The sequence below is a fragment of the Mirounga leonina genome, unplaced genomic scaffold, assembly GCF_011800145.1.
Source record: "Mirounga leonina isolate KUSES-001 unplaced genomic scaffold, KU_Mleo_1.0 Mir_53, whole genome shotgun sequence".
In the NCBI taxonomy this organism is placed as follows: Eukaryota; Metazoa; Chordata; class Mammalia; order Carnivora; family Phocidae; genus Mirounga; species Mirounga leonina.
In genome coordinates this window covers 100,278,794-100,350,882 of record NW_023270807.1, presented here as the reverse complement: position 1 = coordinate 100,350,882, position 72,089 = coordinate 100,278,794, and the positions used below count along the sequence as shown (strand labels likewise).

The window sequence follows — 72,089 nt, the reverse complement described above, 5'->3', positions numbered from 1 at the left end:
CCAATAAAAACCTCTGCCTATGTTTTGTCCCTGCCTCTTCCTTATCATATCTGGCCCTGCTCTGGGTCTCATTAATCTCTGGTCGGCCAAGTGAAGAGAGCAGTTGACTTTCTCCCCCATGCATTGTAAGTAGAGCCTGACTCATGGGCCAGCAGCTCTTTCTTGTATCTCAGAAAGGAACCTGTAGCTCTTTAGCATACAATGAGAGTTTTATTAAGAGGCAAATAAATGATTTAATGGCTTCATGACTTCAGACCAAGCCTTCATTATTAGCTTCTCTGTCATCACCAATATTTTTAATATGAAGATCTGATGGGGTTATTTAAAAGGATCATCTCCCAAAAGAAGATGACACCAAGGATGCAAATAATTGAAGAATTTAAAAGCAAAAAGAGAGTATCTCTCTTACATTGATATTGTCCATTTTATTTCTTGGGCTTCTTTAGAGGTGACATGAATTGATCTTTCAATGTATGAGCTCCCCTCTTTTTGTGCAATTTCATGGAAAGGGGGAAAAATGAAAATATGCAATTCCTGCTTTTTTCCAAACATTTATCAGAGGTCATTTCAAACCATGTGAAAAGCAACAGAACCAAGAACCAAGTGGTCAATTTTAAGTGTTTTGAATTGATACAGGCTGGGCCTAGAGTATTCTACTTACAGTGTTAAATGTAAGCTGCTATTCAATTGCAAAGTTTTACGTCCCAGTTGTTGATGTGTATGCTCAGGGCTAGGGATTCAGGCACAGAAGTGTCCACAGACAACAGCTGAGAGGTCTAGCCAACCCAGAGATAGAGGTTCTTAAATCGACATTTTGATAAATGTCTACCCAGATAAACAAGGCCCTGAAGTTCTATGGTGGTTGTTGACATTCTCTGCTTCTCATTAATTAATTAATTAATTAATTAATTAATTAATTAATTCAGTATATATTAATTGCATCTATGTTTTAGAATTTCCTAAAATTAGGAATAACTCCTTTCTCTAGGTTCATCAGCAATGAAATAGAAATTTTAGAATGTCTTCATGCAAGGATCCATGAAAGGTTTTCAGGATCCTTTTAATCCCTTTCAAGAGTAACATCTGTGCTATGGGGGGCACAGGGAAGCTGGAGTAAGGGCAGATATGAGAGAAAGAATCGAGAGTTCTGGTTTTGCCATGTTTAATTTGAGATGCCTGTCAGACATTTAAAAAGTGAGTCCCAGAGCACTCTGACAAAGACCAGGAAGGAGAGACCAGGAGATAAAAGGAAAATCATGTACTTGTGGAGACCTGGCAGCCAAGCGTTCAAGGAGAAGTGATCAGTTGGTTCATTGCCTCTAAGAGGTCAAATAAATGGATTTGAGAATTGTCCATGGACCAATACATGACATGGTCAAGAGTGGTATCTATGGAGAGGGGCAGGTGAAAACCTGATTGGAATAGGTGGAGAAGAGAATGAGAGAGGAGGAACTGGAAACATCAAGTATGGATGATTCTTTCAAGAAATGTTGTTGGAAAGCCAACAGAAGCTACCACTAGGAGATGTCTCTTCCTGAGGAACAGTCCTTCAATTGTCTGCTCTGATCTAGGCAGCTATTTTCTCAAACCAGCTTCCTCTTCCTTGGTCTGTCCTGTAGCACACAATAAGGCATTCTTCAACTCTTCTCTTTTTGGTGGATATCTTCCAGGTTGGGTCCATATTAAACAGTAAATCCCTCCCTAGAGAGAAGTCTGAATGTCGTGGCCCTTTCAGAATGAACTCCTTGTCCGTCACCCTTCCTGACTGCTTCATGCTCAACTGTCGCAGGGCCCAAGGTAAGATGGGGCTGGATTCTTTAAAACTTGTAAACAAACCAGATTTCATTTTCAGTGAATTTAAGCACTGTCTTTTCTAAATTCAGTTTGAAGTAGAAATCTGAGTTCAATGCAATGCCTAAACATAAAGTGACTCTATAGATTTTAGCCTCTTCTAGAAGGGAAAATTCTGGTTGTGCATTTTACTTCAGAAGAGACAAGCAGAAACTTAAAGTCCCCACGAATGTTGCCAGGCAAGTTAGGGGTTTGGGAAGTGTTGTCTGTCCCATGGATAAGGCAGCAATCCCTAGTGAGATGAGCAGGTGTAGAGGGACAGGCTATTGGACACATGACAGGAACCACCATCCCACCGTGGGGAGTCCATGCCCCCCATATTCACCTGCCCCGCACTATTTATCTTTATTTATTTATTTTTGAGAAAAAGAGAGAGTTGGGGGGGTGGCAAAGGAAAAGAGAGAATCTCAAGCAGGCTTCACACTCAGCACAGAGCCCAACATGGGGCTCGATCTCATGACGCTGAGATCGGGACCTGAGCCGAAATCAAGAGTTGGACGTTTAACTGACTGAGCCACCCAAGCACTCCTCCTGTCCCACACTTCTTAAAATGAAAACAGAGAATTAAAGAAAAATGAGACACCCTTCTCACTTTGGAGGCTTTGACCCTATTAGAATAAATTTAAGCATCATTCAGGAATAAATTGCAAACTCAGGCACACACACACACAAAAAAATGGGTGCCCATTACAGAAAGGGGGCCAGGAACACAGAATCATAGAAGGCTAGAGCTAGGGAGGTGAGCTGCCCCAGCAATCATCCAGCTAAACCCCCTCATTCCACAGTGAGAAAGTGAGGCTGAAGCTGGGAGCTCTGAGCCCACCCCAACTCTCCCCAGAAGGCAGCACCTCAGGGAGGAAAATGAGACACCTGCCCAGAGGGATCTCATATAAAAATCCCATGGCCTTCATCTTTCCCTTTGTCAACATTTTTTAAGTTGTGAACTCTATCATACATTCCAAAGAACACACATGGCATATATGTACATTTCCCTCCCGCCTCTTTTTCTGCCTTTTTACTATGGAAAAAAAAGATCCAGGATGCAAAGAAGGAGCCTTTTGCACTCCAGTGCTCAGAAGGGAGTATGGCTAAAAGGAGGTGAGGCGGCTTTGTGTCCTGGGCATGTTAATACCGATCCAAGGGCCGGAGGGCCTGGGTGCAAGAACAGCCTCCCAGCTCACGCGGGCCCGATCCCCTCAGCAGCCCCGCCTGCCCCGGCCCTGTCGCCTTGCAGCTGGGTCAGTCACCGGCCAGCCAGGCAAGGCTGGAGCGACAGCCCTTCTTGCCATTGTTGTAGCTGCAGCCTCTTCCTGCAAGACGGGCCACAAGGTCATGGCCAGCAGGAATCCCCGCTAACTCTAATGCAAAAATTTAAAGGCACCGTACACATATAAATTGGTTATTTGCTCATTGGAAAAAATTTTAGAACCCTAGATCCTCCCAATGCACATGGCAGAAGCCCTTTTATCCAAACATTTTTGATTAAGAGCTCCAAACATTATTGATTAGGAGCTCCAAACATTATTGGTTAAGAACTCCAAACATCATTGATTAAGGGCTCAACTGGTCATCTAATTAAAAACTATTCAAATGAGTGGATTGCATAAACCTAACGGCATTATAGAAGTTGCCTGTTCATGGGTTCTTAACCAGCACTGTGATTCTCATTGGTAAAGTGGAGTCATTGTCCCAGGGGGCTGGGTGCCCTGCACAATGGCCTCCACACCCCTGGGCTCAGCACAGAAGTTCCCAAAGGACTTTCTGACCCAGTGCTCTTGACTCCCAGGATACGTCCAGGCTCTGTCTCTCCAACCCACTTGCGCCTTCTGTTGCCAGACTTCTCTTGGAATTCACCTGCCACCTCAGCCTAGATGAGCCAAACCGGCCTCTTTCCACATGCCCGTTTCTCCTCTGGTTCCAGCCTCACGGGCCTGGGGATGGATGAACGCTGAGCATTTCACACTCCAGACTTCGGGAAGCTCCATTTTGTCCCCCAGACCCCCTCTCTCAGCACGGCCTCCTGGCTCAACAGTGGCCCATGAGCTGCTCCTGCTTCTCCCTGTGGTCCCCCCAGCAGTCAGCATGCCAGGGGTGGGACCCTGGAGTGCCCTTGACCGTCTTAACAGTAGAATGGGTCCTTTGGGTGTTCAGGGGTGTAACTGCCACTGGGACAACTGTGTCTGGCGGCCAGAGCCCCTCAGAACTGCTCTGCCGGCTTCTTCACAGCAGTGCCCCATCTCCTCCACCCCTGGAGACCCATGTGCCCCATGGCCCGAGGCCTTCCTGAACTTTCTCCATGGGTCAGACTTTGTGAACCTTAGTTGGGGAGGGAAGCAGAGCCTCTGGTGGGAAGCCGTCCGTCACCCTGGCTGCACTGGATTGTTCTAGAGTCTTTACTCCTCTGGCCACATGACCTTGTACTGTACTAGCTGGGGTCCAGGGTACTTTCCCAGTGGCTGACTTTGGGCGTGGCCGTGTGAATTCCTTTGGCCAAAGAAATGTTAGCAGCCACAGTCTGACCAGAGGCCTACCTTAACTGTGGACTTTGGCTTATCCTCTTGCTGGTCTTAGGTCTGCCCTTCCTCTTGGTCCTACGTGCGGCTCCTGCCTGCTTCTGCTCATTACATTCAGGTACCTGCCTCAGGGGCAGGGAGGTGTGGGAATACAGGGCCTGACTAGCCTGCTGGCCCACCTGCTCCCTGAGCTCACTCCCTGGGTAGCTGCTCTGGGCGCCCCCTGCCCCATCTCCACTGCCTCCAAGAGCAGGTTCCCTGGTGTTTTTCTGTCTTGTGGGATGACTCCTCTCCCAGCTCCTCCACCATTTCCAGTGCTCCTCCTTCCTTCTCTCACCTGATCCCACATCCGTGTTAGCTTTCAAGACTTGAAAGACTTGGGTCATCTACGGACCCTCTGTTCTGTAGCCAAAAATCACACTAATTGCTCTTCACACTGACTTGTCAAATAACTTCCAATCAAGCACATAAGTAGACAACACGTTTGAGTGTAATTGCCGACAGCAGTGAATACATTTTTATGAAAGGAAAAAGCAGCAAAGGAAATGGGATTCCTAAATATCTGAGTATAGGTTCAAAACCCCCTATTATCAACAGAGTTTTTTATTTATTTGTTTTTTATCCGGAGGTACGACAATTCCAAAGTGTGTTGAGTTCGGCTAACATGGGGATATTTGCAGACACGGGTGGTACTCAAGTGGGTCTTGATGACTTTCCCCAGCATGAGAATCCCACTGACAAGAACCTGTTTGAACCTACTTGATAGGCATGTCATAGGTAGATTCGTTCCTCTGCAAGGTTAAAGAAAAATTATTCCAGGACATTTTAATCTTGCTCTCTGCGACAAACTCTTAGTGGGTAAATTAACTCTCTTTGAGTAAATTAGACACGTCTTGAAAGCTGCCTTAAACTATCATGGGCATGAGACCTGCACCGTTGCCCAGGGCCTGCACTCTGAAGAGCCTGCTCCTGGTTTAATGCTCTGCTCTCAGAATTTGTAATAATTTTGAACTGGGGACCCTGCATTTTTCATTTAGTACTGGACCGCACCAAGTATGCGGCTGGTCCTGCTTCCAGATCATTATAGAAGAGGGAATTTCTAAATATCACTTCAGTATCTTTTGTTTTCTGTCCAATTGTTTGTTAATTCACATGCATTCTTGGCATCTGCTTTGGTCACTGAAACCCTCATCCACAGTATACTGAGCTTTTAGAAACCATCTTTCACCCCATTTAATTATGGAGGGAAGGGGCCGTGGGAGCTGATGTGATGTCACTGGTTTTCAAGGCTGGTGGACATATCATATTCCCTAATCAATTCAGAACACACCCTTAGGTTTATGTGCACCACCAAAAGCCTGCTTTTCTGTTGCCTGCCTCCTCCCAGAAAGAAAAGGTAAGAATCTGGGAGAAAGGACCAGTGGAGGCAACTTAAGTTTGCATTTGTGGTAGTTGTTTAGAAAGGAAACCAAAAAAGTGGAGAAATATGAACACAGGAGGCAGCACTCAGTTTCAAAGGACTGTTGAGATGTGGGTGTGGCGGCCGGCCCAGAGTCAGCCACTGGACTCCCAGTGAGATGTTAGTCCCCCCGCCCCCCATAAGCGGGAGACAGCTACCTCCCCTGGAAGATTGCCCATGAAGGATGTGGGATTGTGTTTATGAATATTTAATTGGTACCTTTTAATGGGTTGGGTTTTTATCTCTTTCTTATTTAAAAATAATTCTGATTTCATCACCCCCCCAAAAAAACGTAAATGAAGACAAATTAGCGCCGAGAAAGCATTTCCTATGGCTTCCAAATCCTTGTATAATCCTTATTATACCGTGCAGGACACAAAGCTCCATGGTACACTTGAGGTTCAAGATTCTCTGAAGTGTTTCCCCCTTCCTTGATCTCCTCCCGCCCTGCCTGACCTTCACCTCTTTTACTGGAAGAACGGCTCAATGATGAATTGCCAAATACGAACTGGATTAGTCACGGATCTTTAGTCTCCCCCTCACCCCCCCAATATTGAGTATAACTATCTAGAGAGCTCATCAAGGGCGTGGTGGTTATGCTAGTTGTCCCTGAATGGAGATGAATGGCAAGGGATACCCTGTTTGCCAAACTAGCAACTCACGAGCACAACCACATGCGAAAAGTCACTCAGAGAGTGGCCCGAAATGAATTGAGAGTAAGTGCCTCTGGGATAAATTGCAAATAGTGGCAAATGTTGGAGAAAAGACAATATTGACCCATTTAACCTGTCCCAGGGTGACCTGGCCCTGATTTTGGCTCAGTCGATCAAGAGCAGCGGGTGTTTACGTGGTGCTCTATTAAGTGCCTTTAGGTACAACACCGTATCTTCCAGCCCCTGAGCTGAGAAAGTGCAAAAGGGCAACTTCCCACTGGAGACACTCATTAGGGACTTGGAAAATAAATAATGAAGCTAAGACCTCTATTTATACAAACTAAGCATCTGCAAGAGAGGTGATGGCTCCCGCAAAATTGCCTAACGGGAGGGCTTTCCTTCATCCTTCTTTGCTCCTTTTTTTTTTTTTTTAGATTTTATTTATTTATTCATGAGAGACAGAGAGAGAGAGAGAGGCAGAGGGAGAAGCAGGCTCCCCGCAGAGCAGGGAGCCCGATGCGGGACTCGATCCCAGGACCCTGGGATCATGACCTGAGCTTAAGGCAGACGCTTAACCATCTGAGCCACCCAGGCGCCCCTTCTTTGCTCCTTTTACATGTTTTTTTGTACTGTTCTTCCACCTGTGGGGCTCCAGCCCCTCAGACTGTTCAGGGCTGACTGGCTACCCATCCCCAACTTGACCCTGGGGTTAGGTTCTTATTGCTACATTTCTCTCCTTCCCAGTGCTCCCCATTATGCACAGGGCCATGTCCGAGCAAGGCCGCCGGCCGCCCTGATGCTCTTCCCTCGGCCCCGTCTGCCACCTCTCCCCACCTGACCCTCCCCGCCCTGACAACACTGCTCCTAGCGGGTGGTGCCCTCACCTTGTGCCTCGGCCTGGGCTGCAGGCTGCCACGCCTGTGCTCTCAAGGGCCAGATACTCAATATTTGAGGCTTTGCAGGCCACACAGTTTTGGTGGCAGCTACTCAAGTTATGAAAACAACCACAGATAATACATAAACAAACGAAAATGGCTGGGTTCCAATAAAATTTTATTTATAGACACAGAGAATTAGAATTCCATATCATTTTCTTGTAGTTGTGAAATATTATTGTTCTCTTGATTTTTTTCCAATCATTTAAACATGCAAAGGGGTGCCTGGGTGACTCAGTCGGTTAAGCCTTTGGCTCAGGTCATGATCTCAGGTGCCTGGGATCGAGTCCCATGTCGGGCTTCCTGCTCAGTGGGGAGTCTGCTTCTCCCTCTTCCTTCTGAACATCCCCTCTGCCCCCTGCTCATGCTCTCTCTCAAATAAATAAATAAAATCTTTTTTAAAAAATGTAAAAACTATTCTTGTCCATGGGTTGTATAAAAACCTCCAATTGCCTGGATTTGGCCCATGGTACGTAGTTTGCCAGTTCCCGATCTAGACTAATCCAGCTCTTCACGGCCGTGTCAGATGTTGCCTGCATCAGGAAACTTCTCGGAACGTTGGGCATGTTGGGCAAAAGGCCCTTGATCTGCGCTCCCAAGGGACCCAGTTCGTACTTCTTTTCAGCTCTTTCCATAGGATATTGGAATAATCTGCTTCTGTGTCTCATTTCCTACTAACAACTAAGTCCCCCCAGGGCAGGGCTGGTGCCTCCCTGTTCCGGGCTCTAGGGCATAGCCTGGGGCTGTCAACTGAATCAGAGCCCTAATTTGAGGCTTGACTGGCCCTGAGTGGAGTTGGATGTTGTCTGAGCCTTCTCCCCTGGTTTGCCTGGGCCCTGAGGAGAACAGAGCACTGTAAGTGAGAAAGGGTGTGAGAATTACACTGTGGGGCAGAAGGCCACCTAACCTGGAGAGAAGGAAGCAGTAATTATGGCAAGCGTGAGAGGTACTTGGAACACGGATGAGAGTACTCTGGGAAGGAGAGCCGCCCCTCAAAAGGTGGGGCATGTGGAAGGGAGGGTGCTTCCCTGCTACAAGTTTCTCCCGGGGCCAGGGAGATCCTTTTGCCTCAGAATCACCAGCCTCACCCCACGGCTACAGCTCAGAGTGGCCTGTGGAGCCTGGGGAGCTGAATCTTAAACAGGTGCCCCAAGTGATTCACCACACCCTGCCACTGGGTAACCATGTCACACCGCTCGAACACAGATTCCTTGGTTGTCTCTGAAGACAGAGTCAGGCTGCGTCAAAGTTGGGGAGTGCCTTAGTCAGTATGAGCTGCTATAACAAAATACCCCAAACTGGATGGCTTATAAAGAACAGACCTTTATTTCTCAGGGTCCGGGTGCTGAATGTCTAAGATCAGGGATCCGTTGTGGTCAAGTTCTGGAGAGATCCTTCTCTCGGGTTGCAGACTGCCAACTTCTCCTGGCATCCCCACATGGCAGAGAGCAGAGAGGGGAGGCAAGCTCTCTCACGACCTTTAAAAGGTCTCCATCCTCAGGACCTCATCCAAACCAAATTACCTCCCAAAGGCCCTAACACTATCCTAATACTATCACATCGTGGGGGTAAGACTTCAACATGAATTTGGGGGTGGGGGAGACACATTTGGTCCATCACAGAAACAGTAGGTGAAACAACAGTCTAGAACCCATACAGCTCTGGCAAGGAGCATGGCCACCGCGGGGACATCAGCAGCTGGTAGACCACAGGGCGTGAACACAGGGGCGGCGGCTGGACTAGGAGCTGATGCGGAAAGGAAGACACAAGAAAGTGTGGTGAGGAGAGCGGAGGCCAGAGGGGCAGAATAGGGAGGGGTGTTCTAGCTTCCTAGGGCTGACATAACAAAATACCACAGCCTCAGTGGCTTCCACAGCAGACATTTATCTTCTCACAGTTCTGGAGACTGAAGGTCCAAGATCAAGGTGTGGTCTGGATGGGTTGGGTTCCTTTTGAGGCCTCTCTCCTTGGCTTGCAGATGGCCACCTTCTTGTTGGGTCCTTACATGGTCCTTCCTGTGCATGTGCACCGAATGTCTCATTGTGTATCCAGAATTTCTCATATGAGGACACCAGTCAGATTCGATTAGGTCCCACTCTCATGGCTTCTTTGTGACTTCATCACCTCTTTAAAGGCCTTGTCTCCAGATACCATCACATTCGGAGATACTGGGGGTTAGCGCTTCGGCATATGAATCTTGGAGAGACACAATTCAGCACATAACAGGGGGTGAGTAGACCAGCAGATATAGCACAAACCTAACCTCATCAATTAAGCAGCCTGGAAAGGCACACAGTCCAGTTAAATGCCGAGACTCTGTAGTCAGCCTCTCGGGCCTGGAGTCCCAGCTCCACCACTTACCCCATCTCAAGTGACCTTGAGGGGGTTACTTCACCTTTCTTTGCTTTGGTGCCTCATCAATCAAATAGCATGAACAACAGTTCCTACCATAGGTTTGTTGTGAGGAGAAAATGAGTGAATACGCGGCAATGAGTTAGGGTAGTCTCTGACATGGTGAGCACCATGCTATCATTAACCATCATTATTATGACCATCAAGAATCCATGGCCAGTAAGACCTAAGGGCACAATTTACCAAGTTGGAACTTAGCAAACAGTTATTGAACTGCTCCAACTGACTTCAGAAACACTGTGTCCCTCACTGCCCAGCAGGTACCATGTCCCCAAACTGACACTGCCCCCCTCTTGGGGTCTCTTTCCCAAGGCCAGATTTCGCTCCTGCTTGACTGGGTGTGGCACGAGTGGGCAGGGTCTGTTGGAGTTGTACATTAAGAAGCAGAACATGACATTTCTTACAAATAGTTTTGTATCAGGGCACCTGGGTGGCTCAGTCATAAATGTCTGCCTTTGGCTCAGGTCATGATCCCAGGGTCCTGGGATCGAGCCCCGCATCGAGCTCCGCATCAGGCACCCTGCTCGGCGGGAAGCCTGCTTCTCCCTCTCCCACTCCCCCTGCTTGTGTTCCCTCTCTTGCTGTGTCTCTCTCTGTCAAATAAATCAATAAAATCTTAAAAAAACAAAAAACAAAAAAACAGTTTTGTATCTCACCAAACTATATATTGCTGGTGTATAGATGTAGTAAATACCAGAATATTTTACGCCCAATGTCCAGCTTCTCTTCTTCCTGGCGTGGGTTCCTGGGAACAGTGCTCAATGGCGGAGTGCCAGCAGATGTGGTGGATGTCACCTCCCGACTTAAGTGGAGGATAATTTTTCCATTCTTTTCTCTCCCTGGCTGATAGGATGCAAAGCATTGGTGGAGGAAACGAAAGCCCCAGAAGATGGCAGAACCACCAGCAAGGAAGAGCCTGGATCCTTGAATGAGGGTGTGGATCCTGAGAGACCCACGGCCAACTGTGATGAGTGTGAGATATAAGCATTTGTTGCGTTAGAGCCCCTGAAACGATCAGTATTTTGTTACTGCAGCCAGCATTTCTTGATTATGACTAATGCTGGGTATAAATCATACGTAAATCTTTGTCATCCCAGAATGCAATTTATTCTCCCAAAGCTGAATCCAGGTCTACTTTCTTTAACATTTGTGTTTTCTCACAGGACATATCATTTTTTATTTATTAATTTAATTTAATTTTATTATGTTATGTTAGTCATCATACATTACATCATTGGTTTTTGAAGTAGTGTTCTATGATTCATTGTTTGCATATAACACCCAGTGTTCCATTCAATACGTGCCCTCTTTAATACCCATCACCAGGCTAACCCATCCCCCCATCCCCCTCCTCTCTAAAACCCTCAGTTTGTTTCTCAGAGTCCATAGTCTCTCATGGTTCATCTCTCCCTCCAATTTCCCCCTCTTCATTTTTCCCTTCTTACTAGCTTTGTCTTCTTTTCTTTCTTTCTTTCTTTCTTTCTTTTTTTTTAAACATATAATGTATTATTTGTTTCCGAGGTACAGGTCTGTGATTCAATAGTCTTACACAATTCACAGTGCTCACCATAGCACATACCCTCCCCAATGGACATATCATTTTTTAAATAACAAAAGCACCAAGACCCTAGACCATGGTTCTAAGGTACAAATGTATGATGCCACATCTTATTACATGATATCTGGATCCAAAGAACAGAAAGGTGGGGTTTATTTATTTATTTATTAAGATTTTATTTATTTATTTGACAGAGAGAGATAGCGAGAGCAGGAACACAAGCAGGGGGAGTGGGAGAGGGAGAAGCAGGCTTCCCGCTGTGCAGGGAACCTGATGCGGGGCTTGATCCCAGGACCCTGGGATCATGACCTGAGCCGAAGGCAGACGCTTAACAACTGAGCCACCCAGGTGCCCAGAAAGGTGGGGTTTAAAAAGAAAAAGGAAATAAGGATTATTAAAAATGTAATACTATATAAAAATTGATCCAGAGTATTCAAAACTTAAAAGAACTCTACTTTTTAATGAATGTCAAAGTGATGCAAGGTTCTGTTTATATCCCAAGGACAGAGCCAGCAAAAAAAAAAAAAAGAAAAAATCTTTACCCATACGCTTCTAGAATTGAAGGTCATCTCTGAAGACCTCAGTCACATAAACAGATTTTAAAATCTTGTCCACACAATTGAGACCTGTTTCTTAATGCTTTTCTCTTAAAACAACAACAAAACTAGATCACACCTTGTTTTGTAATTTAGACTCTACTATTTCTATTTTCCCCCTGTGGAAAATGAGCACCATAAGGAAATTGAGGAAAGCATGCCAGTGTGTCTTTTCTTACCCCATACGCCTTCCACCTTCTTGGGTCGGGTCTGCTGCCCCTTCCTCAACACCTCCCACTGCAGGGGCTGCCACCACCTCAGGGCGGCCACTTCTTCAGATTCTGTGAGATCCCAAACTCAAGAATTTCTCAAGACAGCCACAGGGCCCCAGCCAAGAGGTGGAACTCCCAGCCTCCAGCGCCAAGCCTGCGGGTGGTTCCAGCTTTGCACTTCTGCAGGACGAGCCTCACACTGGCAGCATGTGCAACCCTGTGACCTTAGACTAAGTGAGTCTCATTTCTCTCTTCTCGCCCCTAAGCGTCTTGCATTAGTTTCTTCTATTGGCTCTGGACTTGCTAGATTTTCCTCTGGGGGCCCGCGTGTGTCTGGCTTTAGAGGGGGTGCTGTCTGGGGCCGGGGGGACGGGGAGGGGGCCCACCTCAAGTGATCACAGGTCACGCAGTCTTACTAACATGCCTGGCCTTGCTGGTTCAGCTTCTGACTGTGAATAAACGTTTCCTCTCATTTTTGTTTTGTTGTGTTTTGTTCTTCAAAAAACAAAGACAAAGCCGGGTCTACTTTGTGTCTTGGGACATTTCTTTTCCGTAACATCATTCCAATAGCTGGAGCTCCCTAACACAGTGCAAAATCAGATGAGTGAGATCTTAAAGAGGGCTAGGAAATTGATGTACTGGAAAAGAATTGCCAGCGCATTAAAGATAGTCATTTCCCTGTCCCTCGGTCTGAGTACAACAGAAAAGCAATCCCGTCCACTGATGTAACTGTAGGAAAGACAGAGGAATGTGTGACAAAGGAATTGTCAAAATACTTGAACTGAGGGCGCCTGGGTGGCTCAGTTGGTTAAGCGACTGCCTTCGGCTCAGGTCACGATCCTGGAGTCCCGGGATCGAGTCCCGCATCGGGCTCCCTGCTCAGCAGGGGGTCTGCTTCTCCCTCTGACCCTCTTCCCTCTCGTGCTCTCTGTCTCTCGTTCTCTCTCTCTTAAATAAATAAATAAAATCTTAAAAAAAAAATACTTGAACTGAAAACAAAGGGAAATGTTCTGTTATACGGCGCGGTGTGAGTCACCAAACAGTTGACTTGAATGACTGACTCTGGCACATCTGTATTTACATGATCTGGAACACACAGGAAAATTCTAGAGGTGGGGGAAAGAAAGAAGCAAACGACAGCTCCTGAAGTATCTGATGAAGTTATTTAGTGAGAGTCATTCTCCTCTCTGCGGAGCTTGATCACATCCGGCGAGATGGTGCCATCTAGTGGCTGCACGGGAACTGCCGCCAGCCGGAGTTCCTTCCTGTTGAGAAACGTGCTTTGAATTTCCCATTACTACGATAAAATGGGGTTGAAGGAGGCTTTCTATGGCATCCACATGCAGCTATTTCCCAACTACTGAAGCCAATGGAGTGAAAGCTCATGAACTTCACACAAATGCCTGATTTCACCCCCGTGATTTCATCATGTAAAAGCATCCACTCACTGCCAGAATGTGCACCATGTGTGTATCAGTGTCTTCAATACACCAGCCAGCTCTGTCCGGATTCAGTCACTGCCCTCCAGACGCTTAAGTGTCGAGGAGAGGAGTTACAGACTTCTCTTTCCTGCTGTTTTTAAGGTGCTAGGAGTTAGAAATAGTATTAGTAGCAACGAATAAACATATAGAAGAGGAATTTCCAAACTCAGTAGACAGCCTTCAAATAACCAAAGGTTGATGCTCTTCATGAAGGAACAACATTGACCTCCTAATTCTTTGCTCTGAAATTTGATGATCTCCGCTAATTTTAGCTCTAAATGTGAAGCCTAGCCACACCAAACTTTTGGCTCTCTCTTACTTTACCTGGAATCCCTTCCTCCCTGTCCTGTTCTGACAGTCCCCAGCCCACAAATTTCCCCACATAAATGCAGTTCTGTGCTTGGTCTTCTACTCTGTTTGAGTGTGGGGTCAGTGCCCACCATGGTGAGAGAGTCAAAAGAAATTCAGGAAAGAAAAGTTAGAAAACAATCTTCATAGTTTATTTTACAAGTTGTTTTGAAATGACAGTGCATTTCATGTGGATCTAGAAAAATATATAAATGTACGGAATGGTAAACTAGCTGAGCCAGGAAGGAAGCAAAGCTGGGGCAAAAGCCTCCATGTCCTTTGGAAAAGTGGGAAAAATAGAAATGTTTCAGAAATCTAAAAACATATTCTATGTTTGAAACTAGAACATTCCAAATAGTCGATATTATTTTTTATTGGTATTTTTTATTGAGATATAATTCACATAACATAAAATTCACCATTTGAAAGTGTATAGTTCAGTGTTTTTCAGACCAGTCACAGTGTTGTACCATCATCACCTGAAACTAATTTTAGAACGCTTTCATTACCCCCCAGAGAAACCCCTTTCCCACGGCAATCATTTCATATCTCCTCTCCCCTCTCCAGTCTCTGGCAACCAATAATCTCCTTTCTTTCTCTATGGATTTGCCTATCCTAGATAGTTCATATAAATGGCATGTGTGTGGCCTTTGGTGTCTGGCTTCTCTCCCTGAGCATGTATTCCAAGTTCATCTATCTTGTAGCATTACAGTACTTTATTCCTTTTTGTGGCTGAATGATATTCCATTGTCTAGCTGTATTTCACTTTATTTATGTGTTCGGTAGTTGATGGGCACTTGGGTTGTTTCTACTTTTTGGCTATCATAAATAGTCCTGCTTTGAATATTAATGCACACTTTTTGTATAAACGTATGTCTTCAGTGTTCTTGGGTCTATATCTAGGAGGGGAATTGATGGGTCATATGGTAATTGTATGTCTAACTCTTCGAAGAACTACCCAGCTGTTTTTCAAGGTGGCATTACATTCCCACCAGCAATATATGAGGGTTCTAATTTCTCTATATCCTCACCAGCACTTGGTATTTTCTGTTTTAAAAAATTACCGTTGTTGTTGTTGTCATTATTATATTATTATAGCCATTTTAGTGGGTGTGAAGTAGTCACCGATTTTTAAGAGCCTATATTTAGGCAAATAAAGACTGGAAAAAAATGCATGATCTTTGGGCATAGAAAAGACTTGGATATAGTAAAGTCAGCTATGTGCTTTGACCATACCTAACCCAGAGGCGAATAATCATATGGCTTGTTTACATTTATATACGACGACCAGGGTACTTTTAGAGTCTCAGAGTCAGAACGGAGATTTCTCTACCTGATGCAAGAAAGTTCTCTACAATGTATCTGACAGTTTATTTCATCCAATTCATCCAGTAACAGGGAACTGTTTTCTTCAGAAGGCTTACCATTTCATTTATAATGTCTATGATGGTCTTCCTTACATGTAAAGTTTGTCATCTTATAACTTCCTGTAAAGTTTGAGACCACGTGAAAAATCCTTTTTTTTAAAGATTCTATTTATTTATTTATTTATTTATTTATTTGAGAGATTGAGAGAGAGAGAGAGAGCAAGTGGAGGGAGGGGCAGAGGGAGAGGGAGAGAGAGAATCTCAAGCAGATTCCATGCTGAGTGTGGAGCCCGATGTGGGGCTTAATCTCGCGATCCTGAGATCATTGCCTGAGCCGAAACCAGGAATCGGATGTGTCACTGACTGAGCCACCCAGGCAGCCCCCACGTGAAAAAATCTTAAACTATGTCAAGCCATCTACTATATTCCTGCCCTCAATATATATCCCCACTAAGCTAGCTATCTTAAATCTTTACCTTTTCTATAGATTCGTGGATTCCATTCCTTTACCATCTTCTTTCCTCTACATATTAAAATGTGTCAATATTCCCTAAACACGTATCACTCAAATGTGAGCAAGATGTGCTCCAGGGAGCGGGGAATAGAATGAGAGCATTATTTGGCTGTAATACTGGGCTCCCTCTAATAATGTAGTCTAAGACTACATGACTTTTTGCAACTACGTAATATATTAGCTAAAATTGTGTTTGCACCAACCAGCTAACATCCCTGAGACTGTTGTCAATGACCTGCTGTTGCCTGGCTGTTTTGGGGCAGTTGGTTTTTACAATCTGTGGGACTTTATATCCATCCCTATAAAATCTCATCTTTTAAATTTTAGTCTATATCCAGCTTACTAGAATCTGTTGGATTCATGAATTTGTTTCCACTATACAACCTCTCTCAGCTTTATGTTCATCATGAATTAGAAAGGCATTTTTTGTTGGTCTTTGGCTACCTCATTTGTTAGGCACCAGACAGAAAGCGTCCTCTTCCTGCATAGTATTTGTTCTCTCATGCAGCACCAGGATGCAGTTAAAATACCTGTTCACTTGTCTGTCTCTCTGATGGGACTCACCTTGTTCTTGTAAGTACTAGTCACTCAATATGTGTCTGTGGAATGGAAATGGGCTGAATCTCCCTTTCAATGCTGGTTTAGAGCTTAGCTGATAGGACCACTCCCCAATCACATGAGACACCCCCTGCCTCTTGCTAAAATCCCACCATTGAGCTATATTAAGCCATGGTCAAAGAAAAAATGAAAAGCTGGGCATTGACACATTCTGCGTAGCTAACAGTTAGTTCACTTTCTAGAACATCCTCCTTTATCTTCCTAGTTCTCATAGTAGTACCTGGTATTTTTCAGTCTTTTCTATGTGCTTAGGATGTGTGCTAACATTTTATATATACTACCTCATCCCATCCTTAGAGCAAACCTATAAGGTATGCAGATTTCTGCTGGTGGCTGATACCTGTCTTTCAAAAATGAATCCCCGGGAGTGGATGCCTGGGAGAAAGGCAGGAACAGCTTGAGACCTAGAAGAGACTGGGGAGGTCTTACATATTCATTTCTAATGCTTTGCTTCTTTTATTTCAAAAAAAAAAAAAAGGCCTGCAAGATTACAAAAGGTAAATATATTCACTAATTCAAATGTTGGATTCATGTGTGTGGTTTTTTTTTTGTTGTTTTTTGTTGTTGTTGTTCTAAGTAGGCTCCATGCCCAGCATGGAGGCCAATGCAGGGCTTGAATTCAAGACCCTCAGATCAAGGTCTGAGCTGAGATCAAGAGTCTGACGATTAACTGAGCCACCCAGGTGCCCCTCATGTGTGTGTTTTTATGTTCTCTATACTTGCTGGCATTTTTAAAAAAGATTATTTATTTATTTGAAAGAGAGAGAGAGAAGAGTGAGCGAGAGAGAGCATAAGTGGGGGGGGGCAAGGCAGAGGGAGAGGGAAAAGCAGACTTCCCACTGAGCAGGGAGACGGAAGCTGGGCTCAATCCCAGGACCCTGGGATCATGACCTGAGCTGAAGGCAAACACTTAACTGAGTGGGAATACTAGTTGCAAAACTAGTATTTCGAAAAGCAAATCCACGGATGTGTGGACATTTTGATACATGAGAAACTGCTGAAGCAACCATTCTTTTTGAACAATGAAAGTCCCACCTAACAGAGGGACAAACAAGGGAACAGGTATTTTAACTGCGTCCTGGTAATTGCATGAGGGAACAGACGCTACCCAGTGGAGGACGCTACTTGTGTAGTTCATGACAACGAACTAGTCAAAGACCAACAAAATTGTCCTCAGATTTCACGTTGTATCACAACACATTTAACATATATCAGTAAAAAAGTAATTTAAAAATCACTTCAGAGTGACTCCAACATTCTTCATAGTTTCTCCTAGAAGACCAGTTTGGCTTACAACCGGAGGGGAGAGGATATCCAGATTCCCTTTGGCTCTGTGGATTCCTCTCAGAGGCTCTAACAATAAGCTTCTCTATAAAAAGCTAGGCCAAGCCATTAGGAAATGAGCTAATAAAAAATCTTAGTGCTATGCAAATTCACTGCCCATGTTGACAACTAGAAGGAAATAAAACAAATGGCTGACAATGAGTATTTCTAAGTTATAAGATTGCGAGGGATTTTTTTTCATATTCTTCATATATGTTCCAAATTTTCCACAGAAAAAATAAAAATTTGTTTCAGTATATCCTCCTTTGCCTTCCATTGTTTTAATAGTCATCTAGAAGTTATAGGCTGTAACACAGTGACACTCCTAAACACTATTAAAGTTGCAAGTACACTAGAGAATTAACTGTCCCCAGCCTGGTATCTGTGAGTGCATCTAGGTTTATAGCTGTCTGTCTGTTGTCGAGCAGACCATCGTGTCTTTCTTCACGTTGCTTCTTCCTGTTTTCCTCACCTTCTCTCACCTTCCAAGTTGCAATTTAATTTACTGGATGCCAGAAGTGAAATAACTCTGCTTTGTAGACATGTTCATAAAATAAATAGACTTCGGGTAAAGAGCTGAGGACCTTTGTTGTGGATTGTTCTGGATCTTTAGAATGGTTTTTGCAACAGCTGTTTAAGGCTCTGAGGGAAAAAAATGTTCTCTTCTGGGTTGGAACTTATGAACCAGAGGGTTGAGATTTTTATAAATCCAAACATCTGTCAAGCAAGTCATTTCTGTATTTGATAGAAACTCTACACACTTCATATTTTTACCTTTAGATGGTCTATGAAGAAATTACCTGCTTGCTGCTGAAAGTGGTGCCTTGAAATTCAAAACTAATTGTGAAGACATTAACGGTTTTATTTTCTATCTCTAGACTATTAGATGATGAAAGTCAGCCTTCTGATTTTTTTTTTTTTTTGAGAGAACGAGCACACGAGAATGCGAGCAGGGCTAGCGGGTTGTGGAGGTGGGGCCAGAGGGAGAGAGAGAATCCCAAGCAGGCTCCATGCTCAGCAAGGAGCTGGATGTAGGGCTCGATTTCATGACTCTGAGATCATTACCCAGGCCAAAATCAAGAGTTGGTCACCCAACCGACTGAGCCACCCAGGCACCCCAGCCTTCTGGTTTTCTAATCCAGCAATTTTTATTTAGAGCAAACTCACTTAGCAGTTTGGGTCCCGTGATCAAGCCAATTTGGACTAGGACATTATAAATTGATTTTTGAAAAGTACTCTTTTAATATATTATTAATTATTGAATTAATGTTAGTAAATATATAACTATGCAGTTGTTGAGTGTTTAAGATGCATTTTATATGATTGTTTCTATTTTCCCCCAAAAAGCCAATGGTTGGGTCTACTGTGTTTCGAAGCTGCAGATCATTAGAAAAAGCTGTCTTTTGATTTTCAGATTTGATGGAATTATTTTGGTTCTGCTTTAAAGTGGCTGTCCTTCACTTGCTGTCCTTCACAACAGAGGGCAATGACACACTGATTCCATTTTATAGGAACATACTTTGGGTTCTCTTTTGGAGTAAGAATAGTTTGCATTGAATCTCCAGTATTTCTGTCCCTACTGTGACTATCACATCTAATATATAAATGGTGCTTTATAGCTTCAAGATATAAAGGATGGTATTTGAGTCTTAAAATGAACAGTAGGAGTAGACATGGCTGGTGTTACTCACCCAAAGAGGAAGAACCCAGTGGTTGTTTTCTGTCTCTTGGTGTAGGAGGCTTTTGATCACTCAAAATAGCTGACAGCATCTGTTCTTGAGAGGGCAGATTTTCTGTAATCAAAGGATCCTGGCTGACCCATGTTGGCTCTACAGTTTTTGTCTGTATTTGCTTCTTAATTGTCAGTTATGATAAAGAATCCTCATCATAAGGCTTCATTTTACAAACGAATAATTACAGATTAGAACTAGTGAACCGTACACATGATTTGTTATGTAGAAGAACATCAGCGAGCTGTCAGAATCTGTCCTTTCTGACCTCGGCTTTGAAAAGGATAGATCTCCTCGTAACTGGCTAGCACATATTACACTTTGCTTTTTATGATCAATCTTAGAAATATGGCTTATAAAAAGGAAAAATGGCATTTTAAATCATATCTATTTGTATGTGAGGCTTGGAGTTGTTTTAATCCTTCAATATAATTCATCATCTCGAAGTGGGCCATTTATCTCAATGGCCATGATCAATAGCTTCTCCCATGACTGATATATCACATGTCATATTAAAATTGACTCAGATTGCAGTTTTTCCTGATAGAGAGAAAACTCAGAAGTAGTCTTTAGAAAAGCCTTTCCACATTCAGACTATTTTCAAGGGTTCTTATGCTGAGATAACAGTGCAATGTCATCATCTTAAACTCTATGTATTTGCACCCTAGAATGCTGAAAAAGGACAATATCTCCTTAGAAGTTGTCTTCCTTATTGTCTTTAACTCTTCTATTTTTTTCTGTTTGTTTTTGTTTAAAAAATGGGTTTTGATAGTGTTAGCAGTCTTAAATCTTCATGGAAAGTACACCTATTAAAACAGTAAGTAAGAGGGGTCCCCACATTTAGCAAATACTCATGTTGTATTGAGCGCGGACTTGGCCATGAAAACCAGGGTTTGGACATGATGTCTTGAAGAATTAAAGCCACCATCTATTAGCTTTGATTTTCATGTCCCCTGTTAGTCTTGATTAGTGGACACCTGCCTCTTTTAAGCTTTATTTTCTCTCCAGCTTCTCCCCCACACCATTTTCTCGTTACAGGTCACTGACAGAGTTCATGCTGGCTCTGGTTTAGTTTCTGCCTCTAAGCTAGGAAATTCTGAGTTTTACTTTCAGCATGGAAAAAAAAATCATGCATGGATGGAAACTGGCCTAAGTTCAATCACTTCATTTCCTTCGACCTTAATTAAGGGAATTGCAGAAGTGTTAATTTAATTACATTTAAACACCTAATTGAAAATCAGAAGTCCCTAGCTTCTAGGTACACAAAGAGTTTGTGATAAAAGTTTCACGCGTTTCTCCATTTCCATTTTGTGACCTGGATCCTCGATACTTGGGAGGTCTCTTGTGTTTGATAGAGTCCTTTCTTGTTTCAGTGGTTAATATGTTGAGGATAAGGCGTGTAAACTTCTGGGATCTCTAGCCCAATTCTTTTTTTTTTTTTTTCTTCCAGAAATCATACTATAACTTTACAAGATAAAGAAGCAAGAGCATACAGAAACTAGGAAAGCAGCTGATTCAAGAAACCAGTTCACAGAGGCACAGGCTTTGGATGAACAGGCCCGGCCTGCCAGCCAAATGGTGCAGGGGTGGGGGTGGGGAGGTATACGGCTCCGCCCCTGCAGCGGTGCCTGGGACTCCCGGCCCTCCGGCCTGGGGCTGGGGGGTGGGGGCACATTGCAAGCCCAGGGCCCTCATTCCACAGGTGCAGCGCTTTGACCCTGATTTGCGCTGGGGCGGCAGCTGAGCCCGGCAGGCTTTGAAATGCCATCGTGAGACAAAAGAAGGGCTTATTTTGTCTCTCCTCCTTCCTGCTGCTAGTTTAATTGGGTCCTCACCAGTTGACATTTGGCAGGATGCCAAGGCAGCACTCGGCGTGCGCTGGTGGAAATACTGTCCGTTAGATTAAGGGCCGAAAATGGACGATACCCGACCTCCAAGTCCAAATATTTCCATAGGAGGAGGATTGCTGCAGCTTTCTATTTTCCGGAGCTCGCCAGGGGACACTTGAGGACCACAGGACCATTTAGGAATCTTCCTGGGATTAGAGCTCTCGTATTGGTTGCCAGGCACTGTCCTAAGGCCCTTAAGTGTGTTAACGCCATAATCCTTACAGCCACCCTATAAGGGAAGGACTACTGGATCGTTTCCCGCTTCCCACAAATGGGAGCACTCCATGACCAGGTGGCCACTTGCCCAGGAGCACCCGATTAGGAAGTGGAGCTGGAGCCTGGACTGAGGTTGCCTGCCCCCGGCCCCGCGGCCTGCCCACCAGGCCGGCTGTCCCTCAGGTGAGACGCCCAGTGCTCCCCCTGCGGTTTCCGTGGGTGCTTGGAGGTCAGGAAGAGAAAGGCCTCAGGTCCTCACTGCAATCATGGCTACCAGGGGCCACTATAGTTTTTACTTTTTACTTTTCAATGTGCTATTTTCTTTTCTAGATGTATCTAGAGATCTCCAGAAAAGTTTCCCCTCTTTTTTTAAAAAAAAACTGTTGGGGGAGTCTTAAAAAATAGGAAAGGAAGGAAGAAGGGAAGAAGAGAAGGAGGGAGAAAGGCTCAGCTGATTGGAAGCATGGGTGGGAGTTCGGAGGGTGGGAGGAAGCACGAAGTCAGAGTACTCTTCTCTGGCCGCACTGCCCTATGGCACTAGCACTTACCTGGCCTGCCATCCATGTTCCCAGCTTCCTCCAGGTGGTCCCCTGCTGAGGCCCCATCCCCCACCTCTCACCGGGCACACGGGTTGCCTCACTGTCTCCTTTGGCTTTCCAGTATTCCCATCACCTGGGCAACCAATTTCTTGTCTTAAATCCCCTTGATGGAAACACCCAGAATGGTATCTGTTTGCCTGGCTGGGCCTGTCTAATACACCCCGTCATACCTTTCTTAGAACACAGCAACATGGGGGCCATCCATCCCTTCCAGGGCAGAGAGTGGGCTTAGAGAGAGATTTTCAGTTCCTTTTTTAGTCCAAAAATTGACAGAAACATGCTGTTTAGTCAACCCAATGCTCCTGGTTTGTGACCAGAAATTAAACTTTGAACTCAGAGAGCCAAGGAGTGAGGACGTTGAGCTTAGTTTAATCCCACCTTGCCACCCCCCCACTCCAAACACATGCCGCCACTCTGCCCATGACTGTGTGGGTTTTGGTGTAGTTTTTCTAGCCACTAAATCTGAGAGATATGGGCTCTTCTTTTTTTCCAAGATTTCCCACCGAAAATGCAGAAAAGACTTTGGTGCCATCACCCAATCATCCAGTGAGAGCGTCAGATTGCAGGGATTCTCTGTAGTGTGAGTCCCATCGGCAGCACTTACCAGACACCGGCCATGGGCCAGGCCGGGGGGCGAGGGGTGGAGAGAACACGGGGCTGGGCTGAGTCAGACTTGGCCCCTGCTCTCCGAGAGCCGGGAGTCAAGTAGAGGGCTTGACCAGAGGAAGAGGAGGGCAAGGACCACAGGAAGGGACACTTCGGATGCTCAAAAGAGAGAGATGGGCCCAGCCTTGTCTTCCCTAGTGAAGTCTGACTGGAGAATCTGAGGTGACTTCCTCATCGAAGCGACAGGAAGCCTGAAAAGAATGGAAAGGTATTCTGGGTCCCAACAGGGAGGGCAACCATGGGGGGTGAGTAAGCGGGACCCCACGGGGGGAAGCAGGCCACCTGAGTTATGGTCGGACACCCTGGTGCTGGATTCTTGGGCTTGTTCTCTTTCACACATGCTCGGTACACAAGCTTAGTCCAGCCTGCTCTGTCTCTCTGTCTCTGTCTCTCTCTCCCCCTTCAAGTATCGAGTCTGGCACAGCTGGTCTTGGGGAACTGGGAGACACTCACTACCTTGGTGACTCACAGCCCCCTCCTCTTTGCACCCCCATCCTGCCTGTTCCTCCCCCTCTCCCCTTTCTCCAATCGCCCTTTCTTAACCTCACTTTGGGGGTTTTCTTTTCCCTCCCTTTGGTGGCCCTGCTGTTTGCTTGCTTACTAAGTGATTGATACATTCCAGGCTGGATCCAAGACTGTGTGGGATGAAAAGCAAATGCAAATCCACTAGAAAGAAAGGCCAGAATAAACACAAACTTAATGACCTCAAACTAACAGCTTCCAAGGCTGTGCTCTTACGAGCTGTCCTCACCAAGGACGTGCAGGGACCTGGGGAGAAGGTTCCTCTGCATTCCCTCTTGACCATGTAAAGGTTGATTCAATCTCAGGGCTTGACCTAGGAGCCTCTGTTGGATCAGCATTCCCTCTGCCTTCGAAGTGGCCCACTCTCCCCTGCTCCCCCTCCTCTGTGGGGGTCCTCCTGCCACCACAGCAGCCCCATTTCCTAGCAGCTCTGTTCCTGCACACTTGGGCTCAGAGCCTCACCTTTTGAAGACTCTTGGGAAACTGTAACTCCCACCTGCACAGGGATTGTGTGTCTGGCTCACACCGGCTCAGGCACAGTGGGAAGTCCCATGGGTTAATCAGTGTGACCTCATTCCAGACTTTCTTCCTGTCTTCCTGGGGACAAGACCTTTAGACCCATGGCTCAGGGGAGTGTATTAACAATAACTGCTTCCTCTTAGTCAGGCTTTATGGAGTCAGCAGCCTGGGCTCAAATCCTGGCTTTGTCACTAAGATAATTTTGTAATTCTGGGAAGGTCACTGCTCTCCTCTGGGTCCCCATTTCTTCAACAGTTCAACAAATATTCATGTAGCAGCCTCTGTTCTAGGCACTGAGAACATAGAGGCGGACGTGATTGATAAGATGACTTAGAATTTAGTCTGGACATGGAGATCGTCAATAAATGAGCTTAAAACCCTGGCAGTGGGCAGGGGGGAGGGGGGGCCCTTAGGGGAACAATTTATAATATCTAGTTGAAATATGAATGCCCTTTGACCCACCAATTCTACGCCTAGGTATATACCTTAGGGAAATTCTTAAACATTTGCACAACCAGAAAGAATGAACGTGAAAGAATTTAAATGCCAACTCACAGGAGAATGAATAATGTGTGATGTATCCACAATCGTGTGTAGCTGTGAAAATGAACAATGTGGCTATCTCACAAACAACACTGGCCTGAAGAAGGGGGTTGCAGAAAAATATGTGCCATCTATGCAAAGTTAAAGTATACAAAATAATATTATATATTATTAAGTGGCAAAGGTATATTTTTAAATGCACGGGAACGAATAACGCCGATTTCCCTACAAACAAGGGAGCCTGCCAGCTTTGTGGGTGCTGGCAGAAGACACGAGACATCTGGGTCAGACCACAGATTTTATTATTCATGGCAACAGGCAGTGTGAGCTTTGTGTTTACACTGGTTCTCGCTGTTCCCTTCCCAAGGGCACTGTTCAGAGGTAGTGTTTGCAAGTTGTGCTGATGGATTTGGATGTAGGGGATAAGAGAATGATGGGAATTTAGGATGCTTCCTAGATTGGAGGCTCCACCCAAAGGAGATAGACTGAGGGCCCAGGCAAGCGGTGATAAGATTGCGTAAGTGCCACTTGGAGGGTGTAAACGTTGAGGTGCCTAATAGACACCTAAGGAGAGGTGTGTAGAAACCAGTTGGCGGTAAGCGTTTAGGGGAGAGGTCACGGCTGGAGGTGTAGACTGGGAGGCTCCGGCAGATGGCAAGGACTTACAGCCCTGAGATAGATGAGCCCACGAGAGAATGCTCTCCATGTTTACCTGACTCATCTGGTTAGCGGAATCACCTGGAGAACTTGTTAAAAACACAGATTCCCAGGTCCTGTTCGGATCTCACACTCTAAAATTGCATGATACATGGTTTCTATCATATATAAATGATATATATATTTATTTATGATATATATATTGCATAAATTCTGTTTCATCAATATCTACTGAGTGTCTATTATGTTTCAAGCACTGTGCTGGACTGTGATGGGTAAAACTATGACAGCATTGCATGGCCATGAAGAAAACCTGGAGGACCACCGAGATTTCATTGAACTGATGAAAATGCATCCAAACTTGTCATTATGAGAGAACAATAACCCCTCTTTATTTAAGCCACTCTAGTTGGGGGTTTCTGCCCCAAACACTCTAAGTTAAATACACATTTTATTATTATATTTATAGATCTAGCAAGTGTAAATAAAACAAACTAATCACGTTTGGGAAGAAAGGTTTTGATTAATGTTTGATTAGTTCAAGCTGAATAAGCTAAACTCCCTTAAGCCATCAGTCTCATTTACAAGGAGCATTTTGTTAAAATCTCTTAAACATTTTAAACTCTTTGGATAGTCTTATCATATTTGATTTTCTGTTTTAGCCCTTCGAATAATTGACCTGGCAAGTTGACAACCAATTAAGTCAAATGTTCTCATATATTTAAGCATCTTTTCTAAATGTAATAAAATTATAAATATGGTGAATTTGTTCTTTTTTAATGTATAGATAATTTTTAGAACGTTTTTATTACAGTATAATTAACATACAGTGTTATATTAGTTTTAGGTGTACAATAGAGTGATTCAACAATTCTCTACATTTCTCAGTGCTCATCAGGATAAGTGTGTTCTTAATGCCCTTTATCTATTTCACCCATCCCCCACCCACCTCCCCTCTGGCAACCACCAGTTTGTTCTCTGTAGTTAAGAGTCTGGGTTTTTGTTTTTCTATCTTAAGATTTATTTATTCATTTGAGAGTGAAAGGGAGAGAAGCACCAGTGGGAGAGGCAGAGAGAGATGGAGAGAGAATCTCAAGCAGGCTCTGCACTGAGTTGGAGCCCGATGTGGGGTTTGATTTCATGACCATGAGATCATGACCTGAGCCAAAACCAAGGGTCAGATGCTTAACTGACGGAGCTACCCAGGCACCTCAAGAATCTGGGTGTTTTTTTGGTCTCTTTTCTTCTTTGCTTATTTTGTGTTTTGTTTCTTAAATTCCACATATGAGTGGAATCATATGGAATTTGTCTTTCTCTGACTGATTTTTTTCACTTAGCATTATACCCTCTAGGTCCATCCCTTTTGTTGCAAATGGTAAGATCTCATTCTTTTTTATGGCTGAGTAATATTCCATTGTGTAGACACATCTTTTTTATCCATTCTTCTATTGATGGACACTTAGCTTGCTTCCATATCTTTGCTATTATAAATAATGCTGCAATAAACAAAGGGGTGCATGTACCTTTTTGAATTAGTGTTTTTGTTTTCTTTGGGTAACTACCCAGTAGTGGAATTACTGGATCATATGGTAATTCTACTTTTAATTTTTTGAGGGAACTCCCTATTGTTTTATAGTGAATCTGTGCTGGGGCAGCTGGGTGGCTCAGTCGATTAAGCATCCAACTCTTGATTTTGTCTCAGGTTATGATCTCAGGGTCATGAGATTGAGCTCAGCACAGTCTGCTTGAGATTCTCTCTCTCCCTCTACCCCTCCCCCTGCTCAAGCTCTCTCCTCTCAAAATAAATAAATAAAATCTTAAAACAATAATTTATAGTGAATCTGTGCTAATACTGTTAATGAGCAATTTTTTTTACACTTTTCAACTTAAAAGCACAAGCCTAAAATCAATTTCACATCTTAAATTGGCATCGTGAATTTTGTAAACATTTAAATCACTTAAATAAGAAACATACACAAGATTATTCCTAAACTTAACATGAAAGTATCACTGCTATGGGTTTGATTTATTTCATCATTTCCATATTTAATTCGAAACATTCCCAGATGTGAAAAGTCACTTATTCAAGAAGAGAAGAGATTTTCTACCTCAAGGGAGTCAAAGTTCCTGGGTCAAAACCTCATGACAACCACATGGCAGATACCTCAGATAAGCCGAGGTCGTGTAGGAGCAAGAGTCAGAAGGAAAACCAGCACCTTGACCCTTTCTGTGGTCCCTATGACAACAGGGGACCCCCTTTAGAGGGGTTTTAATGTAGAACCTTCATTCCAGTTACCTCTTACTCTTTATTTCTAATTATTAGAGAAGAAGGAAGTCTGCAACCCTGCCTCCACTGGAGTTAGCGAACTTCCCTTATTACTTCATTGGCTTCTGTGTTTATTTGGCCCTCTGCAGACATCGCTGGCATATTTTCATGTTGCTCTAAGGGCACTTTAATGCTGTTGAGTTTAATCCTGAACACTGGCTCTGTGCCATGACTTTAAAGTCATGATAATAACACAAACCATGCCCATTCCTTGTGACTTTTTAGGAATTCCCAAAATGAGATTATAGCATCTCACATTTCATCAGAGCTACTGCATTTAATTGGACGGGATCTCTGCTTCAAGTCCTGTTCTCCCTGAAGCCTGCCACGGAACATCCTGTAAGTTAGCTGAGGCCACCCAAAGGGGACGCTGATCTGGTCCCAACCTCAGATGCACAGGCCCATTCTCTCCACTCCACTGCAGGGAGTCTACTCCCCATCCCCACCTCTCTGTAAAAAGTAGATAAATACCTCCTTTTTGCATGTCCAGCCTTTTTGTGTGTGAAACTGTGGGCCTCACAGCAGCAGGGGGGAGCAACAGTTGTTTTAGGCCTTTCACTGTTTGTAGATATGTGTGGATTGAAACATTACAACAGTTCCCATTTCACCAAATTATCATGGTGCACTCTGCTGATAAACAGCATTTCTCATGCCTCTCAGGCAAAATATTTGTTACAACTAGGTTTTTCTTCAAGTTATAACTATTCCTGAAAGATATTTACAAAAATGTTTAAAAATGTTGTATCAGTTTAAATACACTTTTGAAAACTGCAATATTGATAGGAATTCATTGGTAAATCATCTTCCTAAAGCGAATAATCCCCCCCTAATTTGTTCATGTGGCTTAGAGTGTACTTTGGTTGGGTCTGAACACGTGCAATCACCCATTTTCCCCCCAATTTCACTGACCAGAGAAGTCCCTTTTCCTTTCAGAGGCATGAGCAAGTAAGAAGTGAAAATAAGGACTTTCTTCTGAGATAGAAGTTTCCATTTTGTGGGCAAAGGCAGGAACATTTAGGAAAGAGAATTTTAGTTCCTTTCTCTACATATTTGTATTGATTTTCTTGGCCCAGATTGATCCCATATTTAAAAGTTGCACATGACGAATGTCAACCATCTCAGCGTTAACCTTTCAGGAGAGAATCTTCATGCCTTTCACCAATTTTTGCCACTCTCCATTCCCACGCCTTTGTTGTTATATCCACTTTTATTCCCTAAGTTCAAAGTTCCCTGTTCTTGGGGAAGAGACTTCTAATGCCTGTCCACATTTAGGTCTCCTCCCCAACCAGGCACAGGAGGATGATACTTCCCCACCCTCTGGACAGCCCATGTGACTAGTCCTGGCCAAAGGACTGTGAGAGTGAGGAAGTCACTCCTGGACCAAGGTATATGCTTGTTGGGGTGAGCACCTCCCTGAGTAAGGAGGCCACATGCTGTGGGGGGTGTGGCCACGGGAGAGCTGAGTCACCTTATGGAGAATAATGGTCTTGGAGGGTTGCCAGGGCCTGCAGGGGACTTAGCTTGCCCAAGAAATATAATTTTATCATGTTTAGTCGCTGACGTGGTGGAGTTGTTAATTGCCACAGCCTCATTGTTCTCAAAGTGTGTCACCCAAGCAGCATCAGCATCATCTGGGAAACTGTTAGTCTCAGGCACCACCCAGCCCTACTAAATCAGACACCCTGGAGGTGGGACCCAGCCATCTGGGCCTGAACAATCCTTCCAGGGGGTGGTGCTGCAGGCTGGCATTTGAGGACCGCTGCTCTGGCCCATCCTGGCTCACATAGCTCCCCATTACAAATTTCCTCCCGGCAAAGTGGGAGTTTCCAAGTGAGTCCTATCAGTGAGACACAAGTCAGTTTCTACGTTTCTTCATTATTCTTTCTCACAGTGATGAAATAATCCAATGATTCCCCCTATCGTAGGGTCTCAGAACTACAAGGGGATCTATCAAGCCTTCCAGATCACTCTTTCTGCTTTGAACACAGTGGTTACAGGACTGCGTTTAAAGAACACGTAGAAGAAAGAAGAAAGAAGAAAAAAGCTTGAGGCTGCTGAGAGAAGAAAGAGAATTATCTTTACTCTTCCAGGCACAGCCACTGGCAGGGGGCTGTGCTGATCTGCCCAGATTATGAAGCAACAGCTGAAATTAGTGTGGGGTGTGTTGGGGCAGTGGAAGTGAGATTTCCCTGGAAGGCTCCCCATCCCAGGAGCAGACAGGATGAGATGTATTTTTATATTTTTTCCCCCAAGCTCCTCTCCCTTCCTTTACTATCCAACGGGCTCCCTGCAAGCAAGTTAAACCTCTCGTCTTACTTCTCCTATGATTTCCATCTTCCCACCTTAAACGCATCTCCCTGGGGACACTCCAAGAGAATCCAATGAAATAAACTTAATCTCTGGTGTCTTCAGTGAATGTCTAAACTTAACATTGGACTTAGGGGGCATGTTTAGGAAAATTGTTTCTATGACTGAAAAAAACGCTTATTTGTATGTGGCATTTCCGTTCAGATTTAATTCTAAGTGTTCTTGTTCCTTCATCTTTTCACTTTGAAAAATTCCAAGCACACAGAAAAATTAAAATAAAAGTATAATGAGGGGGGCGCCTGGGTGGCTCAGTCGTTAAGCGTCTGCCTTCAGCTCAGGTCATGATCCCAGGGTCCTGGGATCGAGCCCCGCATCGGGCTCCCTGCTCAGCGGGAAGCCTGCTTCTCCCTCTCCCGCTCCCCCTGCTTGTGTCCCTCTCTCGCTGTGTCTCTCTCTGTCAAATAAATAAAATCTTTAAAAAAATAAAAAAATAAAAAAATAAAATAAAATTTGAAAAAAAAAAAAAAGTATAATGAGGAAGTGACATCAGCAAGGTGGCCAAATAAGATATCCCTCCTTGTATCCGTCCCCTCAACAAAAACAATATGGCACCCATCCATGGGCACAGTGCCTTTGTGAGAGCTGTGGGGCCACACTGAGTAGCTAGGATAGAAAAGTGACCTTCCTGGTTTTTTTCCTTCATGACATCGACTTGGGGAGGGTCTAGGCCTATTTCTTGTAGAATGATCCACGTTCTTGGTTTTTCTGATTATTTCATCATATCAATTAACCAGTTTCTCTAGCCTCTGTATTTACAGGCACACCTCATTTTATTGCACTTCACTTGTGCTTTGCAGATACTTCATATTTTACCAATGGAAGGTTTGCGGCAACCCTACATCAAGAAAGTCTATCAGCGCCATTTTTTCCAACAGCATTTGCTCACTTCATGTCTCTGTGTTACATTTTGGTCATTCTCATAGCATTTCAAACATTTTCATTATTATTATGTTTGTTATACTGATCTGTGACCAGTGATTGTGACTCGCTAAAAGCTCAGATGATGGTTAGCATGTTTTAGCAAGAAACTATTTTTAGATTAAGGTACGTACATTGTTTTTTAGACATAATACTATTGCACACCTAATGGACTACAGTATAGTGGAAACAACTTTTATGTGCACTGGGAAGCCAAAACATTCATTTGACTTGCCTTATTGCAATATTCACCTTTTTGCAATGGTCTGGAACCTGACCCGCAACATGTCTGAGGTATCCCGTACTCTAAACTGGGAGGTAGATGTACCAGCTTGATTGGTTTCCCTTTGGACATTTTGATCTAAAATGTGATACTGAATCCTTCATGTTGTATCCCGACGGGAGGCACTTCATGTCAGTTATCCTTCTATTTGATGGTGTGTAATCACTGAGACAGCTAACAAATGGGTCAAGGTGACAAGCACATCTTCCCATTGTAATTTTTAAGTAAAAAGGTGAAAAATACATGCAAACAGACAACTTAACTGCATATCAAGTTGGTAACATTAAGCACACAGAGAAAAAAACCTCCCAGTGGTGAGACCTGCCGAGGAGCTCTCTGACTCGGTGAGGCTGGTACCCCCTGGGCCAACTTCAAATGGTCCCGCATCTGCCACCTGAGCCACGGCGGGCCTTCTCCTCCGAAGAGGGGCCCGTCTCTCACCCCCTCTGCTTACTTTGCTCACCTGGATCCCCAAGTAGGGCTGCCTCTCGAGGACAGTGGTATCAACGACCACCAGCGCCACGATAAAGACACCTAGCGGGTAGGAACGCTGCACAGCAGGCACTGTGCCAAACTCTGCAACGTAAGTGTGATTACCGCCATTTCACACATCAGAGAAGAGCCTCCATCAAGCAATTAGCTCCAGGTCACTAGAGAAACAAGAATTTTTTTCTTTCGCTCTCTCGTAGGGCAGGGATCAGGCCGTGCGATTTCTAAGCTCCTGTGCTTAACCGTTACCCCTTGGCCAGCCTTGTTTCACGGACATGATCTTGAAGCTGATCCTGCCATACGAGTCTGCACCACCTCCTGCTCTCTGGGAACGTTCTTGAGAGTTTATGTGCTTGGTATCTGAGCGGCAGACTCCAGACCACATTGAGATTGGCCTCTTTGTTCTGACACTGATTGTTGTCATGGGATCTTACGTTATGTCCCCGTCTCTCCTCCCTGAAAATCGTCTTTTTGTGACTCATTAAATAGACCCCTGCCGAGGTTTCCAGAACCCAATCAGACACAGCTAAAGTCCAGCCCATAAATCCTTAAAACAGCCCAGGCTCAAGCGAAGATACAGATACATTGCTTCTAGAGTTTAAGACCATTTGGTCCATTGAAGATAAGATTCTTTTTTTAATTTTTATTTATTTTTTTTAAAGATTTTATTTATTTATTTATTTGAGAGAGAGAGAGAGAGAGAGAAACAGCATGAGAGGGGATAGGGTCAGAGGGAGAAGCAGAGCCCGATGTGGGACTCGATCCCGGGACTCCGGGATCATGACCTGAGCCGAAGGCAGTTGCTTAACCAACTGAGCCACCCAGGCGCCCGAAGATAAGATTCTTAAAGGGTGTCACTTTATTTCTTTTTTTGCCCAACATGCATAGCACCTAGCATTAATCATTGTGAGATTACTACTACCACTAATCCCAGGAGCCAAAGATAACAGCTAGCCCTCAGTGCTACCACGTTAGGAACTACATGGGACTCACCACACACAAGGTAAGTGCAACTGTTACCTTCATTTTACAAATGAAGAAAATGAGGCTTGGGAAGACCCCCGTTTTTCATGACCACCCAGCTGGTGAGTACCAGGCGAGAAACCAGGTCATCTATGCTGTGCCGTCGAGACCAAGAATCACTGTTACAGTTGCCCCTCGAACAGCACAGGGGTTAGGGACGCCGACCACCCCCCACCACCGCGCGCTCCCAAATCCACACATAACTCGTATAACTTCGGATCCCTCCAAAACTTCCCTTCAAACAGCCAACTGTTGAGTTCCTCTTACTGATAGCATAAATACCCGATTAACACATATTTTGTGCGCTCTATGTTTTATACACCATATTCTTCCAATAAATCGAGCTAGAGAAAAGAAAATGTCATTCAGAAAATCGTAAGGAAGAGAACATACGTTGATAGCACTGTCCTGTACTTATCTAAAAAAAATCCGTGTTGCTCAAGGGTCGACTGTAATTCCATCCCCCAAAGAGAACGCTGGCTGTCAAGCTTCCTGAATCTATGTCTTTGCACATTTGTTCAGCATCTATGAGAAACAGGGCTGTGTTTCGGGGCGCAGGGATCTGGAAGGTGGGCAGGCCTTGGCAACCTGTTGCTGGAGGGCTCCTGACTCACGTGGCTGGGCTCTCTCTTTCCTCTCGAGTGACTCTATACTTGAACATGGTACTCGGACTCCCACCTGTGGCCATTTTCCCTCTTCACCCCACTCCCCGGAGGCAAGATTCCCTTGTAAACCTCAGCCCCCCCTTAGCAGACTGAACTAAAACTAGCACACAACTCTGGGCTCAACTAGTTTCAAAACATAAGAAACAGAAGTTTATCAGTATAACTTCAATTTCATTGCATCGTAACGCCAAAGTGTATTTATTATTCTGATACTTGGAACTCTCAGAATATCTTTTTCCTACTAAAAACCATCTGAAATATAATGGTTAGGCTCCCATTCCAGCCCATTTAAGTCTTTAACAATGTAGTTAAAACAATGCTCATTTACAATAAAGAGTACAGGACAAATGCCTGTCACAATCCTAATTATTTTTTTTTAAAGATTTTATTTATTTATTCACGAGAGACAGAGAGAGAGAGAGAGAGAAGCAGAGGGAGAAACAGGCTCCCAAGGAGCAGGGAGCCCAATGTGGGACTCGATCCCAGGACCCTGGGATCATGACCTGAGCCAAAGGCAGACGCTTAACCATCTGAGCCACCCAGGCGCCCAATACTAATTATTTTTTTAAAAAAGAATAGAAACAAAATGTAAGAAATGTAAGAAAAATGTAAAGAAAAATGTTAAAATGTAAGAAAAAGTTTAAAAGCATGTTTAGAGAAAAACGAAACTATAGATGGGAGATTTTGGAGATTCTAAAGGAAACTTCTAGATCCTTCAAAGGACTTCAGAAGTGGTTGAGGGCACAGGTTCTTGTAATAACTAATTATATTTTATATTTTATATTTTAAAGGGAAAAAAATGTCCTCCTTTTCTCTAGTACAGATTCGTCACCAACTCTGACTTATCAAAAATACTAAGGGCTTTTCCTAAGTTGTGTGACTCACAAGAGGGATGAGAAGAGGCAGGAGAGATTTTTCTTGAGGAAGCTGAGTAAGAATACAGAAAAAGGGTGACAGAAGGGTTACAGAGGCCAGTGGGGATGCTGGATGAGAACTGATCTGAGCTATGAGTGTGTACAGCACCCCGGGAAGGGAAGGCAGAATGATGGGCGAAAGATGAGGTCTGGCATTCCCAACCTAACACCTCCTACCCTGTAAGTCCCAAACCACTTGACTTGCCACCTGGAGAAAAGGGATAAGTCTTCTGTGGGCTGGAGTAGAAAAGAAGGGAGACACCGTGAGCGCTATGTATGGAAAACTGTTCTCTTTAGGAAAAAGAAAACAAGCCCTGATTTGTAGTATCCATCGATTGCAGGGGTGTAAATACTCCCACCATGGGCGATCTCCAACCACAAATAGTTTAACAACAGGCTCACAAAATTCCTGAATATTTAACAATCTGCTTCCACAAGCTGGTGTGAGCCAACTCCAACACACCACTGGATGATGCAACTAACCCTTCACACGCTCAGACGGTTACGGGTCAGAGTCACCTGCTCAAGCATGCACTCCTCTGTTCTGTGATGGTGATGTTTGAAGTATTTTGACAGTTACTTATTAAAAAAGGGCAGGATATCCATGAAGTTCAGTAAAAGAGTAAATCTCAAAAGGACATCCTGGTCTAAAAGCCACCAGAAATCAGAAGGCAGAGGCTATATGATTAGTCTAAATTTAAATTCAAGAATGGTCACATAGCCGAGTTCTCGGGCTACATTAAACATTCTGATGACTCTTTCCTATCTACCAGCTTTTAAAATGTAAAAGAAAAAAATCACCAGTGACTTTTCTGGAACAATTTTAAAAACTTAAAAACCAGGGCCTGTTTTCTGTAAAAGGTTAATGTATTTCCAGAGTGGATGAGACATGGAAGTACCCAGTGCCCTCTTATGGTTTACGTTCACCTAATCACACTATGGGGAGCAGGGCTTCTCAGACTCCAAGGGCCTGGTGACGTAGAAAGTTTCTTGAGTGGAGTGGAGCGCTGGGGAGACCTAACACCCATGGAAAAAGCAACCTGCACACCCAAGAGGGACCAGAGTGGACCAGGCCATCGTCTGTCAGCATTCCTGATGGGCTCCTGCCTACACGATCACCATGATCTGATCCAGAGGTTTCCGTGTGAGGTTGGGCACTGTGGCCTCTTTGCTGGGGTACCCCACCGGGAGCAGCATCAGCAGCTTTTCATTTGTGGGGCGACCCAGGAGCGCCCTCAGTCGGGGGCCACAGTTGAGAGGAGTGGTAGTGACAGTCACCAGGCCCGCATTCTACAACAGGAGGGGAGAGAATACGTTGGCAAGTCAGTAGGCGAAGAAGTCACGACTTTTCCTGTAGCCTGGGGACATTTTGGTCCCTATGAGGCCTGCTTGTCCTGCCCTTTCCCTGAAGCTGGGCACCCCGGGCAATTGGATCTTGAACCTTACCTGCTCTCCTCAATCTCCCAGTCCCCACATTCTTTTGACCAAACGGTGAGAGGCTTCTTGAAGAAGAAAAATACTAGTCTTATTTTTCACCAATGGTTAAGAAATAGGAATGGTTATTTCATGGAAGGAAATGTAGGGAATCCAAATACACCAAAGGAGTGGCCCCACAACCAGGGAGTTCCTATGCTTATAAAGTCAACAATGAAGGCAGAGTATCATCCCCAGCTGAAAATACCTATGTCCAATCACAGAAGACCCAGGGGCCTGGGGATCCATTGGAAGTAGAGGAATTACTCCCATCAACTTCTCCCCAAGCCCCTCCAGATAATAAACACCTAGTAAAAATCATGTGCACCTTTAAGATGCCTCCCAAGCCGACTATCTCCATCTCCCTACTTTCTCAACCGGAGGGTCGCTGCTAAGCCTGAGCCAGGCAGAAGTTCTGGAACTGACTTTGAGAGTCGTAAAGGAGAGGCTCTTTGGCCTGGTCGTCATTATGGGATCTGTGCAGGTGGGGGTTTCAGGAAGATTCCGCTTTCCTCCCTCACAAATAGGACCTACACTCAGAATTAGGCCTGAGGCGACGCTAGAGGGCAGCAAACTCAACACTAATGTGACGGGGCTGCCGACTCAGAGCTTGGGAAAACCTCTGTGAACTCTGCACTTCTTCCAGCACCCTAAGATGAATGAACGATGGGGCCATATGGTCCGACCTTGCACATCACTTCCTCTATTTAACTGCTCACAGAATCAGGAAGGAAATAAGACGTCACCTCCTCGAGGCCAACTTTTCAAGTAATCTAAAAGCAGTGTTCTCTTTTGTGTAACACTGACTGTATTTTGCAAGGTGTTTTTGGCATACACGTTTTTCTTGAAGAAGCATGTAGGCTTTTAGAATCGACTGTCCCTTGAAGGTATGATCACTCGCTCTTATGATCTTGTTTGCTTCATTTGCTTTATGTGTTTCCTGTCTCTCCACCAATGGACCCCAGTTCCCAGCAGAATGCACACACAGTTCACAAGGCAGCTATCCCTGGCACTCGCCCCGGGGCCTGTCACATAGAAGGAGCTCAGAAACTATAGGTTGAGTGAATGAACTGAATCATGTAAAAAGTGTACCTCAAGGGCTCCTGGGTGGCTCAGTTGGTTAAGCGACTGCCTTCGGCTCAGGTCATGATCCTGGAGTCCCGGGATCGAGTCCCGCATCGGGCTCCCTGCTCGGCAGGGAGTCTGCTTCTCCCTCTGACCCTCCTCCCTCTCATGCTCTTTCTCTCTCATTCTCTCTGTCTCAAATAAATTAAAAAAAAAAAAAGTGTACCTCAATCCTGCTCTATTTCCTGCTTAACATCGCTCCAGCTACTACATAGATGGGATTTTTTACAGCACATAGACACCTTTCTCATGCAATACGATGGCAATTCGACTTTCCAGAAAGAGCTCTATGATAGAGTCCTCTTTAGGGCTTTGTAATTCCACTGCCTCAGACAACAGTGAGCACAGCTAGGCAGTGTGTCCGCCAAAACTCTGGAAGCTTCCTGTCGTTACAGATGAAGGCAAATCCAGTGACCGTTTTTCTGAGCCTGAGTGAGGTTGCAAGTGAATTTCTGGAAGAATTCCAGTTTGTTGCACCATTAGACTCACCTATCCAGGTTTCCAGGGTGACTTTTTACATCAGAGCTGCCTTACTTAGGAATTCAACTTTAGATCAACAACTTCCAGATGTCTGAAATGTGTGAATAAGGCCACTGTTTGGCCCTCGGGTATTGCTTCTCTCTTGGGGCAGGGTGGGAGGGTAACATACCTGCAGAGCGGCCAGGAGGATGCCGCAAGCAATGGAAACACTGATCTCATTGTAGTAGTGGACCTTTCTTTTGCCATTTGCAGCAAAACCATGTACTTGTTTGAAAATCAGAATCAGAACGGGAGCTGTGTCCAAGTACTCCTTAATCCAATTGGTTCTGAAGGGAAAAAAAGATAATCCAGAGACTATTTGCTCTTAATGATTTTTTTTCCTTTTTTACAACATTAGCTTATTTATGTCTAAAACAAAAGCATTTTCTTGGGGCGCCTGGGTGGCTCAGTCAGTTGAGCGTCAACTCTTGGTTTCGGCTCAGATCATGATCTCGGGGTCCTGGGATCAAACCCCACGATGGTCTTTGTGCTCAGGGGGTGGGGGGTGAGTCTGGTTGAGGATTTCTCTCCCTCTCCCTCTGCCCCTACCCCCCCTAAAATAAATAAATAAATCTTTACAAAAAATAAAATTAAAGAATTTTCTTGTATTTTATATTTCAATATTGAAAAAGAGCAGAATTTTTGTTTGTGTCCTATCATATTTTTCTGTCCAGGGTCATTTAATCCAATAAACCTGTGTTCATACGGGTATAGTATGGCAAGGCACATGAAATGCTGAAAGATACAAAGATGGATCCTATAACCCAGAGGGCAATATGTAAAATTTGGCAAACAAAAACATGGCATGTGGAATTAAAGAAATGTAAGTCAAGTGCAGTAGGAGTCCTCCAAATGAAGTGTTGATAATTTTGAATAAGCAGATTAGAAGAACTTTTCCAAACTTTCCCTTGAGGTGGGACACTGAGGACCGAATGGAAGGGGGGCACTGGAGAGGGCATCCTAGTGAGTTGATGAGTAAAGGCAGATTCAGGACAGAGGATGCTTAACAGGCCAGGGAGTTTTCAGAAGCCTGGTAGCCTGGAGGATGGGGTGCATGGTAAAGCATGGGCGGGCTGCCCCATACTTCATTTGGTAGGTAATGGAACGTGACCACAAGCTTCTGAGCAGAAGCATCATGTGATCAGGTCCATTTCTGAAAGAGGCAGATTGATGTGGGCAAGGGACCAGGAGAATTTGGGGAGGTGTAGAGGCTGGAACTGATAGGTCCGGTACAGGAGCAAAGGAAAAGGGTGATGGTGAGGTTTAACCAAAATCACAGGGGCAGAGGTAGTAATGCTATCAGCCCAGTTGTGGAGAAAAGGAAGAGATCTTTGTGGGAGTGGGAGATAATTCATATGAGGTATCAATATTAACTTTCAATTTTTGCTTTCCAGCTATGGAGCATATCTTTCTCTATTCCATTATCCTATCCCATACATTTGGCAAAAGTTTTATTCCAGCACAGATACTCAAAGTAGTATTCATGCAATGCTGTATATTAGAATTTTTTTTAGGATACAGATACATTAGGTCATTAATTAACAAGAGATGATTTCATTTTAAGCCTAGTTATTCTTTACTGTTTTAAAACATACTAAACTCACTTGTGCAGTTTTCTATGGTTCCTCTTGCACTCTTAACTTCTACAGGTTACACTTCCAAAGCTACCTTACCATGCTTCAATCAGCTTACAGCTTCTCTGCCTTTTGGCTAAGATCAAGGGTAGAACCATGCTTCAATCAGTCACATTGGGCTATTATCAATCCTTTTCTCCTTACAAACGGGGAGAATGTTTATTGTTTACAAAGAGGGTAAATTCTGGAGCCAACGAGTTTTGCCATGTTGGGCAACCTCCTGAATTTCCCATGTTTCAGTTCCTACATATGTAAAGGGCACTATTAGACACTCACCCCATACAACTACTGTGAGGGTGAGATCAGTCAAATAGATGAAGTACCTAGAAAAGTACCTAACCTAGCACACTGCTATGTGTGTGTTAGTATTATTACTACTAATATGATTTTACAATGAATAATTAAAAAAATATTTTAATGCAAGATGAAGATTAAGCAGTTTACCTTCGTTCAAAGGCAGATTAGCAATTTTCAATGATTTTTGTACTTTTTTTTTTTTTGCCTAGACATACATTAGTATCTAATATTTCTGGTTTGTTCAATTTTACAAGAATTTATTATGACATCACATTAAAGCTAATAAAAACACAGCAACAAGACCTATTAAGAGAAGGACAAGTAGCACCTTCTGCCTGGGGTGGAGGGCTGAAACCCACAAACAGAAAAATATAAGGTTTGAAAAGTAGGTTGGACCCAGGTTGTATATTGAGTCTTTAATGACAGCTATGGGTTTCAAAGTGGACTCCAACAGGATGTCAGGACATATGCTCATTTGCAATTCAATTCAACAAACATTTATTCAATTACCTACCATGCATCAGCACTATGCTAAATGATATAATGTGACATTTTAAATCTGGACCCCTAGAGTTTTTATATATATGTGTGTGTGTACGTATTGCCTTCAGAGAAAGTCTATAAGCTTTCTAAAATATGGCCTATAACATGAGAAGAAAAGTAAACCAATAATTAAAATGCTATGTGATAAAATGGCCATTTTAGATGCACAGAAGTTGTATATTAGGTGCTTAGAGCACAGAGATGAGAGAGTGACTAATTCTGCCTTTGTTGGAGAGAGTGCCAGGGCCCTGCAGCATCTTGTGGGCACTGTGCATGCAAAGAGCAGGACATCTAAGGGTAGGAACTCAACTTAACTTTTACCCATCCCATTTTTTCCCCATGAATTTGCAATAAGATTTTTATATTTATTATTAATATCCTGCACTAGTTCCAGAGTATGGTAATAAGTTACAACTCCATAAGGCATCAATTTAATAGGGTTTAAATATCTTAGGCAAAATATGTCCTCTGGGGCCAAATAAATGAAACAGGAGCAGAGCCAAGAGGCCCTCTTCCCATCACCCAACCCTGACTACTGGATAAGCGGTCCCCCCCTTCTCCCCAAGGCTGCAATCTCATTTCCTTTCTTTCTTACAAGCTTGGGTCACACCAGGGTTTTGGATAACACCCCAGGACTGGCCACGGAAGGCCCACAGTTGAGAACCAGAGGTGTGAATACCTCTGTATTCCAAGTGCCAATGACGAGAGCAAGCTTCCCTTCTCTGAAGTAAGAACCAACATCTCTGCCCACTGTCCCTCCTCACGCTCAGCCTCAGGGCACCCCGGAGGGGAAAGGAAATGGCCTTTGTGGGGAGGGCAGTGTTTTGAGGACTCGGTAAGTGACAAGGCTAAGTCTAAACAATTGAAAGTCACTGTTTTAATGACAAAAGTGACTGAGAAGTTATGGAATGCATCTGAGATATTATGAAGGATGACCGGCCCTCAGTGGGGAAAGAGGACTCCACAAGTCACTGTTAGTTGCAGCTACTAGAGGAACTGACAACTTGCAGGACGTACCCTAATGCACAGAGGCACTGCATTAAATCTAGTTACAATGAGTTTCACCACACTTCCTTCCGGGAGATAAGGAAGCCCACACGGTGACTAATGCCTAATAGATATTACACTTGTATCTACTCTTACTAAGCATGTCCTAAAATTAAAGCCTGCTTAGTAAGATCACTTGGAAGATGGTATCACTTTAGCAAACGTAATTTACTTCAAAGTCCTGAGAAATATCTCACAGTCTTACATTCCAGATGGGAGAAAAGTGAAGTAAGTCTTCAATGTTTTATTTATTATTACTTGGGTCAAATCCCATTTACTTACCAAAGATGCATATGGCACTTACTAGGTGTCATTATTGTTCTACATGTTGGCAAATGTGCTTACATATTTAATTTTCATAATGAAGTAAATCCTAGACATTCCCATTTTACAGATGAGAAAACCAAGCACAGAGAGATTAATAACTCCATCAACTTTTGTACCTCAGCTTCTTCAGGTCTGTAACCCATTGGTGTCCCATCCTTTTCAAGTAGTTTACTTCCTCCTCCTCCTCAATGATCTCCCGAATCTTGTGCTTCATGTTCATGTCCTTCACAACCACAAAGGTCCAGGGCTCCGTGTGGGCCCCACTTGGGGCAGTTCCTATCATCCAGTAAATTAAAATCAGAAATTAAAACACAGGAAAATGCGAGAATGTTCATTAAGAATAAATATAATAGGGGCTCATGGGTGGCTCAGTCAGTTGAGCGTCTGCCTTCAGCTCCGGTCATGATCCCAGGGTCCTGAGATCGGTCCCATATCGGGTTCCCTGCTCAGCGGGGAGTCTGCTTCTCCCTCTGTCCCCACCCAAGCTTGTGCTCTCTCTCTCACTCGCTCTCTCTCAAATAAATAAAATCTTTTTTTTGTTGAAGATTTTATTTATTTATTTGACAGAGAGAGACACAGCGAGAGAGGGAACACAAGCAGGGGGAGTGGGAGAGGGAGAAGCAAGCTTCCTGCGAGCAGGGAGCCCAATGCGGGGCTCGATCCCAGGACCCTGAGATCACAACCTGAGCTGAAGGCAGACGCTTAATGACTGAGCCACCCAGGCACCCCTAAATAAAATCTTTTAAAAAAAGAATAAATATAATAACTCCTACTTGCTCAAAATGAAGTTAGATCACCTGGCAAATGAAGTTCTTGGCCGCAGACGCTGGTATGTTGCTGCCACTCCGTTTCATTCTGCATCACTTTAGGGGCAACAGACCAGCTAACTGAGGTCAAGACCAGTGGTTCTAGGGCTATGGGAATTTATCATCACTTCTATAATTATGTGGGGGAGAACGTTCCTAAATAACTGTACCATGGCCATTAAGGGAACCCAGAAGGGAAGTTCTGACAGCCCAAATTCTCCAAGATTGTGTTTCGTTTTGATATTCTTGAAAAAGGATAAAGTCACGAAGCTAACTGAAAATGATAAAAATTTAAATGGTAAAATGGCTTTTAAACACTTATGAAATGTCACTGAAGCATCTGACTCTTGATTTCGGCTCAGGTCTTGATCTCGGGGTCATGAGATCGAGTCCCACATCCAGCTCCACGCTAAGCTTGAGGTTCTCTCTCTCCCTCTGCTCCTCTCCCCACTCACTCTATCTCTCTCTCTCAAAACAAAAACAAAATTCACCTTTAAAAAATAAAAAAATAAAAATAAAATAAATAAATAAAACACTCATGAAAGGTAAAAAACAAACAAACCTATAAATGGTTTGGTACCTATATCAGAACTCTGAGTGTGGCACTGTGGGGTTTGTGGTCCTGCTGGGGACACATGAGATCTCCTGGCCCTGGATGCTCAGTACACATAAGTCTGTCTTCAGCTCTCATGGGCTATGGGAACCCTCAGCCCACACTTGGGTCAGTCCCAGTATAGTGGGACAAAGCTTCATAGTGCATCTCAGTGCCCAAGGAACTTGAATTCTCTTTCCAATTCCAACCAGGGCCAGCTTCTGATGCGAGTCACCCTGCTGTCCTAGAGATGGCCTGCTGTTCCTGGTGACAGACCACAGTGACCCATAGGTAGGATATTTCAGAAGGAACTATTCCTTTTCCCTAGTGAGTAACCTAATGACATAATCTCTACACCAGCGGGGTCAGGACTGCCTGCTTGATGGGGCTCTTGTTTGCCTCCCACCACTCCCTGTGGTTGAGAGAGCATGACTGGATTGTGAGATGCAAGTCAAAAGCTAAACACAAAGCCCACATTTCTGAACAGAGTGATTCCAGTTCCGTTGGTACCTATGTTGTCTGTCCACTAAATATTTGTGTCACTACACATAAGAAATAAATTGTTCCCTAATGTTTTCGATTATGCTAAATTTATCTGCACATGATATGTATACACACACACACACATATATATGGATACAGGTATATACACAGAAGGAACTTAGGGACTGCTATAGTTAAATAAAAAACTAGCCAGTGCATTTGTATTCTTAACTGAAATAAAATGCTTTACTCTTGCTTCCTTTCAACTTGAGCAATGGATTCACAATGGCCATGTAATACTTTTTGCAAATGAACTTAATATGATTTCTATAAGAATAATACTCCAATACTCTAATAAGAATCAAATGGGGGATTTTTCTTACATCTCCTCCCCCCTTTTTCTTTAATTCTTTTATTTGCCTTCATGGAGATATCAATCTATGTTGAAAATGGGTTTGCTTTGCTGTGGTTTACTTTGCAAATTCATATAGGTAAATGTTGCTAGTTCATTAGAGAACGGTAGTAGAGCACTATGGTGTGTAATATAAAAAATTTGGTTCCAAAAAGAAATGCATAAATGTGAGTGAGTGTGTGTGTGTGTGTGTGCGCACGCGTGCGTGCATGTGTTTCAAGAGGAGGGGAAAATAAGGGCATGTTTCTCTTCCAGTGTATAATAGTATGTTCAGAAATTTTAAATTTTAATAAAAGATCATAATATTCAGTAATTTCAGAAGTCTCAAACTGTTGTTACATCGGCTCCCAGGAAGTTTGTAACAGTCAAGAGTTTGTAGAAAGTGGAAATCATTATGTTTCTGGTAGCCAGTCAACAGCTGGGTAAGACTTCAGAGATAAATGTTCACTCTGGGCTTTATTCACTGTGTTTGAAATTTATTGCTGTAGTATTGTCACTTACAGCTGACATTCTCAAAGACACAATGTACCATTACAAACCTGCTGCTTTGATGACATTATCAATGACTTCTATAGGGACTTGCTCATTACTTAAGAATCTGACAGACCGTCTTTTATTGAGAAGTTCATAAAATTCCTGGGATCGCTTAACCATTTCCTTTTCAGGATACCGGGTGTGGGAGAATGGAATATGTTCAACATTTTCCTCTGAGTCTTGCCAGTCATCAGCATCTGCAAATATGAACAAGAAAGGCAGCAAATTAAATTATCTCTCTTGGTCAGGAAGGGGAGCAGAATATGCCACCCCAAAATATGCCTTTTTGGCATAAGGATCACATTGAGCTGATAATTTTTAAGAAACCAGACACAAGAGAAGTTCTGAAAACCAGAGTAAAAGTTACCTTTTTGTAAGGAACATTTATTTTTATAGAGGATATCTCCATTCCTAAGCCCTCTCTGTACCAAGAAGAAAAGGATGATTCTCACAAGAAATTCTTATCAATGGAGAAGGTGGACTTAAATATGCACAACAAGCTTACCCTTGTTTAAAACACTGTGCTCTTCTTGATAACCTCTCATAACTGGATCCTCCTCCCCCAACATCTTTCTTTTGTTTTTAGTTGAAGATGGTAATTAAGGTGGTGGCTTGGGCCATTTCAGGGACTTACTCAATTTTCCTGGATCTGTCCCATGTATACAGGAGGTATACATGTTATTAAGCTCTTTTTTTTCTCTCTCTCTTCTTAATCTGTCTTTTATTATGGGATTGGGGTGGGGGGGCTGTCTCAGCCAAGAAGCTAAAAGGGTAGAGGGAAAATTATTTTTCCTCCCCTACAGTCATAAGGTGGCCAACAGGGAGAAGGAAATAAAGTTCTCAAAAATGTCTGCAAGATTATCATTTCAAAAGCATCAGGGAAAATGAAAAGAATGAGTCCACAGAATCCTGAACTCTGATCTTGACTATTGGCTATCCAAGTTTCACACTGGTTAAAAATCAAGAAAAAGAAAATTTTACCTACACAAAGATGAAGAATGAAAATTTCTATTAATGGTGAACTGGTGTATTTGAAACAATATCCCACTAGCTGGAAACTACTAAGATCATGAGATAAAGTATCTTTAAAGTCTTCTAAAAAATCAACGAATTGCTGACAACATAGTAAGAAATTCCTAGGCCAAAACTGAAGGGGAATATGAGCCTGCAGAGGCAAGTAAGCAAAGAAGCCACATTTCCTTTGATAGGATTTGCCAATCTCTACATATTTGAATTTTTATTTTTATATTTTCAGGGGTTGTGGGGAACAAGAATCAAAGCCCAGACCCACACACAGTGAGAAGGCTAATAAACTGGGACCCCAAGATTACATCCTTAAAGAAAGCATGGATTATAAATATAACAGCCCCCAAGGGGTTATACCATTTGGTGGGCCCTGCCTCAAACTTGAATTAGGTGATCCTGCCTGAAAATACCTCCATTGCCTAACAGAAGCAAATGCCAATATACAAAAAATTTAACTACAGTTACTTGCAACCCACCAAATATAATCAATCATAAAAAGAAAACATTTTGAGCAAGAAACAACAGAGTTGATATTTAAAAACGTCTCCAAATATTGGAATTATCAGACTCAAAAGATAAAACAATTTTGATTACTAGGTTTAGAGGGAAAAAAACACAAACTTATATAAATCTGTAGGGTACAGGAAAAGATAAAGGTGACATAGAAAATATGAAAAAATAAACTTCTAGAACTGAAAAATAAAGTAATAGAATTAAGAACTTAATTTATGGATTTAAAGCAGGATATACATACCTAAAGAAAAAATTAGTGAACAGGAAGATAACTCAGAAGAAAATATCTGGAATGGAGCAAGGAAAAAGCAACATATAAGCAACATAAAACAAAGAGTAAGAAAAAACACAACAGGGTAAGGTGTATATTGGAGGGAGACAAAAGTGAAGGAGGAAGAACCATCGAGAAACCACTGCAATAGCCAGGGTGGGATAATGTTGGCCCAGACTAGGTGTGCAACAAAAGAATGACAAATTCTTGGAGACACAAATGATGAGACCTGCTGAAGTGTGTGGCTGGAGTGGTGGGAGAGAGGGACTAAGGATGAGACCCAGGTGGTGGGCTTTAGCACCTGGGGAGACCATGGGACCATCTACTGAGATAGAGGATGAGCAATGAACCATCTGGGGGAAGTAGAGGTAGGGATCACCAGTCCATCACATTTGAGATGCCTGTGAGTTGTTCAAGCAGAGATGTCTCGTATGAAAGTAAAAGTCTGAGTCCAGAAGGTGGGATGTCACTTTGGGTACCCTCACACAAAGAAGAGAATGACAACAGGAACAGAATGAAGAGAGCAAGAGGATCCAGTGCCTGGCCCTGAGGGTCTGGAACATTCCAGGCAGAATTCAGGTAGAGGATTAACTTTCTCCTTCACTCACATGCACATACTTCACTCCTAGGTCTCTGAAGAATGGGGAGGGGGAAGGCAAGTGGGAATGACTGAAAACCTCAATGGCAATACCGTGTTGGCAAGTACCATGGTTTGTTCATCGCTGTTAGTGAGAAAATTCCTTATACATTTTACTAGCCAGGGAAGTTTGGGCCCAAACTGTACACATTTAATGAGAAGGCCAAGTTACTCAGTTAAAAGGAAGTGGGTGTGATCGGGGAGTGGCAGCAAACACTATCAGCTTTCTAGTGATCAATTCTGAACCAAAGCCAGGTGTCTTCAGTATCAACCCTGAACTTATTAAATGTGTCAATAAAGACTTTCAACACCAGTGATAACTTCTATATCATTTGTTATGAAGTCTGACAGCCTCTGTCCTTAGTAGGTGGTGAATGAGCAAATGCAGGAAATGCCTCATTAACTGTTTGAAGGGTAAGTTACCAACTCTTAATATCCATTCAGCATTTGTATAAGCTGAAGGCAGCCTAGGTGCATGACTCGGCAGTTTCTGCAGCTTCTAAAGTCCAAGGTAAGCGTTCTCACTGTAGCAGAATGAAGCGGCTACTGCCTGAACATTATCAGTGAGCAGGGCGGACAAATGGCCTGCCCAATGCTAGGTTGGATTCTCCTGAAAGGCTTGCTCCAGGAAGAGCAGAAGGTCTGCATCTTGCCTGGGGAAAGGGGGAAGGCAGAGCCAGACTTGGAGAGAAAGAACCCAGGGAACAGCAGGGCAGTGAACCGATACCAAAGGTCCTTTTCTCCTTCCCCTTGACCTCCTGACTGCTCCAGGAGGAAAGAGAACAGCCTCTATAAACTAGTCATTCTGCCTCCATGCTAGACGAGCCAAGCCACTCTAAGGGATTCATTCAAGCATAAAACCCATGTATTTCAAAACAAACGTGTACTATTATGGTCCAGTTTTTGCTATAAATCTGTGCTGCCACATTTGGGATTTGCTATTGGCACCAAGAACAACTCTCCTTTTATCATTGCTTTATTTTATTTTATTTTTTTTAAGATTTTATTTATTTATTTAACAGAGAGAGAGAGAAGGAACACAAGCAGGGGGAATAGCAGAGGGAGAGGGAGAAGCAGGCTTCCCGCAGAGCAAGGAGCCCAATGCGGGGCTCGATCCCAGGACCCCAGGATCATGACCTGAGCCGAAGGCAGACGCTTAACCGACTGAGCCACCCAGGCACCCCTTATCATTGCTTTAATGCCAAGGAACCCTAAACTGCACCATAATTAGGTTTCACAGCCAGGAAGTTCTAGGCCACGTGTATTCTCTAATGTTTAACACAAAGGTGGGTTTTTTTTTCACTGCATCTCTATAGAAGTTGCTTTTGTGTTTTTGCAGTTCTATTTCAAAAATCTTTGCAAATGAGCCAAATTTTCTAGCTATGAAGCTAAAAGGCCAATTTGTGTCATGTCATCCTTGTTCCCTCCTCGGAATTTTGGGGAATGTGGAGGAGCAATATTAATAAGGCTGAGGGTGATGCAGCTTTTGCAGGAGACAGATTCTGAAGGTGGGGATGGAACAAGGTCAGGGCTCAACCCCTGCCCTGAGGACACCTCCTTCCCACCTACCTCAGCCCTCACTCTGTTTCCACCTGGGCCTGTCAGTCATTTGACTCACTGCAGTATATTTCACTAGCAGCTCCTGAGGTGTGTGGGGGCTGGGGAGTTTGGGGGGAGTTCAGATGGAAAGTTCTTGAATAGAGTAATGCTATTGTAGTGGCTCAGGGCAGGCTGCCCCAAAAGGTGCCACCATGGCATATCGATTATTTTGAACGGAAGCTACTTGGGAAATAGCTGGTACAAGAAAGACACTCTGGCCCTCCCCTGTCCCCCTGAAAGCAGGAAATAAATCTCTCATGAAAGGTACTCTCCCTGTACTAGAAAGTAGAGAGAGACCCTTATCACCAGAGACAGGGACTTTAGAGCCAAAAAAAGCTGTATAAACAAATCTTGTTACTTTTTACTAATCTACTACCTCAGCCCAAATTCTGTTTAGAATTCCTTCCTAATTGAAACTCTCGAGCATTTTTTTCTTTGTCCTATCAACTCCTCACAAACTTATTGTCTCTGTCTAGAATGTATAAAATCTGCCTGCCTTGGTCATTTCTTTGGGTCTCAATTTTATTATTGGGTCTCTGTGCACATGTAATTAATTGTGTTTTTTTCTTCTATTAATCTGTCTCATGTCAATTTAATTCCTAGACCAGCTTGAAGAATCTTGAAGGGTAGAGAGAAATTTTTCTTCCCCAGTGCTATCCTGAATGAATTTGACAGAATTTCTTTCTGAGCCCCATCATCTCTTGTGTTATCTGGAGTGCCCTTCCCTGCTCCTCCCCCCAACCCTGTGTTGATCCTTACTTTCCCCTAGGACCCACCCAGACTTGATCTCAAAGATAATGCCTCCATTCAAGTCCTTTCCCTTTGCTAATTTTCTCTCATCTGAGTTTATGGGTCCTTTGCCCTAAAATTTTAAGGCCTTATAAGAGTCTTGGTAAACCAACCTCTTAAAATCAACCATGTAAAAGTATTAATGGCTGTGTGTATATGTGTGTTTGTGTGTGTGTGTCAAAGGATAATGAAATAAAAAGACAAAGCCAGATTTATTGCTTCCTATAGCAAAGGAGAGTGTCTGTGAACATAGTAAATGCTGTTGACCTTTTATAGCATTCTTGATAGTGGTGCGCTAATAAACCAGCTCTAGGAGGGGGTGGGGAAGCCTGACTTAATAGCACTTGCCAATTTCCATTGTGGCCTGACTTCAAGCTGATAATTCAAAAATGGCCCACAAAATTCCTGAATATTTAACAATTGGTACTTGCTTCTCCCATTGGCTAGTTATACAGCACACCACTTGGTTGGGAAGCTTGGAGTTCAGGGATTGATGGACTCCCAGAAATGTAGTAGGATTAATACCATCTATAGGGAGAATGTTACTTGTTTGAAACTGTTGTTGATTGGTTGGTACTGAAGTGAATTTATCCCTGATTGGCTGGCTTTCAGAAGCAAGAAACTGTCACTGATTGGTCTGCTTGCTAAGCTTTTACTGAGGTGAGTTGTCATTGATGTACTGAACAGATTTGAAACTGGTTCTGACAGCTGTTTATTATCTCAGTTACCTAAAAAGCTGTCCTTTCCCAAGTCTGTGGGAACATTTTAATTCTCAGGGGTTACCCACATTAGATGATTTTAACATAAGCCTTTTTTTTTTTTTAATGGCCAACCACAAACCTTGAGGATGTTTATTATCCCTACATATATATACAAATATATCATACATATACATATATACATATATATGCACACAGGGATGTATTAATTTGTGTGTGAAATTTATAAAATCATATACATACACATACATGCATATCTATGTACATATATCTACCCTTATCACTGAGCACTTTTCTAACACATGGTTTTCCCTTGCTTCTGTCCCCCACTGCCTTTCCTGCCTTCCATTGGTATGATTGAGTTTTCTCCATTTTATCTTTTCTCACCTGGAAGTTACACAGTGTATTAGGTTAAACTATATGAAATTGCTAATACAAGCCTTTCTTAGTAGTGACTGGACAATCTGGGACAACCAAAATTTTAATTAGGACAATAGTTTTTGGATGGTCAGTAAAGCTAAGTGAAGACAAATTTCTACCAACATTAAAACAAACATATCTTGATGAGATGTGTTCCCTATATCTTTTTCTCTTATTTCCATTTCCATGAGCTTCCATGAATCAGGCCTGACTAGAGTATGTTTGTGCAGGATTTTTGCCTCATTTTAGGGAGACAATCTAAGGTTTTCTCTTTATCATTTCTCCTCCTTAGACCGCTGCTATAGTTAAGCAGGAAACTGAAAATACTAACAGAACACATGTTTGACCGTCCCCAAAGGAAGTCTGTGCCTGATGTCTAGTAAGCATGGCCACTCCGCACCCCTCCCCCATTCCGCAAGCCACCCACACACATGCTGATTCTCTGGTCTATGAACCTGGAGTAGGAATTCTTTGTGAGCCAAAGCTGGAGGAATTTGGATTGGTACATATTATTTTCCTTAACTCACACTAGAAGGGCCTAAATATTTTATTGCTTTGTCTCTTATAATTAACTTACAACATGGTTTGAATCTGGTATCCATTTGCTGTCATCAAAAGCTTCTCCATGTTGCTTCAGTAATGGAATCCTTTCTCTTATACCCCTTATTCCCCACCCCCTCCCCCGGTTTAGGCCCCTCTAAACCTGTAGTTGGTATTGGTACAGTGAATCCTCTCTTGGACTGTGTCCACCCTTCCAGGGGTTAGGAGCAGGGACTTGGGGGGCAGAGAAGCCCGGGTTTAAATGTTGCTTCTCACCGATCATCCATGTGATCTCAGCATCACTTAAGTGAACAACAAAAATTCCAACGAGAGACTGAACTGTAACATTCAGAGCAGAGGTGCCCATGGCTGCTGGGGAGGCCACTAAACGTTCAATTTATTCTTCTATGTGAGGAACAGAGAAAAAAGAGGCAGAGGATTTGGCAAGAATGAATAAGCACGCAGAGAACAGAACCAGACAGGGCCACACAGCTTGGTTCTGTGTTCCCAACCTTCAGGCCCAGCCCCTGGTCCCTGGTTCCCCACCAGCCTTACCAATCCCACTCGTATCCCCCAAACTCTTAAATTCCGGGGTCTTTCCTCAATGCACACTACCTCTGATCTCCTGGGGCATTTTTAAGCCTGCTGGTCTTCTGCTGCCTCTGTTCTAGGTTATTCTCCTAGTAGAAAGGCAGCCTAGCACCTGGTTGTGTATCTGGACTCCAGAACAGACTGCCTGGGTCCCGGCTCTACTACTAACTGCTTGGGCAGGTCACTTAGCATAGTTGAGCCCCAGTCTCCTTATCTGTAATGTGGGATAATAACAGTGCCCACCTTGCTGTGTTGACGTGAAGACTGAGTGGTTTACTATACATCAAATGTGATGCTGAGTGGACACAGCCAGTGTCTATAAGAGCCTGTCGTTGTCATTATCCTAGAGCTCCTTCCCCAGGTTGTCTTCTCCATGGTCCCTTTCTCCCATCACAGGCCCTCTTCTCTGCAGGTGTCCAGCTCTATACTAAGTCTTCTTGCCAGCAACATCCCCTTAGGGAATTCATCAGTTTTCCGAGTTTCAAGTATCACCCCATGCTGGTAAGCATCCAATCAATACCTGTGGATCCCTCACCTGGCCCGCCTTTCCCTGTCTGCTTAGTTATCTTCTCAAATCCAACACGTCTTTGTGGACGTTCAGCATCTTCTTTGTGGATCCTCCCTCCTCCCCCATGTATGATGGTGTCTTTCCACCTCTCCCTGCCTCCAGCTCTCATCCTCTCCTTTTCCGCATATCCAGTATATTACCAAACCCCGTTGTTCCTCCTTGAACTTTGCCCCAACTCACTCCTTCCTCTGTGTTCCCATGGCCACTTCTGCATTCCCATGGCCACCATCACCCAGGCCATCCTTACCAGGACAGACCATCACACAGCATCATAACGGATGTCCCTTTGTTCAGGAAAAGTGCTTCTCGACTTGCCATCTGGGTGGGATGTCCTTCAGTGAAAGAGCGAGAGGCAGGCCTGCTAAGAGGCTGCCTGGGCTTGAATCCTATGCGGTACATTTAGCATTGCTGGCTCCCAGCACTGAGTGCCTGCTGTATACCCCAGCCCCCAATCCTGAGATGAGAGCAACTCAGAACAGGTGTGCACAGACATGCACATAGGCACACCAACACCCCTCCACACCGTCCAGGTGGCCTCTTCCGGGGGCGGGGGCATCACGAGCCCAGCTGAGAATCACTGAGCCTCTTCCAAATTGAATCCATCCCACAAACCACAAACCCACCTCAGACGTACCTCAAATACTGATCACTCAAGCCTCCTCAGGAACCTCTCCCTTCCTGCCTGCTCCCTCACCGCCTCTTCATCTTAGGGTCAGCCATGACTGCTGGGCCCATGCTCACCACCCCAATTCACTTTCCCCCGTCCTCCCCGCCACTGCAGTCCTCCTGTCTTCTCAGCATCTTTCCCAGGGCTTCCATCCCTGCTCTTATGCTCTTTCTGCTCCTTTTGCCTGAGATGCCTCCTAACCATGACTACTCATGTCCTATTAATCGGCCAGGCCTAACTGTCCTTTCCCCGCACCCCCACCATGCCCCTATGCCTCCTTGAAACCCCTGATGATCAGTTTGGCCCTTCATTCCTCCCGAATTTTGCCTGTTTTTTGCCTTGTCCGCTGAATTGGACACCCAGCTTTGAGGACACAGCCAACTGGACTCTAACCCACAGGGCCTGGCACAAGGAAGGGTAGTGAGCGCCTGGACCCATGCCACTTTTTACATTTCCAAGTCTTTGATTCAGACCTGACCACTTCCCCCATGGCTACCAGCAGCCAGGATGTGCCCCTTCAGGAAGATTTTAACAGCCAGAACAGGATTGGGGTCAGGGAAAATGTCAACCCCTCAACAGCCCTTTGCTGACTCTTTATCCAGAAATCAAGGGGGGTTAGTGCCAGCAGGTGCCAAGCTGACCACCTGAGAGAAATGGTTTGTCTCTGTCACACACTAATTTGCACAGTAGAGGTAGCTGATGAAACTGTCCTGAGTGTTTCCTCCTCTCCCTAAGCCCTGCTATCTACTGGCGCTCATCAAAACAATGCAGAAGGTGGAAGCTAAGCAGCTTTGTATCCTTACCTTCTTCCACAGGGTGGAGGTCAGAGCTGTCTTTTAGGTCCTCATCCACCCAGGGACGGGCCTCGGCCCTGGCTCTCGTCTCCCCCTTCCTTCTCTCGATGTTTCCATCAGCATTTTTAAAGATCCAGGCAATCAAAATGCAGACAACTGCTACCAAGACTGGAGTCAGGCAAAACATGGTCATAAGACTGACTCTGAACGGGGCCCACTCTTCCCACTCGGTATTTAAACAAACAGAGCCAGGAATGACGAATGCTGGGGGATGGGATGTGGGAAGAGAGCGGTGTGCCGCCGTGGGAGGAACCAGGTGAACTCTCTGACTCTAGGAGGACTTTGCAAAGGAGCAAAGATCACGGCGTGTGCATTCAGGGTGTGTTGTGGGTTTGGTAATGCACAGGTGCATCCACTTTTTAAAATTGTGCTCAATCAATATATTCCTAGACAATAATTGCCGGGATCTGAGTAAACGCTTTAATGCACCAGATCTTGCTAACAGTGGTCCAAGGGGTTTGGTCTTCCTCCTGCATAACTTTCTCCAAGAGCAATGTGTCTTCAACTTGCCTGAAGCTAGGAATCACCCGGGGAACTTGTTTTTAAAAGAGGAGATGTCCAGGCACCAACTCAGATCTAGTGAAAGAAAATTTCTGGGGGAAAAGACCTGGTAATCTGCATTTTAAAAATAGCATATTTGTGAAACACTGCCGTGAGGCTTTGAATTTTTTTTAAATGAGGCCCGAGGCAACAGATAGAGCAAAGAAATTATCATATTTTGCATTAAAGAAAAACTTTTCAATCCAGGAAAAGTGATCCAAAATCATTAAAAATGACAGCTTGGTTAATTATATAACTTAGATAGGGTTTGTTTGTTTTTGTTTTTAAGCAGCTGTCTTAACATTTATTTAGCAAATGTTGGTTTGGGTCTCTATAACAAAAATACCATAGGTGAAGTGGCTTAGACAGAAATTTTTTTCTCACCATCCTTGAAGCTGGGAAGTCCAAGATCAAGATGGAGCCCAAGTTGGTTCCTAGTGAGGGTATTCTTCCTGATTTGAAGGTGGATGCTTTCTTCCTGTGTCCTCACATGGTAGAAAAGGGAGACCATCTCTCTCATGTCTCTTTTTACAGGGGCACTAATGTCACTCCTGAGGGTTCCACCCTCATGACCTCACAGAAACCTAAATAACTCCCAAAGACCCCGCCTCCTCATACCACCACATGGGGGGCAGGGTTAAAGCTTCAACATCTGAATTTAGGGGGGAAAACATAAACATCCAGTCTATAGCCAACTATGTATACTATGATACCACTGGAATAAAAACAGCAGAAAATACTACATATTTATATGTGCTTGTATATTCATAACATTTCATGAAGGATTATACCATAAATTTAAAACAGTGGTTATATCAGGACTTCTCTGTACTAGTTTTGCAATTTCTTTTTTTTTTTTTAAGATTTTATTTATTTATTTGACAGAGAGAGAGACACAGCGAGAGAGGGAACACAAGCAGGGGGAGTGGGAGAGGGAGAAGCAAGCTTCCCACGGAGCAGGGAGCCCGATGCGGGGCTCGATCCCAGGACCCGGGGATCATGACCTGAGCTGAAGGCAGACGCTTAATGACTGAGCCACCCAGGCACCCCTAGTTTTGCAATTTCTTTTCAGTCTATATTTACTTAAAAAATAAAGTTAAGAAACAACAGTGGCTACTTCTTTTGGATGGAGTGTGGTATTGGATAGAGAGGGGACAAGGGTGGGAGAAAGAATTATTACTATATACTATTCCATAATTTTTAAATTTTTAACTGTTATGATTATATTACCTACTCAAAAATTAAATAAATGTTATTTAAATAGCCCTTTTATGTTTTGTTTTATTTTATTATACATTTTAGCATTTCTTTTTGTAAAAGACAACTATTCTTTTAACATATGCTGTGCTTGTTCTAACTCCAGAGAGCCAAGTCAGATTGTAGGCAAAGTTTACAATGGAAAAACTGGACTCCATAGGAGACACTGTAGTTGGGATAGTACTGTGCCATGCCCACAGCTCTTTGAAGGGCAGTCCCCTCCCAAGCTCCTCTGAAAGGACATCCGAGGTGGCCATGCATAGTACAATTGGATCCAACGCCACACCTGACCCAAGGTAGCTGGTCCATGTAATGTGGGGCACCCCAAGCTGTGGCCAGCTCACCTTTTCATCCCCCCAAAAGTACAGAGTAAATAAACCACTCGGTAGCAAGAGATGTGCAGACCAAACAGGCAAAGAGAGACATAACTTGGAAGGAAGAAGCACCTTACAGGTCATGAGGAAAGACAGACAGAGGGGCCATTGGTGGTGAATGCTTCAATTCCTGGCAGGTCCCACGTCTAGCTTTGTTTCAGCCCACATGGCTCCTTATCCTCAAAGGATAAGAGTGATCCTCTGTTTCTGTAATCACAGAGCCCAACTCATATCAGTGCCAGGACAAGATGAAGCCAAGGAGATGGGGGGATGAGAATGTATTATAGCACAGTGGAAGGTACAGAGTATGGGCAGCCCCTGCCCCCACCCGTCTCAGGATGGACCCCCAATAGCACACGGTGTGGGGTGGCTCGTTGGCTCATTAAGGTGTTGCTTACATCTCTTTGGTTTCAGACCATGCGCCCAGCAAAACAAGTCTTTAGGAGAATTCTGAAACCATCAATAACCCTAAAAGGTAAAAATATGTATATATATATATATATATGACAACCATGCTGGATAGATGTTTTTCATCATATTTGGCAACTTGCAGTGGGAAAAGAAGACTCTTACCCTGGATTTCTTGGCTTAAGGCAGAGAAGAAAAGCAGGGTGATCATTTGTTCCCTTATTCATTCACTCGTTCATTCATTCAACATATTTTTGAGGATCCACATGAAAGGTGTTGCCTTAGGTGCTAGCAATAAAATGGTGGGCAGAATGGACAGTACATGCCGTGGTGGAGCCATGGGCGAAGGGGGAGGCAGACAGGATCCAATGTCACAAATGTCACATTTCAACTTCCAAAAGCACTCCTGGGGGCAGAATAGAGCATGGTTTGGCCAAGTCAGTGAGATCAGAGGTTTCCCAGAGGAAGGAACAGTTGAGTTGAGGTTGGAACCGTGAGTGGGAGTCGATTAAGTGGCGAGAGGAGGAAAGAACCTTCCAGTCAGAGGGGCACGTGTAGCAAGGCCTGTGCTTTGGAAGGAGACGGCACCTCTGGGGATTGAAATGGTGGCAGACACAGGGGATGCAGGGAGTCAGCTGATGTTAAGAAGTAGGTGCTAGATGATGCTGGGTTTTGTGGGTCGCATAAACAAATTGTTTTCTTTATCCTAAACAGAATAGGAAAGGGGGGTGACAGGTCAGCTGAAACTGATCGAGTGCTTACCAGGTCCTCTTAGCATTTTATACATCTTTTTTTTTTTAATTTTTTAATTTTTTTTTTAAAGATTTTATTTATTTATTTGAGAGAGAGAGAATGAGAGAGAGCACGTGAGAGGGGGGAGGGCCAGAGGGAGAAGCAGACTCTCCGCCGAGCAGGGAGCCCGATGCGGGACTCGATCCAGGGACTCCAGGATCATGACCTGAGCCGAAGGCAGTTGCTTAACCGACTGAGCCACCCAGGTGCCCGCATTTTCTACATCTTAACTCACATGTGCTTCTCCCCAACCTGTGCAATAGATCCCACTGTACAAATGAAGAAAATGAAGCACAAGGAAGTCAAGTGATAGGCCCGAGGTCCGGGTTATATAAATGGGCCAGGAATAACCTCTGCGTGTTAGCCTAAAATCTCTCCGTGTCATTTACTTTTCCATAGCAAGCTAGGATCATTAACCCAAAATGCACTGGAGCCAAACTGACTTGATTGGGTAAGGGAAGGTGGGCTTTTATGAACTGAATGTTTGTGTCCACCCCACTCCCCCAATTCATACGCTGAATGGTATTTGGAGGTAGGGCCTTTGGAGGTAATGAGGTCATGAGGGTGCAGCCTTCATTGTGAGATTAGCAGTCTTAGAAGAAGAGACCACAGAGCTAGCTCGCTCTCCACCACGTGAGCACACAGCATGAAAGTGGTCACCTATGAACCAGGAAGCAGGTCCTCACCAGACACCAAATCTACCAGCTCCTTGATCTTGGACTTCCTAGCCTCCAGAACTGTGAGAAATAAATGTCTGTTGTTCAAGCCACTCCTTCTGTGGTGTTTTTGTTACAGTAGCCTGAGCCCACTAAGAAATGGCTTTCGGTGGCTCATGCTTAGCTTAGGAGGAACACAGACAAGAGGTTTAAAAACATGTACAGCACAGAATAAAGGAATGTAGCAGGTGTTTTCAGGTAAAGAGTGAGAAGAAAGAGTGCAGAGGAGCCGGGACGGTGAATGGTGGCATCTGGAGAGAAGGAACACAGCTCCCAAGCCTCAGTAGCCAAGCCACCTTTTATCCCAAAGCACCTTGTGGTGCTGGTCTCAGCAAAGGGTAGCCTACCTAAGGTTCTTGTTCTTAGATTTCCACATAACTATCCCCTTTCACTCCTTGTGAATCCCTACGGTACTCACCTGAGCTAAGCCGAGTGGGTCTTCACAGTTCTTTACAACCAACACAATCCCATGACCAGGCTTCCGACTCATGATAAAGTCAGGACAGTAAAATTCTCCATAATCACTACCCAGCTTTATAGTAAAGGTTTCTGATAATATCACAGTTTCAAATCAGTTTTACTTTAGAAACAGAGCATGGGGTGCTAGGAGACAGAGATGACATATTGCTGATTTGGGGGAGGTTCACCTCTCTACTATGAGTCCTGCTAAAGCATCCTGGGATAATTGCTGTCTACTCTCTACTATGAGTCCTGCTAAAGCATCCTGGGATAATTGCTGTCTACTCTCTACTATGAGTCCTGCTAAAGCATCCTGGGATAATTGCTGTCCCCATGCCTTGCCTTATCAAGTTAGGAGCGGGGAATGTGTCCTGAGGGTAGATGCCACACAGCATGGTATGAGACACTTCACACCATTTATGATGATTATTTTTTATTACTCACTTCAGATTCATTTTCCGTTTTAGTTATTTCATTTCCACAGAGTGGCAGAAAACTTAATTTTGCTATCTAGATGATTTAATCTGTACCATTTTAAAATGGAGATGATTAGAAATGTCTCTTGTCCTTCCTTTCCCTGGATACCCTCAGTGTGTCCTGATCTCAGAGGAGAGGCATCTGGGCCTTGGTGTGGGCCTTTTTCTTACTGGATTTCATGAAAAGGTACCGTTTCAGGCAACAGGCACAGTATGGGGGGACCTCCACATGAAACATCCTATCTCCCTACTTCTGTCCTCACTCTTCCAAGCCCAGATCACAGGGTCCTTCTGGTTGGACCATTCTCAACCTATCTCCATGCGCTTTTGAGTAGTTCCAAAATCTCCTGGGATATTCTCCTGTGGTTTTAGGGACTGGGAGAAGGATTACCTCTCTCATGCACTGTTTGCCTTAGGTATGTATACATTATTTGAATTTGTTTCAGCCAATATGTACTATTTTTGGTATTTTTTATTTTGATAAAATATAATAACATAAAACTTTCTATTTTAGCCCTTTCTAAGTGTGTAGTTCAGCGCCATCAAGTACATTCACAATGTTGTACACTCATCACTACTATTTCCCAAACTGTTTCACCATCCCAAACACAAACCCCTATCATCCCAAACAGAAACAGTTAAGCAATAACCTCCCACTTCTCCTTTCCCGGCCCCTAGTAACTTCTACTCTACTCCCCTCTACTCTACTATGATTCGGACTACTCTAGATCTCTCGTACAGGGGGAATTGTACAATATTTGTTCTTTTATGACCATGTCTTTCACTCAGCATAAGGTTCAAGGTTCATCCACGTGTTAACATGGATCAGAATTTCATTCCTTTTTATGGCTTACGTGTGCTATGTTTATAACTAACAAACAGATACTAAATCGATACCACATAAATCTTTCGTGAGGTTTTCAGAAGACCATCACGATACCATCGGATAAGGGCTGTGCACTCACGGTCCCTCATTCAGTCTGACACAGGACAGGATTCCCAGAAAACATAAAGCTTTTCCTGAGAAGACAAGAAGGCTTCTGCGACGGTCCTACTCGAGGAACTTATGCCGGAGTGATGTAATCAACTCGTTGTCCTCTTCCTTTAGAAAGTTGTACTACGGGGCGCCTGGGTGGCTCAGTCGTTAAGCATCTGCCTTAGGCTCAGGTCATGATCCCAGCATCCTGGGATCGAGCCCCGCATCAGGCTCCCTGCTCAGCAGGAAGCCTGCTTCTCCCTCTCCCACTCCCCCTGCTTGTATTCCCTCTCTCGCTGTGTCTCTCTCTGTCAAATAAATAAAATATATTAAAAAAAAAAAAAAGAAAGTTGTACTACAAAAAAATCAGTTGGCCCAAACAGTGTAGTGTAGTCACTTAGTTGGTTTATCAGAATTTACATTCTAGTGTGTGCCATATATTCCCTTTTATGATTGGTAATCAAGAGCGGATGGGCTGGCCAGTCTGCAGACCACACTATGAATAGCACTATTCTAGAAAACACATTTTCCCAAGACCTGATTTTTAACTTTCAGTGCTGATGTTAAATCTGATTGACTCTGTCCCCACTTACTTCCTGTTTCCCCAAATTCCTTAAGTGTATTTGCAGAAGTCAAATGAGATGAAAGAGAACTTTCCAGGAAAGCGACTTCTTAGGGCATTGAGGGAGGTAACATGGTTCTAATGGTTCACACAGCAAAGCTGTTAGCAAGGATTTCCATCACATGCTCATTTAGCAAGTGGTTATAGCAAGTGTTCAAGCGAAAGGTTTAAAATAGGATGTGCCTGTGTCTACACCATAATGGTATCTCAGTTTAAGTGTGAAGTTGGGAAAAAAAAGGAGGATTCAAAAATGTTTTGTTTACTTACTTGTTATTTTTTAAAGTAAGCTCCGATCTCTCTACATCATCCAGAAGAGCAAAGCATTGTAAACATCAAATGTTTATTGAAACTTTTTCCTATATGGTGTCTCAGTAAGGCACAGTATCCTGCACATAATAAGTCCCAATAAATATAAATTCAAAGTTTCAAGAGTGGAAAGGATGTTTTTAAAATTTTATTAAGGAAGATGAATATGGCCACAAAATCCGGTGCTGATAAAAACCGTGGCTAAAGAGGAATTGCAGCCTCCCCGGAGGACAGCTCACAGAGCCTCATCCAGGGGACTGCGGGGCTGGGAAAGCGATATGGAGGCACACAGTCTGGAGAAGGTGGATGTGACAAGGTCCAGACATGGGGGTTAGAGAATAGGAATAAAAATTTACAACCCCCCTTCTCTGAGCAAATGGCACGCTCCTACCCATGCTTGGTCTCACTCCTTCCTTGCCCTGGGGGAGGGAATGCGGGATTTCCTGGGCTTCCTGTGCCATTTAACCCGGTGAGCACTGCAGTGGCATCATGATGATCTCCCTGGAAGAGAGACTCTTCACTAGAAGGAGCTCTCAGGAAAAGAGCTTGAAAGAAAAGCTGGGGATTGTTCTGGAACGTGATTCATCAAGTGAGACGGTCTCTGCCCCTATCAAAACAGGACTTCTGAGTTGGGGATTTTCCAGGTGTTTCTTTTCCTCACCCAAGCAATATCCACACAATACTGCCAGGTCATGGGTTGGGGTCCACAAAAGAAAAATGATGGGAATTCTCCAACTGCTGCGTTATGTATTTTCAAAACCATGCTGTCATTTGAAAGAACTTAGCCACAAAGTATATCCGTTCTAGACAAGATGACAAAACGTGATATTAGTCTCAAATGTTTTTTAAATAGAAAATGGCATGTTCCAGAGCAATATTATATAGCGTTTACCAACACTGAATTTCTTTCCCAATAGAGATTTATTACTTTTCTGAAAAGTAAAAAAGAAAAAGTCAGAACTAGGGATTGTTTCTCAATGTTACTTCTCCTCTGAGAATAAATTATGAGGCATTATTTTGACAAAACAGAGGGGCTCTTGTTAAAAGGCATTGGTTGCTTGGCATTGAAGATGATGCCTGGTATATTAGTTTCCTAGGACTGTTGTAACAAAGTTCCCTAAACCGAGTGGCTTAAAACAACAGAAATGTACTGTTTTAGTTTGGGAGGCTAGAAGTCTGAAATCAAGGTGTCAGCAGGATGGTGCTCCCTCTGAGGGCTCTAGAGGAGAATCTGTTCCAGACCTCCTTGCTCCTGGTGGTTGCCAGCAATCCTTGACGCTCCTTGGTTTGTAGACACCTCATTCCAGTCTCTGCCAACAGATACACCTGGTTTACTGGTGTACTCCCTGTGTGTCTTTACATCATCCTCCTTGTATAGATGTCTGTCTCTGTGTTGTTTCTTCTCTTCTTAAAAGGACACCAGTCATGGGGCACCTGGGTGGCTCAGTCAGTTAAACATCAGCCTTTGGCTCAGGTCATGATCTCAGGGTCCTGGGACCGAGCCTTGAGTTGGGCTCCCTGTTCAGCAGGGAGTCTGCTTCTCTCCGCTCATGCTTTCTCTCTCTCTCTCTCTCAAATAAATAAATAAAATCTTAAAACAAAACAAAAACAAAAACAAAGACACCAGTCCTTTTAGATTAAGGCCCACCTTAATGACCTCATCTTAACTCGATTACATCTGCAAAGACCCTATTTCCAAATAAGGTCAATTCACAGGTTCCAGGTAGACATGAACATGACTCTTTTGGGACACATTTCAACCCATAACACCTGGTAAAGTGGAAGTAAAGATACTTCAGCCTGTTTCCTTTGAGGATAAGTTCATTATCCCCATTATCAATATGGGGAAGTCTATTAATATATTACAATAATTGGTCAAATTTTAAAAATATGTAATAGTCTTCAAAGATTTCCAAAAACTATCTGAGATTACTTACTGCCCAACCTGATTTTTAGGAATTTCTTTAGAAATCAGCAATTTAAAAATATTTCTTCAACGTGGTTTAAAAAATCTGTCTTAAACTGAATCAACAACATTCTTAATAATAAATACAAGCGGCAATTTCATTAAAATCAGAAATCATATATAAATGTAATTACTCAGCCATCAAAAAGAATGAGAACTTATCATTTGCAATGACGTGGATGGAACTAGAGGGTATTATGCTAAGTGAAATAAGTCAGTCAGAGAAAGACAAATGCCATATGATTTCACTCATGTGTGGAATTTAAGAAACAAAACAGATGAACCCATAGGAGAAGGGAAGGAAAAATAAAATAAGATGAAATCAGAGAGGAAGACAAACCATAAGGGACTCTTCACTCTAGGAAACAAACTGAGGGTTGCTGGAGGGGAGGTGGGCAGGGGGGATGGGGTAACTGGGTGATGGGCATTAAGGAGGGCACTTGATGTAATGAGCACTGGGTATTATATACAACTGATGATTCACTAAACTCTACTTCTGAAACTAATAATGCACTATATGTTAATTAATCGATTTTAAATTTAAAAAAGAAATCAACGTACAAAAAAAAAAGGAAGAAAGGAAGGAAGGGATGGAGGGAGAAAGGGAGAGCAATGGAGGCTAAATTCCCCATTTGAGTTTTACCAGTAATAAAACTAATATTTGTGTTCCCATCTGTCTAACTCCTGGGTCTATCTCTGAGATCCAAGCAGCAGAGAGAGAGGTGAGCATTACCCTCAAACCCCAGCAGTAGACACTTTTTCAATCTTTATTTTATAGAAGAAACAGGCTTGAAGAGGTCAAGCAATATATGTGAACACAGGAAGGGCCACCATGTTCACGCTGCTGGGCACCCGTGGTGTGAATGGCATCTTCCCGAACTGCACCTCACAAACCTCTCTCCCCCACCGTGGCTGCAATGGTTCTGGTGCCTCTTAAAAACAGTGTCCCAGGAAGGGAACTGCTGGGCCACAGGGTAGGCAAATGTTTAGCTTTACAAAATAATGCCTAACAGGCTTCCTGCGATCCTAGTAGCAGAGTAGAATGTTAAAAATATTATTCCAGCATTTGTGGAAGACTTTATTAAGGGACCACGGCAGCAGTGGCTTTGCACTAAGGGAGAGAGACCGGGCTCCACTCCGAAGACAAGGAAAGTGGGGATTGATAGCCGAGATGTGGGGTGGGTCAGTGGATAGAAAATTATTACGAGGACACATCAAGGCTCCGTGGATTCTTGCTAGACCCAACAGGGCTTTTGCTGAAGGCAGGGCAGGGTTAAAAGATATCAAGGGTGGAATGAGGAATTTGACCAGATAGCAAGGGTGGGGGATTTTTGCTAAACTGACCCAGAGGATTCTTGCTAAAAGTTGAACTAAGAGGACCAAGGACACAGCCCCAGGTCTGGACCTAGCTGAGAATAAGGCTCAGGGGAGCCTGACTCAGTTTTGGTCAAAGAGAAAGTCTTTGTCAGTAAGTTTTCTTTATCCACATCTTCATCAACATGTGACATTGTCCTCATCGGGGACCCCCCATGGAGCAGCATATACTTGCCTAGATGAGTGAGTTTCCGGGGGGTCAGTTAGGAACCTCAGAAAGTAGGTGGGCTGGAGCCTTCTTGCTCCTGGTCAAGAGGCTGCCCTGTAGGGGATGAACCCCAGTGGCCAAGAGGCTGCTGAGGGCATCATGGAGGACAGCCCTGGAGGGGACTGAAGGAGGTCAAGTTGGAGCTGGTCTCCCACTTCATGACCTCTCTGTGGGCACACCTCTCACCAGGGCACCTGGACCAAGAAGCACTTTTTAAGTAAAAGAGTCATAGAATAAATCAAAAGAAGAAAGTTTGATTAAATGATTATATAAAAATTTAAAACATCTATATATCAAAACAGCACATACAAAATTAAAGGACAATCAAATCAGAACACAATTATCATAAATATGACCAAGATAAAATATATTTCACATATTAAAAGTGTGAACAAACTGACTTAAGAAAATCATCAGATTCAAATAGGCAAAAAAAAAACCAACAGAAAGGTAGCACAAAAGAAATACATTAGTCTAGAAATATAAGGAATGTTCAAACTCAATAGGAAAGTAATATAAGTCAACAATAAGACACCAGGTTTAATTTACCAAATCAATACACCAACCCAGCCAGACCTTAGCCCCTTCATTTGAACCATATTAAAATGATACTTAAGTTTGGCAAGACCAGGGTAAAAAGTCTTTCTTGTTTCATACACATCTGAGGTATGTAAGTTATATAGTTTTTATGAAAAGAAAATTTCCAATATTTAGTAAATGTCTTTTGAAGAGTCATTTTAAACCAGAAATTTCTCTGTTAGGAATTAATCTTAAAGAATCTGAAACACAGAAATAACTGTTTACACAAAATGTTCTTTTCACTATTCCTTATAATAAAGGGTTAAAAACAATAAACAGCAAAGATATATAAGCAGTCAAGCAAGTTGTGATAGACTATTAAAAAACAAATTAAGGGGCACCTGGGTGGCACAGTCAGCTGAACATCTGACTCTTGGTATCATCAGCACAGGTCATGATCTCAGGGTGGTGAGATCGAGCCCCATGTCTGGTTGCTTGAGACTCTCTCACCCTCTCCCTCTGCCCCTCCCCCATGCTCTCTCTCTCATAAATAAATAAAAAATTAAAATTATGTTTTATGAGTATTTAATAATATAGGGAAATGAGTGGGAAAATTATATAAGTAAAATACATTAAATTGAAAAGAGCATTAAGTGAAAAATATTGTTATAAAATTGTAAATATAAGCTATAGCATAATATAAAATCTTAAATTATATTCTATGTTAGAAATATGCATAGAAAAATACAGGACATGCCTCAGAATGTTAATACTGATGATTTCTGAGTGGTATTGGTTTTTTTATGTTCGTAGTTATATTTTCAACATTTTCTATTTTTTCAACCATCAATATGTAACGTTCCTATAAATTTTAAAGGCAATGTGCTCTCTAAAATATAAGCTTGAATACATAAGAATTCCTTTCGTGATGTTCTAGGGTCTAGAATTACTTAGGAAAGAGGTGTCACATCATGGTGAGTGCACAATCTGGGCCAGATTGCCAGAGTTTCAGTCCTGGACTTGCCCCCAACAGCAGTGTGACCTTGAACAAGTCACTTAACCTCTTTGTGCCTCAGTTTCTTCCTCTGCAAAATGGGGGCAACAAGAGTCCCCACCTCCTGGGGTTGTGAGAGAGGCGACTGAGTTAATATACGTGAGGTGCATAGAGCACGCCCTAGGAAAGACAGCCATTATTATGATTCAGGAAAAGAAGGAAGAGTTTTAGCTTGCATGCTCCTTGAAAGCGAGGCCCATTTCTCTTAGTTCTTTTACATCTTTAATACCTTCTACCTGCTCCCCAGACAAAAACCTTGACAATAGTGCCGAATCCATAGTGATGTTCTCATAGAGTCAAGGGTTAGTAACTTCTTGCCACTCTTCTTACTCCTTTACTTGAGTATTGCAAACTTCAGAAGTGACCTGCCCGGCATGGAGGGTAGATGTGTGAACACAGCTCTACAACCATCATCATCATCCCATAACATAGCGTTATTATTCAATATATTCAACGAGATATTAATGAAAGCAAATCCCAAATCAGCCACTTTGTTTTTTATCAGAATGTTCTGCATTCTTTTTGCCCTTAGATCAACAACAACACCTGTTGCCTCTAAAAGGGCTGGATGTCAAGGGCCTCTCCTTGCTGTTGTGAACGGAGAAGAGCTACTTAACCACGGGTGCTGGGCAAGGAATCCTAGAATGTGACCCAAAGAAGGTGGTAGGAGCGTCTGTTCTGGATTTCCAAAGTTGACAAGCAGTATGTGAATGGGATCACATTCAAGGGGAGCTGTTGACGTCTAGGAGAGAATCAAGCTATCCGAGCAAAGTGACTTGGAGGATGGTGACAGGAATCTTAGTAGGGAGCTGAAGGCGGGGAGGGGAGGTCCAAGAACAACAGACATCCAATCAGAGACAATTGTTGAGCACCAGGACAGGATACCGTCCTCCATGCTGGGACTGTGGTCATGACAAACTGGTGGCGTGACATAATGGTTCCCCTTTGAGAGTCCTGGGGGTGCTGCCGGCACTCAGCCCAGCTGTCAGCCCTGGTGAGTCTTGCCTAATGTCACACAGCCCACATTCAACTGTCAGTTGGGCAGAGATGCAAAGCCCTGGGTATCCAATCCAAACCTGGTCAGTTTGAAGAGTCATCTCATCTTGATTCCCTGTAGGGCATCTGTTGAGATGGCGTCATGGCCCCATGGCCACCTCTGCCCAGTGATGTCTCTCCCCTCCCCCTTCACAGTGCTAATCCTGAGAGCTCCCTGATAAAGGCCTGCAGGGAAATCTCCACCTCAGAGTCTATGACAGTCCCCACTCCCCTCCCACAGAGCTTACATCCTAGCGGGAGATACAGAAAGTGAACAAGCAAGCAAACCAATGAATAACTTTAGAAGAAAATAAGAACTAGAAAGAACATGAACTAGGGAAAATTGATAAACAGGGACAGGCTAGGGCTAAGGGAACCAGGTAAGGCCTCTGAAGAAAGGACTTTGGGTTGAGACAAAAAGCAATGGAGAAGTCAAAGGTCAGGATTAGCAGGTGTTTGCCAAGCAGAAAGAAGTCACTGACCCTGGAGTGGAGCCATCCAGGGTGAGCTGGGGAACACAGAGTTGGAAACGGCTTTTCCATGTAGGAGCTGACAGGCATAACAAGGAGTGTGGGTTTCATCCTGGCTGAATGAAAAGACCCGGGAGGGTTTTAAGTGCTCCAGAGACCTGATCTAATTTAGGTTTTTAAAAGATTATTCTTGCTGCTGGGTGGAAAATAGATTGCAGAGAAGTAAGAATAGAAGCAGGGAGACTGTTCAAGAAATTTCTCCTTAATCCAGGTCACTGCTTCTCAAAATACAAGCCACAGCCCATTAATGGGTAAAGCAATCAATGCAATGGTTATGAATAACATTTTTAAATGAAATAGCCTAGGCTAGATTTGAATAGAATAAAATAGAAGAGAAAATTAAGTGTGTGGCATTCAGTAAGAATAAATATCACTTCATGATACTTAATGGGGTTAAAAATAGCTTTATACATCTGTATTGGTTGTGTCAATTAACCAAGACCAGAAAAAATGACTTAAAAAGGAAGAAGAATTGACAAACGACCAAAGGGATGTGATGTTCTATAGTAGTCAGTGGGGTCAGAGATGCCTGTGAGAAGTAGCAGGGAAAACAGCACATGGCCTAGAGGTACCAAGACCAGAGTAAAGACCAGAACAAGACGAGGTAGTCCCGGAGGGTAGAGAGCATCTGGAGTGAGCAGCTGCCTCCGGTACATTGGGCTTTGACACTGTATCAATCCCAGCAGAGGAAAAATGTTCTGTTTTATTTGGGGAAAAAAAGGGGGGTAGGTCTGCTGGGGGAAGGCTGACCCAACCACAAGATGGCAGACACACCCTTAGGGAGGGTTCCAGTTTCAGCTCAGACCCACTGCGCAGGCTCACTCAAAATGCAGGAGCACCTCCTTTTGCGGTGGCACGTTCCATGGTTCTCCAGAAACTGAAATGGAAGAACAGTGGTGTCTGAGGCTGCAAGACATGAAAGCGATGTTGACGGTAATACTCAAGGCAACCTGAGGAGCTCTGTGAGCTGGCATTCCAGACGCCGAGGGGCATTGTTTCACAAATAGTTTCCACAAGTCATTCATTCCACAGTATTCTCTTCCATTATAAAGTGCTCTGGGCATATAAATTGGGGAAATGTCTTGTTGTGGGTTCAATTGCATCCCCCAAAATGATATGCTGAAGTCCTAATCCCAGTATCTCCATACCTGACCTGATTTTTTTAATAGGGTCATTCATTGCTGATGTAATCAGGTAAATTAAGACGAGGTCATCCTAGAATAGAGTGGGCCCCAAATCCAATCTGACTGGTGTCCTCAGAAGAGGAGGAGAGACACAGAAACACGGATACACAGGAAGACAACCAGGTGATGACAGAGGCAGGGATTTGAGTGATGTGTCTTCAGGCCAAGAGAGGCCATGGATTGCTGGGAAGCACCGGGAACTAGAAGAGGCAAGGAAGGGTCCCTCCCTACAAGCTTCAGAGGGAACACGGCCGTGCCAACGCCTTCCTTTCAGACTTCTAGCCTCCAGCGAGACAATAAATCTCTGTTGTTTTTAGTTGCAGCATGTTGTGAAGGCAGCCCTAGGAAATTAACACACTAGGCATCATCTTAGATGCAAAGCAACCAATGCCTTTTGGAAGGAATATAGCTCCATACATGTCATTGCAAATGGCAAGATTGCATTCTTTTTATGGCGAATAATAATTGATTATATATAATCCACTTCTTTATCCATTCATCAATGGATATCATTGTCATTGGACAATGTCAATGGACATTTGTGCTGCTTCCGTATCTTAGCTATTGTGGATAATGCTGTTATAAACATAGGGGTACCTGTATCCCTTTGAATTAGTGTTTTTGTTTTCTTTGGGTAAATACCCAGTAGTTCGATTGCTGGATCATAGGGTAGCTCTATTTTTAACTTTTTGAGGAACCTCCATACTGTTTTCCAGAATGACTACACCAATTTGCAAGAGTGTTCCTTTTTCACCACATCCTCTCCAACACCTGTTATTTCTGTGTTTTTCATTTTGGCCATTCTGACAGGTGTGAGGTGATATCTCATTGTAGTTTTGATTTGCATTTCGCTGATGATAAATGATGTTGAGCATCTTTTTCATGTGTCTGTTGGCCATCTGGATGTCTTCTTTGGAGAAATGTCTGTTCATGTCTCCTGCCCATTTTTAAATTGGATTATTTGGCAGGGGGGTGAGTTTTATAAGTTCTTTGTATATTTTGGATACTTTTTATCAGATATGTCATTTGCAAATATCTTCTCCCATTCTGTAGGTTGCCTTTTAGTTTTGTTGTTTCCTTTGCTGTGCAGAAGCTTTTTATTTTGATGTAGTCCCAATAGTTTTTGTTGTTGTTGTTGTTTTGTTTTGTTTTTCTGACTTTGTTTCCCTTGCCTCAGGGGACCTATCTTGGAAAAAGTTGCTATGGCCAGTGTCAGACAACTTACTGCCTGTGCTTTTTTCTAGGGTTTTTATGGTTTCAGGTCTCACAATTAGGTCTTTAACCCATTTTGAATTTATTTTTGTGTATGGTGTAAGAAAGTGGTCCAGTTTCTTTCTTTTGCTTATAGCTGTCCAGTTTTTCCAACACCATTTGTTGAAGAGACTGTCCTTTTCCCATTGGATATTTTTTCCTGCATTGTCAAAGATTAATTGACTATATAATTGTGGGTTTATTTCCAGATTTTCTATTCTGTCCCATTGATCTGTGTGTATATTTTTTGCCAGTACCATACTGTCTTGATCATTATAGCAACTTGAAGCTGGGAATTGTGATGCCTCCAGCTTTGCTTTTCTTTTTCAAGATTGCTTTGACTATTCAGGGTCTTTTGTGGTTCCATACAAATTTTAGGATTGTTTGTTCTAGCTCTGTGAAAAATGCTGTTGGTATTTTGATAGGTATTGCATTAAATGTATAGATTGCTTTGGGTAGTATAGACATTTAACAATATTTATTCTTCCAATCCATGAGCATGGAATGTCTGCCCATTTCTTTGTGTCATCTTCAATTTCTTTCATCAGTGTTTTATAAACTTCAGAGCACAGGTCTTTCACCTCTTCGGTTAGGTTTATTCCTGGATATCTTATGGTTTTTGGTGCAATTGTAAATGGAATTGTTTTCTTAATTTCTCTTTCTGCTGCTTCATTATTGGTGTAGAGAAATGCAACAGATTTATACATTGATTTTGTATCTGCAACTTTACTGCATTTATCAGTTCTAGAAGTTTTTTGAGGGAGTCTTTTGTGGTTTTTATATATAGTATCATGTCATCTACAAATAGGAAAGTTTTACTTCTTTCTTACCCACCTGGATGCCTTTTATTTCTTTTTCTTATCTGATTGCTGTGGTTAGGACTTCCAGTACTATGTTGAATAAAAGCGGTGAGAGTGGACATTGTCTTGTTCCTGACCTTAGGGGAAAAGCTCTCAGTTTTTTCTCCACTGAAGATGATGTTAGCTGTGAGTTTTTCATAAATGACCTTTATTATGTTGAGGTATGTTCCCTCTAACCCTACTTTGTTGAGGGTCTTTATCATGAGTGGATGTGTGAATGTACTTTGTCAAATGCTTTTTCTACATCTATTGAAATGATCATATGGTTTTTATCTTTTCTCTTATTGATGTGATGTATCACACTGATTTGCAAATATTGAGCCACGCTTGCAACTCAGGAACAAATCCTTCTTGATCGTGGTGAATGGTTTCCTAATGTATCGTTGGATTCAGTTTGCTAGCATTTTGTTGAGGATTTTTTTGCATCTATCAGAGATATTGTCCTGTAGTTCTCTTTTGGATTCAGTTTGCTAGCATTTTGTTGAGGATTTTTTGCATCTATCAGAGATATTGTCCTGTAGTTCTCGTTTGTTTCTCCCTTCTGGGGAGTGAGGGTGGTTACCATAGAAGTCAAGACTATTCAGAAACCTGAACCTCATTGCTGACCACACACACACACACACACACACACACAAGTTAGGTGTCCTGTAGGTGTCTTTATCTGGTATTGGTATCAGGGTAATTCTGGCCTCATAGAATGAATTTGATAGTTTATCTTCCTTTTCTATTTTTTGGAATAATTTGAAACGAATAGGTATTAACTCTTCCTCAAATGTTTGGTAGAATTCACCTGTGAAGCCATCTGGTCCTGGACTGCTGTTTGTTGGGAGTTTTTTGATTACTGATTCAATTTCATTATTAGTCATCAGTCTGTTCAGATTTTCTATTTCTTCCTGCTTCAGTTTAGGTAGGTTATATGTCTCTAGGAGTTTATCCATTTCTTCTAGGTTGTCCAATTTGTTGGTATATAGTTTTTCATAATATTCTCTTATAATTATTTGTATTTCTGTGGTGTGGTCTCTCTCACTTGCGATTTTATTTGGGTTCTTTCTCTTTTTTTCTTTGTAAATCTGGCTAGAGGTTTATCAATTTTACTGACTTTTTTTTTCAAGGAACCAACTCCTGGTTTCATTGATCTGTTCTACTGTTTTTTTTTTTTTTCTTTTCTTAGTTTCTATATCGTTTATTTCAGCTTTAATCTTTATTATTTTCTTCTTTCTGCTGGTTTTAGGTTTTTTGTTCTTCTTTTTCTAGCTCCTTTAAGTATGAGGTTAGGTTGTTTATTTGAGGTTTTTCTTGCTTCCTGAGGTGGGCCTGTATTGCTATAAACTTCCCTCTTAGAACCACTTTTGCTCCACCCCAAAAGTTTGAATGGTTTTGTGTTCATTCTCATTTGTTTCCATGTACTTTTTTATTTCCTGGTTGACCCATTCATTGTTTAGAAGCATGTTATTCAGCCTCCATATATTTGTGTTCTTTCCAGATTTTTTCTTGTGGTTGAGTTCTAGTTTCATAGCATTGTGCTCAGAAAAGATGGATGGAATGACTCTAGTCTTTTTAAATTTGTTGAGGCTTGCTTTGTGGCCTAACATATGATCTATTCTGGAGAATGTTCTATGTGCACTTGAAAAGAATGTGCATTCTGCTGTTTCGGGATGGAATGTTCTGAGTGTATCTGTTAAATCCATCTGGTCCAGAGTGTCATTCAAAGCCACTGTTCCCCTGTTGATTTTCTGTTTAGATGATCTGTCCAATGAAATAAGTGAGCTGTTAAAGACCCTAACTATTATTATATTATTATCAATTAGCTCCTTTATGTTTGTTATTAACTGTTTTATGTATTTAGGTGCCTCCATGCTGGGTGCATAAATATTTACAATTGTTATATCTTCTTGTTGGATTGTTCCCTTGATTATTATTTGGTGTCCTTAAAGGAAACCATTCTTTAAAAAATATGTTCTAATCCCAATCTTTGTCTTCTTTTCAGTTTGAATACTTTATTTGGTATACCACTTATATGATTCTACATC

General features: G+C 43.2%; 1 protein-coding gene across 2 annotated transcripts; it reads right to left on the bottom strand.

Moving 5' to 3' along the window:
- Window positions 1-34,949: 34,949 nt before the first annotated feature.
- IYD (iodotyrosine deiodinase) lies at window positions 34,950-53,288 on the bottom strand. Of its 2 annotated transcripts, XM_034991659.1 has the most exons (5): window positions 53,102-53,288; window positions 43,964-44,155; window positions 41,248-41,407; window positions 37,414-37,570; window positions 34,950-35,456 (listed from the first exon to the last, which is right to left on the bottom strand). In XM_034991659.1, the coding sequence occupies exons 1-5, from the start codon at window positions 53,283-53,285 to the stop codon at window positions 35,274-35,276; spliced, it is 876 nt and encodes a 291-aa protein (XP_034847550.1). In that variant the 5' UTR covers window positions 53,286-53,288; the 3' UTR covers window positions 34,950-35,273. The 2 variants fall into 2 exon arrangements, with proteins under 2 accessions (XP_034847550.1, XP_034847551.1); XM_034991660.1 differs by lacking the exon at window positions 53,102-53,288 and having other exon boundaries at window positions 35,274-35,456; window positions 44,032-44,155.
- Between the last annotated feature and the right edge of the window lie 18,801 nt (window positions 53,289-72,089).

Bases quoted from the DNA above. Each gene is read 5' to 3' on its own strand.
- IYD (XM_034991659.1), bottom strand. From the start codon at position 53,285: ATGACCATGTTTTGCCTGACTCCAGTCTTGGTAGCAGTTGTCTGCATT. The intron at 41,408-43,963 runs GTTTGTAATGGT...ACTGGATGATAG, and splicing joins TAATGTCATCAAAGCAGCAG to GAACTGCCCCAAGTGGGGCC. The intron at 37,571-41,247 runs GTACAAAAGTTG...TTTTCCCTTCAG, and splicing joins ACAGACCTGAAGAAGCTGAG to AACCAATTGGATTAAGGAGT.